We start from the raw sequence: 72,089 nt of genomic DNA on the forward strand, positions 1-72,089 counted from the left end.
TGGATAAACAATTTCATCTCCATCACATACCCCATTCATCTAACTCAATTGAGAGTCCATTAACAATCACACAACTTCAATCAACACCAACCTGTAGTTTCTAAAACTCCACCAGCCACTGCATTACAGCATTCAACCTACCTCCCTGCAATTCAATACAATTCACAGTTCCAATCCATACCCTTCTCAACACCAAGTTTCTCAAACAATACCAATTTCATTGCATCTTTAATAACAACTCATAACTCAAAACAATACCATTTACAACACATTAATTCAATAATCTAAGCAATTTAAACTAAAATTCCAATCTTAAATGAAATTAGAATCTTACCCAAGAACCAGCATCCACCTAAATGCTTTCCCCCCAATTCAGTTCTACTGAAACCCTATTTCCACTTTGGGGAAGAACACATGAACCCTAACTGTCTTCAATCTCTAATTCAAACTCAAAACATCCATCAACTCTTCAATTAAGCAAACCCACCTTGTAATTCCGTCTATATCTTCTTAATTCTTACTCAAATCGAATTCCAACACCACATGCAGAAACCCTAACCCCTCGATTCTTCACTGAATCAACTTCATAAATCAATTATACTTAAACCCATCTCAATTCCTTCTCCTAGAACACTAATTCCATCTCCTAATTCTTCTCTGATCTTTTCGTAGAAACCCTAGCTTCTAAATCTCTTCCTCATTCGAGTCTGGATCCACCACAGGCACCATCACCATCACCGACGACCACTGCACGATCTTCTCCATCTTCTGCTGATCACAGAACTTCCATTCGAATCTCTAAAACTCGCAGAAGAAGAAGAACACGAAGAGAATGAAAGAGAAGAAGAAAGAAGAAACAGAGAGAAAGATAAGAAATAAGAAGAATGTAGAAGAAAAAGAAAGGAGAAAGAAAGAAGACACAAGTTTATCTTCTCGGTTCGTGTAGATAAGGCTGGCCAAAAATTATTAAGGCACCCAGAAAATTAATACGGGTAGTCACTCGGTCTTCACACAAATCTAAAGATATCTGTTTTGTCTGGTATCCGAGTGTCACGCTAGAGTAGTCCCTCTCGCATAACTTTTCGAGATCTATCTGACGATACTAATTTCATATCTAAATCGTTGTTAGATTAATTCCTAGTAATCAACGTTCGTGTTAAACTAATCGAATTATTATCGGCTAAATCGACACTTGACCGGTCTAATAGTGTTGACGAGTTTGAGGGTCTTTACAAATTCTAAGCACCTTCAGTTTTCACAAGGCCTAAACCTTGCTTATCACCTGACATACGAAAATTCTTCAAAGAAGAATTAGAGGAGTTACTCAAATCCATTGAATATGTCTTTACAGATTTCAAATCCTTAAGTTTTGTAATTTCTGCAACAAGATCAGAGTTGATCCAGATTTGTTCATTCAACTTCTTTTGGAGATCACCAACCTCTTCAGAACGTTATCGAAGCTCAGATTTTTTTATATAAATCTCGCAATGAAGTCCATCAATTTTCCTTATCAATCGATGTTTTTCTAGAAAAAGATTATTGATGAATTTTTTTAAATTAGGATTCTCAACCATATCAATGGTTTCTAGAACACGCTCGAACTTGATTTTATCCATTTCTGGTGAAGCGTTTTTAGAGACAAAATCGTCCATACTCAGATCGCTACAAACACAAACTTATTAGGTCTTTAAACATGTTTGCCTGCTCTGATACCAATTGAAAAACGGGGGTCTAACAACCACACCTATTATTTCGTTCGGCAATCTGAATAGACAAACTCCAATATACTTTCAAGAAAATCAACTAGACAGTCAGACTCAATCTAGAGAAAATTATACCAAAGAGTTTATATCTCAATTTCTCAATTCAATCTGCAATCATCATATAGGAATTTGCGAGCCCGATTGAATAAGAGAAATAACTTGAACGGTACCAAAGACCAATGTTTAAGTGTCAATAAATTTATATCAACAGCCAAAGGTTGAATTATCTAATTGATTGATCTTAACGGACAACCTGTGATATTTCTATTATATAAAAAAATATAACGCGGAAAAGAAATAACACAGACACCAGAATTTTGTTAACGTGGAAAACCGCAGATGCAGAAAAACCCAAGGACCTAGTCCATCTTTGAAAACCACACTGTATTAAGCCGCTACCGATACTAGCCTACTACAAATGAACTTCGAACTAGAATGTAGTTGAGCCCTAATCAATCTCACACTGATCAAGGTACAATTGCGCTCCTTACGTCTATGAACCCCAGCAGGATTCTACGCACTTGATTCCCTTAGCTGATCTCACCCACAACCAAGAGTTGCTACGACTCAAAGTCGAAGACTTGATATACAAATCTATCTCACACAGAAAAGTCTATTGGAATAGATAAATCTATCTCTCACAGAAATACCTATGAGTTTTGTTCATTCTTTTGATAAATCAAGGTGCACAGGAACCAATTGATAAACTGAACTTATATTCCCGAAGAACAACCCAGTATTATCAATCACCTCACAATAATCTTAATTGTATGGTAGCGAAACAAGATATTGTGGAATCACAAACGATGAGACGAAGATGTTTGTGACTAATTTTTATCTTGCCTATCGGAGAATCAATCTCGAGCAAATCTTAGAGAAGACAGTACTCAATGCGATAAAATAGGACAAGATTAGAACACGCAACTACAGAGAAAATAGTTGAGTCTGGCTTCACAATCCCAATGAAGTCGTTAGCCTACAGGGTTTCGTGAAAAACCTAAGATTAAAGGAGAATCGACTCTAATCACAACTAGTATCACACAGGAGGTGTGCGGATTAGTTTCCCACTTGCTAGAGTTCTCCCTTATATAGTTTTGAAATCAGGGTTTGCAATCTTACCTTGGTAACAAAGCATTTAATATTCACCGTTAGATGAAAACCTGATTAGACTCAAGCTAATATCTTTATACCGTTCGATCGAACTTAGCTTGTTATACACAAATGAAATGTACCCTCATTTAGGTTTGTGTAACCGTACCTAAACGTGTAGACTATGTTGGTTCAACAGTAGTTAACCGAAGTTAGCTATATGAGCACTCTCACATCAACCTTATTCATCTTAACCACAACTAGTTCAAATGACTCAAATGAAACTAGTTATAGAGTTTTTCAATTGTTATATTCTCATAGAAGTATACAAGAACACAATTGAAGAAAAATAGGTTTGATTCACTCGAATCAATTCATGAACATTACAGCCACGATTTGCAAAGAATGCATTCCTTAATATATAAATGTATTAGTCCATGAACAAACCGATTTTAGAATTTTAACCACTCAAGTATGCAAACAGGTACGCATACTTAAGTACCCGATCTGAGTTTGGTTTTCGCCAGTACGCGTATGGGTATTGTTAGAGCACTACTCGGTCGAACTCGCATGCGTTACTATCTCAAGCATGTTTGTCAATGTTAGTGATCAAAACTGAAAAAGCGAGGGTCTAACAACACCACCCAATATTTCGTTTGGCAATCTGAATAGACAAACTCCAATATACTTTAAAGAGAATCAACAAGACAGTTAGACTCAATCTATCAAAAGTATATCAAAGAGTTTTATATCTCTATCTCTTGATTCAATCCGCAATCAGCAAATAGGGATTTGCGAGCCCGATTGAATATAAGAGGTTTAACTTGAACGGTACCAAAGACCAATGTTCAAGTGTCAATCAATTCACTCAACAACCCTAAGGCCAGATACAAGAACTGATTGATCTTAACGTACAACCTGTGATATTTCTATTATATAAATAAAATATAATGCGGAAAAGAAATAACACAGACACCAGAATTTTGTTAACGAGGAAACCGCAAATGCAGAAAAACCCCGGGACCTAATCCAGAATAAACACACACTAACAATAAGTTGTTACACCAAATTCATACTACCTATTCGGACTAGATGTAATAACTTCTTCAGCACTTGTAGAACTCCTAGAAGAATACCGATTCTCTTTAGGAACTCTTCACACAAATCTTCTAGCAGAACCCAAAGTTCTCTTTAGAAGATACACCACAACGATCGATACGATTTGATATTTTGTTTGCACAAAACACCAGTTTGATTTCCCTTTAGATGTGAATCAAGGTTTTGGAAATCTTGTGTTTATTTTGATAAAAACAATTACTAGGTAAAAGTAATATCAAAACAAACTTGTAGATTAGGGTTTTAACTTACAATCAGTATGCGTACACACAAGGAGTCTGTGAACCTGATTTCCGTAAGTAAACTTGGGTGATTCCAAAGATCATTTTCCAAGTTAAGAAAACCCTAATAAATCTACCACAAGAACAACTAGAATAAATCTAGAGATATCTTGTTTAAAACTTCTCAAGGATTTTTACGAGATGCCTCAAAAGAATTTTTTATTTCCAGTCTCCGATTTCGACTAACAAGTGTTGGTATACGGTCGGAAACTGAAAATCTATCAAAACCTAGGGTTTATGATCAACAACTCTTGAATGGTTTTATATCAGAAGAGAAAACCTTAGAATAGACAAGAGGTGAAAAACCTAGATTACAAGTTGTATGATCAATCATGAAGATTAAATCCAACTTGGCTTTGTGATCCCTAATACAAAAACTTTTATCTCACTCTCGTTCATGAAGAACGGAAGACGTGGAAAACAACCTGCAGAGCTTACGCCAATTTTCCAAAGGGATGAAAAACGTGTAAACTCGCGAACTCTTATTTATAATGAACAATAGCTTGGAAGCTAAGCAAAGCTATTTTCCTTTTACAAGACTCTCCTAAATATGGGAGTCTTTCCTAAGTTAAAACTCTTGCCAAAATAATTAAATAAATAACTTATTTAGCAAAAATTATATTTATGTGAATAAATCACATTTTAACTTAGGCAGGAATCACAAACACTTTAATATGGTAATCAAAAGTGTTTGGACCAATAGCTAACTTGCCTAGATAAGGAAACATCACCAACTTGACCAAAAATCCCTTTTAGTCACGTATTGGGCCCAAGTTCGCGGACCACTCCAAAGCCCATGGAATGTTTCCTACTAATGAACTTAAATCACTCATAACTTTGTCGTTATAACTCGGAATTGAGTGATTCTTGGCTCATTGGATTCGCAAGCTCATTCACTATAACATGAGATCCTTTATAGGGATAAAGGTTATTATCACCAAAGTCATGAATCAAATAACCTCAAGTATATATACATAAATGTACATTTACCGTCATAGGAATTGTTCCATAGAGTGAGCATTTATCTCGATAGATTAGAAAGGTAGAATTGAACAAGAATCCAAATGAAATCAATCACATACCTTTGTTGATGAAGTACTTGTTGATGTCTTCTTGTAGCCTTCAATCTTCAATCTTCATCCTTTAAGGATAGCTTCGATTCAACTTCTTAGACCTAAACTAGTCCGAAACTATCTTTAGTATGCTAAATCAAGAATGCATTTTGGAAACTAAAATTGACAACTAACTTGACATACCAACGCTAGTGGGTTCAACCGAGCAGTGCTCTAACAATCTCCCCCTTTGTCAATTTTAGTGACAAAACCATTTTACATATGGCTTGTACTTGTTAAAAGTAAAAACGACAATCTTGATTTCCTTGGTTCTTCAACTCTTCATGTGTTCATCTGTACTTGTTGAAGATCCATCATAGTATATTACAACATCAAAGTTTCATTGTATCACAACTTTGACAATAATACTACGGTGATATGTATCACTCCCCCTTAGTCAATACTCCATCTCGACATGGAAACCACTCCCCCTTACACAATGATCCGAAAACCATATGTTGTAGTGTGAACTACATTATTTCTCCCCCTTTTTGTCAATAAAATTGGCAAAGGTACAAGAACGGGATAATGAAATTTCCACAAGAGACATTTCATAGACTAAAAGAAAATACATACCAACTTAATTTAGATGCAATCATAAAGCCGAAGCTAAATGCATTCATCAAGGAGTTTTAAGATACAAGATAACCCCTATAAAATTCCACAGCCGCACACCCCGCAAGATATTACCATTAAGCACAAGTTCAAAAGAACTCTCCCCATTTGATGTCATTCCCGAAAGAACAACAAGAGCGACCTTACTCCAGAGATAAGGATTTATAAATTGGATTTTAGAAAACCCACAAGGAGATATGATTTAAGAACCAATCATTGAAAGTCTCTCATGAGATCATGTTACTAAAAAAGTTTAGAACTATCTCATGGTAACAATACACAATATGTGATCATGAAGATCAAGTATTGTGATCATCTTTTCTAAGATACAAACTTGTAAACAAGACTTGATATGCTTAGAAGGAAGAATAAACTTTTCCACAAGGATTTACACAAGAATGGTTACCATAAGAGTATGAAAAAATTTCTTTGACAATAAAAACCAACATCCATGGCTTTGATAATTGCTTCTAACCTGTTAAATTTAGAATTTCAATCACAAATCAAGTTAGGTAATTAAGACTCATACATGTGGTATCTAGCCATATGATCACTTCCATATAAACCATATTCTTCTTCACCATAACTAGTTCAATTGACTCAAATGAACTAGTTAAGAGTTGTTCAATTGCTATGAGATCTTATGTAACTACACAAGACACAATTGAAACAAAGATGATTCGATTCGATGAATCGGCTCATGAACTTTATAGCCACGGTTTGCATAAAGCATTCCTTAGTAATTTAAGTTTCATGTTCAGAGCACATCTTTAGATCATAACCACTTAAGCTCACAAACAAGTTCGCGGACTTAAGACAACCGTGGAGTTTTCCAAACTCAGCAGAAAATCTCGGCAAAGAGACTTCGCCAGTTCGCGGACTTACACGCAAACGAGTTTTTGGAAAATCCCACAAAATTCTCGGTAAGAGAACTTCGTCAGTTCCGACTGGGTTGCGGACTTGGCAAAGCCAATTCCTCCGGTTTCTCTTGATCAACAAAGTTCGAAAACTTCGGTTCAAGGAATACATGGTTATGTAATCTAAACTTCATTCCAATCATTGAGACATTCTCAGAGGACGTTATATAGCCGTTATTCACAGACCGTTTCACGTCAGAGCAATTCTCAAAGTAATTGAAACTTTTCATGACTTTCGTCACTAGGTGAAGATAAACTTGATTGAAGCGAAAGCTTACCAACACATGTTTCGAGGAATATATAAGCGATTAAACTCAGCTCGAAACAATAAATTGTTCCACATATTCAAAATTTCCCAACTTAATATGTGCGCCCCAATTCTTTTGCAATCCTCACCGCATTTATTAGGGCTTCTTGGCGAGGATGCACTTTCAACACAATCAGGTTGTGCTGAGGTGAGCAAAATCTTGCTCACTACAGGTATTCGAAACAAAATCATGCATGGACTCTAGGAATTTAAAAACTTCCTTGAAACTTTCAATAAATGTTCCATACCTTTTTAAGATGTTATCCCTTGTCAAACTCTTGTCTGGGAGATCCTTCTTATATAGAACTCGTTGCTTTATTGGTCTTCTTTGGTACCCATTTCTGAGTAGCTTTTGGAGCAACGTATTTCTTTTTTCCCCAATATAATTGTGAAACTTCTTTGGGGGAATACTGAAAGAATGATATTATGAGACTCAGTTTTTCTCCAGTTTGGAACATCAGATCTTGTCATCCTAACAGAATCATATCTGGTTTTATCTCGTTTAAGAAATCTGCAATTCCTTTGCAAGTGACCTGGTTTTCCACAATAAAAACAATGTTTAGTATAATGGAAAAAGTTATGTTTAGTATTACCTGAATGTGTATGTGCTTGCTTTGGAGCTTGGCAGGATTTCTTCTTTTCGCCATCCGTAGTTGGTAGAGATACTTTACTTTTGTCAACCGTGGAAGGTTTTGGTTGAGAAGAATATTTAGCTTTGACAAATTTTACCTCTTTGCAAATACTAGGAGCGTCTATTCCTTCATAGCCCAATCCTCGTGTATCACGATGAATTCTACATGCTCCCAATATCGAGGTTAATTTATCTGAGCTGCTATTTCTAGACAAACTCTCTTTTAAGCTCAAGTTTTCTTCTTCCAAACTTTTGACCTTCTCAAGTGCAATAACTAGATCATTCTTGGATGATTCACATTGAACTTTGAGATTCTCGTTCCGAATCAAATAACAAGTTCATCTCAATATTCTCCAAGTTATCTAGCTTTGCTTGAAGAGTAACTTCCCGATCTCGACCTTCGCAATTTCTTCTTTAAGCTTTCGTATTTCGTTGAGATAATCTCTTGCACCAATAGAATCAAGTTGGTCTTGCAAGTTTATTCCGACTACGAAGTCTGTCATATTTAACTTTCTCACTGAAAATGGTGTTTCAGCCTCCGAGAGTTTCCGATGACTTTCTTTAAGAAGATTATTAGCTACTGGATCATCATGGAACACTTCTTCGTCAGAATCATTATCAGAAAGAATTTTTCCAGAAGCTAATGCAACCTCTCCTATGAGCTCTTGAGGATTATAATATTCAGGTCCATTATCAAGAGTAGGCAACTCTGCTGCATATGCCGATTGTCTACGAATCCATCTAGGACATACTGCAGACAAGTGCCCGAAACCACGACAGTTATAACATTGTGCGTCATCCTTAGGAGATGTTACACTTTTAGAAAAACTCTTTTTCCTGTCCCTCAAGAATTTTATAAATTGTCGTGGAGTAACATCCTTAGTATCTGGCGAACCAGATTTATCCTTAGAGGATTCAAAATTGTTTGCAGCTTTAAAAGAAATCACCTCTTTTCTTGCGTGTTCATTATCAAATATCTTTAACTTTCCAGCAAGAGTACTTCTGGAGAGTGTAGAAAGATCGTTTCCTTCTTCAATGGCATGTTTCTTAGACTCGTATCTTGATGGTAGAGACCTGAGAATTTTACACACAATATCTTTCTCCGGAATAGTTTTTCCTAATGAAAAAGAGGAGTTAACTATTTGAGAAAGTCTTTGGTTAAACTCATCAAAGGTTTCATCATCAGACATGCGAAGGTTTTCCCAGTCAGAAGCTAGATTTTGAATCCTTGCTTCTTTATCTGCGGCATTCCCTTCGAATACAGTTTCTAAGATATCCCAAGCATCTTTAGACTTATTGCATGTAGTCACGTGGTGCTGAAGATCTGGGGTAATGGCATGGATGATAGCATTCAAACCTTCTGAGTTTTTCTTTGCAGCAAGTATCTCGGCAGGACTGTATTCACCAATGTTCTTGGGAACGATTACATCTCCAACTGCCACAACGGGAGCATCATAGCCATTAACTATATATACCCATGATTGAAAATCACGTGCTTGAAGAAAAGATCGCATAACAATTTTCCACCATAAGTAATTAGTGCCATCGAAGGCTGGTGGTACGTTTATAGAGATATCACCGCTGTCCATAGAATCAGATTGCTACAAATACAGACTTATGAGGTCTTAGCGTGTTTGCCTGCTCTGATACCAATTGAAAAAACGTGGGTCTAACAACACCACCCAATATTTCGTTTCGCAATCTGAATAGAGTTATCAAAGAGTTTTATATCTCTATCTCTTGATTCAATCCGCAATCAGAAAATAGGGATTTGCGAGCCCGATTGAATATAAGAGGTTTAACTTGAACGGTACCAAAGACCAATGTTCAAGTGTCAATCAATTCACTCAACAACCCTAAGGCCAGATACAAGAACTGATTGATCTTAACCAGGGACGGACCCAAGAAGTTCTAATTTTTTTCCCAGCCTGGGCTAATAGCCTTGGCCCAATATAGCATTTCAATTTTTAGGTAGTTGGGCTGTGACGACTACCTGAGCTAAAGCCCGGGTTAGCCCAGCTGTGGGTCCGTCAGTGATCTCAACGTACAACCTGTGATATTTCTATTATATAAATAAAATATAATGCGGAAAAGAAATAACACAGACACCAGAATTTTGTTAACGAGGAAACCGCAAATGCAGAAAAACCCCGGGACCTAATCCAGAATAAACACACACTGATAATAAGTTGTTACACCAAATTCCTACTACCTATTCGGACTAGATGTAATACCTTCTTCAGCACTTGTATAACTCCTAGCAGAATACCGATTCTCTTTAGGAACTCTTCACACAAATCTTCTAGTAGAACCCAAAGTTCTATATAGAAGATACACCACAACGATCGATACGATTTGATATTTTGTTTGCACAAAACACCAGTTTGATTTCCCTTTCGATGTGAATCAAGGTTTTAGAAATCTTGTGTTTATTTTGATAAAAATAATTACTAGATAAAAGTAATATCAAAACAAACTTGTAGATTAGGGTTTTAACTTACAATCAGTATGTGTACACACAAGGAGTCCATGAACCTGATTTCCGTAAGTAAACTTGGGTGATTCCAAATATCAATTTCCAAGTTCAGAAACCCCTAATAAATCTACCACAAGAACAACTAGAATAAATCTAGAGATATCTTGTTTAAAACTTCTTAAGGATTTTTACGAGATGCCTCAAAAGAAGTTTTTCTTTCTAGTCTCCGATTTCGACTAACAAGTGTTGGTATACGATCAAAAACTGAAATCTATCAAAACCTAGGGTTTATGATCAACAACTCTTGAATGGTTTTATATCAGAGAGAAAACCTTAGAATAGACAAGAGGTGAAAAACCTAGATTACAAGTTGTATGATCAATCACGAAGATTAAATCCAACGTGGCTTTGTGATCCCTAATACAAAGACTTTTATCTCACTCTCGTTCACGAAGAACGGAAGACGTGGAAAACAACCTGCAGAGCTTACGCCAATTTTCCAAAGGGATGAAAACGTGTAAACTCGCGAACTCATTATTTATAATGAACAATAGCTTGGAAGCTGAGCAAAGCTATTTTCCTTTTACAAGACTCTCCTAAATATGAGAGTCTTTCCTAAGTTAAAACTCTTGTCAAAATAATTAAATAAATAACTTATTTAGCAAAAATTATATTTATGTGAATAAATCACATTTTAACTTAGGCAAGAATCACAAACACTTTAATATGGTAATCAAAAGTGTTTGGACCAATAGCTAACTTGCCTAGATAAGGAAACATCACCAACTTGACCAAAAATCCGTTTTAGTCACGTATTGGGCCCAAGTTCGCGGACCACTCCAAAGCCCATGGAATGTTTCCTACTAATGAACTTAAATCACTCATAACTTTGTCGTTATAACTCGGAAATGAGTGATTCTTTGCTCATTGGATTCACAAGATCATTCACTATAACATGATATCCTTTATAGGGATAAAGGTTATTATCACCAAGGTCATGAATCAAATAACCTCAAGTATATATACATAAATGTACATTTACCGTCATAGGAATTGTTCCATAGAGTGAGCATTTATCTCGATAGATTAGAAAGGTAGAATTGAACAAGAATCCAATTGAAATCAATCACATACCTTTGTTGATGAAGTACTTGTTGATGTCTTCTTGTAGCCTTCAATCTTCAATCTTCATCCTTTAAGGATAGCTTCGATTCAACTTCTTAGACCTAAACTAGTCCGAAACTATCTATAGTACGCTAAATCAAGAATGCATTTTGGCAACTAAAATTGACAACTAACTTGACATACCAACGCTAGTGGGTTCAACCGAGCAGTGCTCTAACAAAAACTATAAGTTTTGATTTCTAGTCTACTATAGCTAAGTCTCGGACTAGGATAGAAAGTGTAGTTGAGCTCAAGAACTCCATGGCGAGCATCATACAAGACAAAGAGATACTCAAGGAACTGGTGGAACTTCATCGATTAAAAGGTATGTGGAGACTTGAACTTATCTACCACTCAAAAGTCTATCTACTCTATCTCCTATCTTGAGACAAAAGTCGTTTTGCTATATAGACTTTGATTATACGCATTTGCTATTTCAAGTCGAGCTTATCTCGCTTATCTATTTCTCGAAATATGCGTTGGTAAGCTTTCGCTTTGGCCAAGTTCATCTTTACTTAGTGACGAAAGTCATGTTATGTTTCAATTACTTGAAAATGGCGTTGACGAAAAATGGTTTGTGAATAACAACTATACTAAGAATGCTTCAATGATTGAAATGAGAGTTTAGATTATATAATCATTGTGGGATATAAGCATTGTGTGGAAACACATACATGTAAAGTCCTTATTCCTTGAACCAAAGTATGCTTACTTTGCTGCTCAGGAAAACTGGAACAAGAGTCCGCGAACCCAGTCTGCGTACTGACGGAGGTTATCTTCCCGAGAAAATATGTCGGAGTTTGTAAACTTGTTACAAGATTATTCTGGGTATTTAAGTCCGCGTACCAAGTCCGCGTACCTAGGTTGGTTATATCTAAAAATTATTATTCGTGAACTTATACTTATATTAACTAAGGAATGCAAGTTTGCAAACCGTGGCTATAAAGTTCATGAATCTATTCAAGTGACTCAAATCGTTTTTGCTTCGAGTTTGTCTTGTATACTTCTATAAGATCTAAACAATTGAACAACTCTCTAACTAGTTCATTTGAGTCATTTGAACTAGTTATGGTGAAGAAGAATATGGTCAATATGAAAGTGCTCATATGGCTAACCATTTGGTTAACTTGTTGAACCAACAAACGTACATGTTTGGGTACGGTTACACAAACCTAAAAACGTGCATTTAATTTGTGTGTAACAAGCTAAGTTTTCGATCCAACGGTTGAAAGATATTAGCTTGAATCTAATCAGGTTTTCATCTAACGACAAATATTGAATGCTTTGTTACTAAGATAACATTGATTGCAAACCCTGATTTGAAAGACTATGTAAGGGAGAACTCTAGCAACTGGGAAACCTAATCCCACACCTCCTGTGTGATACTAGTTGTATAAGCCAGAGTCGATTCTCCTTTAACCTTAGGTTTCTACCGAGACCCTGTAGGTTAACGACTTGAAGACTTCATTGGGATTGTGAAGCCAGACCGATACTACTTTCTTGTAGTTGTGTGATCTGATCTTGTTGTTTCTATCGTATTGAGTACAGTCGTAACGATTGGCTTGAGATTGATATCTCCGATAGGCAAGATATAAAAGTAGTCACAAACATCTTCGTCTCATCGTTTGTGATTCCACAATATCTTCTTTCGCCGCGTCGATTAATATTATTGTAAGGTGATTGATAAAACTAGGCTGTTCTTCGGGAATATAAGTCCGGTTATCAATTGGTTCATTTTCACCTTGATTTATCAAAATACGGAACAAAACTCGTAGGTATTTCTATGGGAGATAGATTTATCTATTACCGTAGACTTTTCTGTATGATACAAATTTGTTTATTAAAGTCTTCGACTTCGGGTCGTAGCAACTCTTAGTTGTGGGTGAGATCAGCTAAGGGAATCAAGTGCGTAGTATCCTGCTGGGATCAGAGACGTAAGGATCGCAACTGTACCTTGGATCAGTGTGAGATTGATTTGGGTTCAACTACAGTCCAGACCGAAGTTAGTTTGCAGTAGGCTAGTGTCTGTAGCAGCTTAATACAGTGTGGTGTTCAATCTGGACTAGGTCCCGGGGTTTTTCTGCATTTGCGGTTTCCTCGTTAACAAAACTTCTGGTGTCTGTGTTATTTCTTTTCCGCATTATATTTTGTTATATAATTGAAATATCACAGGTTGTGTGTTGTTCAATCAATTAGAATATCTGACCTTTTGGTTGTCGATTTAAATTGATTGACACTTGGATATTGGTCTTTGGTACCATCCAAGTTATCTGTCTATTATTTGATAAAGACTCGCATATTTCTATTTGTTTGAGTATATATCAAATCGAGAGATTGAGATATACACTCTTTGATATACTTTTTATCTATATTGAGTCTGACTGTCTAGTTGATTCTCTAGAAAGTATATTGGAGTTTGTCCATACAGATTGCTAAGCGAAATATTGGGTGTGGTTGTTGTACCCCCACTTTTTTAATTACCTTTCTTGATTCTATGAAATTGACTTCGGAGAAGATATTTCCTAGCAGAGAACTTTTCTAGAAACTCCTTCTCCAAATATACCCAAATTTTCCTTGCCGTAGTAAAACCAATAACACCTCTAGAGATTGATTCATCAAATTTTGCATTCATACTTGACATAACAAATCGATTCATTTTGCGCTAATGAAGAAAATAAATGATTTGGTACCATCTCACCTTTAACATCTATCAACACAGGTGGAATTCGACCAGATCCATCAACAAGATCGTCAAGATCTGTAGTCATGATAAGAATCAACTCGAATTGATTCTTCCATATCAAGTAATTTGAACCATCCTCTTTTAGCTTGACTGCAACAAAATTTGTGATATTTTGAAAAGGTAAAGATGTAGCCATTATTGGAATCTAGAAATGATGAAAAATTGATAATATTGATCGAGATCAAGAAAGGTTTAGAAATTTGAGATCAATAAGATGAAGAGATGTGCAATTGTTGATCAATTTATATCAAGATTCGTAGTTGTTTTGAATATTTTAGGTATTGAATAGAAATTTTGAGATATCAAATATCAGAGATAGTAGAGATTTTGAGAGTTTTAGTTGCAGCGGAAAGGATCAAAAAATGAAAGAATCAAGATCTTCCTTAAAAGTCTGATACCATGATAGATTTCTTAGAAATATAATAAGAGTTTTTATTAATATTTTGATAAAGCTATAAGAAAACAGAAGACAAGCCTTATAAAGGCTGATACAGAATGTGACTACTATTTTTCCCATAGTCTACGTAATGTATACAACTCAGAGAATCTAATACTAAGTAGTAGTGGTATCTCAGTTGAGCTGATATGGTTAAGTAATAAAAGGTGATCAAGATAAAGACAATAATAACGAACAATATTGAGGTAATGTAAATGCTACTAAGTTATCATGAGACACAAGAGATTACGTGGTTCGACTTTCGTCTACGTCCACGGGGTAATGGGAGATTCTTTGTATTAAGGGGTGGTTGTTACAAAGATCTTAAATATTTCCCAAAGTAATAGAGAGAACTCAAGTTGTAGTAAATACTTAAATTCTAAACATTAACGAGGTATAAGCTTAAGACTAGATCTTCCTCCGGGTATTGAATGCCCTTCTTTGTTGGTGAAGCTTGGTATTTATAGCTCCTTCTGCTCCAGAAACATCTTCGCTGTCTTTGGGTCCATCATATCCTAATGTATCTTTCGTACAAATGGTACCTTCATTGGCAGCATGCTTTCTCCAGTCGAGCTCTGCCACCTCAGTTTGTCCACATTCCCTTGAGAACTACCCAACCTTAGTATGGGTTGTACCTTCGTTCACCTCAAGCCTTCGCCAGTTAGACAATGACATCTCACTTTCCTCCATGTGCTTTGACCAAGCGTTTAGATAAGGGCTCGCTGCATTAAATACTGATTAGATATGTCATCTGTCTTTGTCCCTTCGACATCTGCCATCTCCCTATGTTAGGGTCTACTTTACCATCTAAGCCGTCGAGATATGCTTCCTCGAGATGAAATAAAGTAGATCAGGAAGGGATCTGATGCTTCTCTGATACCCGTGTATCGCCGGGGCTACTTTGTTAACTTGCACGCGACCGCCAGAACCGTGACACGTGCTCAAGAAAATATTGGTATTCACACAGAATATAGAAGGAAAAGATAAAGTTGTTATCAGATACTCATATTCTCACATATATGCATCATACATAAAAGTAATATATGAAAAAACCTATCATGTTGTTTGAGCTTGGCCTATCTAACTAGATTACAAAAATTCAAAACTCCGTCTTTATATATAACAGGGGGAGTATTAAGAACCAAACCGAAAACCATTTAGCAGAAGAAAAAAAAAAGTAGAAAAAAGGAAAGGAGGAAATCAAACTTTGTTGGTTGCCGTTATCTAAGGAACATGACTGAGATATGAAAATCACCCAACAAATCCTGATCCTCAATATCATAGACAGAAAATTAAGGAAAACTTAATATATGTTTATGGAAAGAAATAGAACTATAGAAGGCAGTAAGGCATTTGATTTCATTGTTGTTTCTGTATTTCTTTCTTCCTTGTGCATCTGCTACTTTATCACCATTTCTATGATAAAACTTGAACCCAAAAAGTTGCTTCCACTGTTCAACAATCATAAAAACTCTGGATCATTTGCTATCCTATCAAGAATTTCTTCAACACTTACCTCTCTAGTTATTTTTCAAGAAGAAGTAGCCTTTTCCTTTCTCTTCATATTCTGTTGAAGCCTAAATAAAAATGTGAAACATGATATACAAAGAAACCTTCGGTTAGGAGAACAAAGTTTGTAGTTAGCTGAACCACAAATATTTTTTACAACTTATAGTTCCGTCAGGAGAATAAAATTCATAGGTCACTGAACCATGAAATAGAAGACACAATTGGGGGATACTAAAAACAAAAAGAAAAAAAAAACTATGAAGTAATTGAAGTACCCCTTATCCAAGTGCGTTTGGGGATACTTCAAATAATATATTTTGATTAGATGAAAAAAAAGGACTTTGGAAGATTTGTGTGATATGAGAAGGTGTTTAAATTGATTTTAATGACTCCTAATTGCAACTTTTTGTAGACAATCAAACTTTCATCTATGAGAAAACCCTAAACCAAATCTCAATTCAAACACTAAGTCAATTAAATTTTGCATTTACAAATCCACTATCGGTATTTTATTCATCCGAAAAAACAATACCGAAAGTACTGTCGGTATTGTATTCATCAAAAAACAATACCGAAAGTACTGTCAGTATTGTATTCATCCAACAAAACAATATCGTATGTTAACCTGCTACCGAAATTCAAATTCGACTTTTTTTATTTAAATACAATTTCGACTTTTTTTTGATAACCTAGATGGTTTTGATTCAAATCATTTTGATTATCATAATTTGCGTCGCTAATCAAAATGATTTTTTTGATAACCTAAATAAAAAATTATTCATCATGATTTATGTGATTTTTTGGATGTAGAAGAAAAGTGAAAAGGACCCCTTAACCAAAATACAACTCCATTTAACTTTGAGTATCCCCAATTTGTGGAGGTATCCCCAATTGCGCCTTCATGAAATATCACTTACAACTTAGAGTTTGGTAAGGAGGTATGATCAATCGACTTAACCGTATAATGCTTAACATATACAAGGTTCGGTTGCGAGAAAAAAAAAACTTTCTAACCAAACTGTTCTTCGTGTGTTCTTCAAAATGTGATGTTTGGTTACTTAGGGCAATTCCTATGGAAATCAACAAACTTATTATTTTGTTGAACCACGTGGATGAACAAACTGCATTTTCCATTATGAGAAACAAGAAAAAATGAACAAATATGATATTTTAGGAACCCACCAGTGATTTTATTAATATAAACTAATAAGAGTTGGATCCCACTAATGATTTTATTTATATAAACTAATAAGAATTTGGTCTCACATATTATTAACCTTGGTACACGACCCGCTAGGTAACAAGTATTTGACAACTGATGTTACGTGGCACGTACAGTTGTGAGATGACATGTTTGTTTTCTAGTTGCATCATCATCAAAAAAAAAAAAAAAAACTTGCTGGACAAATTCTTACTGCTCCGTGAAACCATCGCTTCTTTACCTTCTTACTGGTTTTTCTTCTCTCTCACAATAACTAAAATGAAATCTATTCTTGAGTTATAATCTAGAACTAGAAAAAAACAGAACTCACATTGGATTCGGGTTTCCATGTGAAGGAGATTAACAATTGAAAATAGGGTTTTAGGTGATGGTTTCAGCTGCGATTAGGATTAGATACATAATTAGGTTTAAAGAATGATCTATCTTTCTCCGCTTACGATTTATTTCAAAGCGATGATCGTTGATGGTGATGGAAGAGAATTCGAATAGAAAGAATCATCAAAGATACTGATCATAGAATAGAAAAAAAAAATATTAAGGGTTGTATTGACTGATAACTTTTCATTGACAGGAGACATTGAATATATCCTGGTGGTAGTTTTTCCATGTAATTTACATTTTTCTAAATTTTGAACTTTTATTTTCATTGTTTCGCGGATCAACCAAAATAGTAATGTAACTGTGTCGCTTTTTCTCTATCCAATATTGATAATTCCAGAAATTCGACGAATGTACAGAGGTAGAGGTAGTAAACGCCCTCCAGTTAATAATAAAGCTAAAGACACGTGTCATTTCCTAAGACGTTAGGACAGAGAGTTTTTGGTTACAGAGGATCTGCGCCCATCAAGCGGATCACATGGCAAAATCGACAGATTATTTAACTAATAAAACAAATAATAAAAAAATATAATAATCGGGTTTGGGATAGAGAAAAGCAGGGGGCGTTTTTGCTTCAAACGCTGAAGTTTTTCCTTCCAACTCCAGCATTTTTCTTCCAACGCCAACAATTATGGCAAGATCACCCGGCCTTCTATCACGCGCGCTACATGTTCCATCTCACTCAACAAAATTTGTTGGTTTATACGTTCATTTTTCATGTTTGTTGAGTCCATAGTGGGATCAAAATCAACAGTTTGTTGAGTCCATAAAAACTGCTCTTAGATTAGGGTTTTCACAAAAATGGAGATGTGTCCAAACAAAAAAAAATGTTCTTCAAAATGTGATGTTTGGTTATTTAGATTAGGGTTTTTCACGCAAAATGGAGATGTGCCAGAAGAAAAAGAAAAAAAAAAAAGAAAAATTCGCTCATGGAATCATAGGTAAATTAAGACAGGAGACAAGCCCACGTCATCGAAAATTAGTCCAAGATTTTTTTCTCTTTTATTTTATTTTTGAAGCAGACTGAAGTATGTTTTCATCTCTCTTCCGAAAACCCCAAGGAATTTTGTTCAAGAGAGGCAAAGTTGAATCATCAAAAGCTTCTTCTTCTTCAAAAGCAATAGTTTGCATCAACTAGAAAACTACACAAGGTAAGAACTTAAATTTTTCAGAACTCCTGCTTATCCCATCCTGTGTGCTCAAGCTTTAATAAGAATGCTTAATTAAACTTCGAAATTTCTCAAAGTTTTAAGTGGAGTTCAACAATCCTTCAACCTAGATGATCAATTAATCCCTTAAATTTTGATTCCTCTTCTCAACTTTCTTGAATTTAGCAACTTACTTTTGTGACTTATAGAATATATTAGTATATATTTTTTTTAAGGGTTTTGATTTGTGGAGTGTGATTACAGGGTTGAATCATTGCTATTTGATCTTAACCTGTTCTGCTGAACCATGTATTTTTGCTTATAATGGGTAGTGCATTAAGTTTTTTTTAACTAAATAAATAACTATTACATATGAAATTCTTAGAAATGCATTTCTGTGGTTTGTGACTCGCGTTTCAATCAAATCATTACCTTTGTTCTCTTTGGGCTGGTGGATGGGATGCGATTGAACATGAGGGACCATTGTCCTCACAACCTCGAGCATTGAAGAAATTATCTCTTAGTTCGGCTTGCTATTGTATAAAACATGATTCAAACTTCAGACTAATGTACACAAAGTATTTGCGCCAGTCTAAAATTTATTCAACCTTTTGTGAGAATTGGTGCCCTTCAATGGATTTTTTTCTTCCAGTTTTTCTTCGCAATATTTGTTAATTGTATAATTCTACTGTGTCGTATAGCTCTATAAAGATTGTTTAGTTCATGTTGACGTTAAATCTCTAGTTCTGTATGGCTGTTTTTGATTCCTATACCTGCGGCCACTTCTGCAGAACTGCAAGCGTAACACAGCTTACATTGGGCAGCAACACAAAGGCTCTCAACTGAACAAGTAAGAACAAATGTTTTTTTCTTGTTAATTATCTTTGATATCAAGTTCATTTTTAGTAATGGAAGAGTCTTGGATGTTAGAGGATAGAATATCTGACGCTTATAAGAATAAGATACTGGTAAACTTCTACTAGCCAAGAGCTGGCATGATAAACTGTAGAGTAGAAGAAATAATGGTAAGCTGTCATTTGATGCAATTTCGTATCTCTGAGGAGTAAAATCTGACAAATGAATCTCCATACTCAAAGAAATAATGTTGCACCAGTAGTCTAAAAAGAAAAAATTAGTTTAAATTTGTACCATTTACACATCTTTTGTGTAACACAATCCATAGAGTGATACATCTCCTTTGTTGAGATGTAAATCAATAAATGTAAGAGATCGCATGATTGCAATTGTATTAGCCTGTCCATTTAAACATGCTTAAACCTAAGTTAGGGAAATTAATGGACAGCTGGATTCTCACAGAGGTTCTCACACCCTTCCCAACTTCGGTTTCAGATGAATGTTCCTGCCAAAATTGCTGAAAAAGTACCCATTTTGGGTGCTCGATTAACACACCCTTCTATTAACAGAGGTGCTCTGTAGAACTCCTTAGTCTCCCTCTCCCTCTCTCTCTCTCTCAGTCTCTCTCCAAATATTCAAAGTTTACTTTTTTCTATTAATTATGTTGTTTTTAGCCGTTATTTGTTTGTTCTAGTTTCTAAGCATTATAACCTACTTTATTCAGGACTACCCAAGTTGAGATTTCTCAGTTCTCAGCATCAAATTAGGGGTTCTGTGTTGGGTCTTTCAACAACAATGGAGGCTCCGGATTTGAAAGGGCGTGGTTTAGGTTTAGAGAATAGAATAACAAGGGCAGCTCTTCTTGCAACAGAAGTCTATGTTAATGAAGCTATTCAAGCTATCAAACAAGGAAAAGTTATTGCTGTGCCTACTGATACTCTTTATGGATTCGCTTGTGATGCCTGGTATGGTTAGAAACCTAATTCCTCTTGCTTTACTTACGATTTTAATACGCTTTCATGAAATTTGTTAGTTTAATTTGCTTTACCTATGCGATTAACTCAAAAACCTAGGGCAGCACTGAACCCTAATAAGCTTAAACCTCAGAGCTTTATGTAAAAAGAAAATCCTTAGAAGTTCGACGTTTGGTATGAGTCTCACACGGGACGATGCACACCTACACACATGTTATCGTATCTGCACATGTAGCTCGACCACTCTATTTTGTATCTGCATTGTGCTGTTGAGGATACTTAGTTACTCCTGTGAAATTTTTATTTTGCTTTAGTTGGAGTTACTAATTCATGGGATAGATTCTACTATGTTGCAGTTCAGCAGAAGCAGTTCATAGGATTTATGAGATTAAAGGGCGTAAACAAACAAGTCCTTTAGCTATTTCTGTTGGGGATGTTAAAGACATCGAGAGGTTTGCTTGTACAGATCATTTGCCTAAGGATTTGCTTGATAGTCTTCTCCCTGGACCTGTCACTGTTGTGCTAATGCGAGGTTTGGTCCACAAACATATTTATTTCTGTTGTACACTTATAATAAAAATGTGACAAACATAGTAATTCTCGAGGTGCACATAGAAAATTACGTCTTGTATTTCCGTGATCTGGGCTACAAAGACGAAAAAGATTTATAACATTTTGGTCTTACATACATATTTCTTTTCGTTGGTCATTTTCAGGTGAGTCTAGTATACTTGAGAAATCTTTGAATCCAGGATTAGACAGCATAGGAATTCGTGTACCAGATTCAGAATTTATTCGGATGATTGCACGTGGTTCTGGAAGTGCACTTGCCCTTACCAGCGCAAACTTAAGTGGGCAACCAAGCAGTGTATGCATCAAAGACTTTGAGAACCTGTGGGAGCACTGCAAGTATGTGATTGATGGTGGTTTGCTTCCTTCAGGACGTGCCGGATCAACCGTGGTTGACCTCACAAGGCAAGGAAATTACAAAATCCTAAGACCTGGAAGGTAAAGAAAAACCGAAATGGTTTTATTTACAAATCTACTTCTTTTGAATATTTTACTAATAATTTGCATCCCATATCGATATGACACTGCTCAAGGGAGTTTTCAGAACATAAAGTAAGGAGCCTAAGTGGGAGGTGGCTAAGCCCTAAATCTCACCCGAATTGAATAGACTTGATTTAAACACAGAATTCAGATTTCTAGTCTTTGGTTTTGATTTTCCATATTTCTGCTTTACGTTGTATTCATTGAATGACCACTGAAAAATATACGTTAACCGACTAAGGCCTCTGATCATAGCTACTCTTCAGAAACTAGACATTGGTAGAATAAGCCAGAGTCATAACTAGTATGCCCAATCATGTCAGTCATATCAGAGATGTTAAGCTTTAATTTGATTTAGTTCCATGTGACAATGTTTTCTATGGTCTGGTTAATCAATACTAATATGGTTATCTCCTGTTTGACCACATTGGGACACAGACAAGCATAATATAAGTAAATAGCTTCCTAACCCTATGCTCGTCGAATTTCATTTCCATGGTGAGAACTAGACACAATATCTGTTGTTTGAGTATTAGTTACTAATGTTGGTGTCTTTGTAATTGCAGTGCCATGGAAGAGACAGTAGCAATCCTTCAGAGACACTCCCTACGAGAGGACGAACGATGATGCAAAAACTCTACAATGAGGGTGATTGTCACATTGTAAAGTAATTTCTTCTTTTTAGACAAGTGGTGTAACATCGTATCGTCTGAGTAGGGGAAATCCATTTGTCAGATTTCACTCCTCAAAGAAACGAAATTGTATCAAATGATAGCTACTGTTACTTTGTCTATTGAGTTGGATAAATTTTATATGGTGATAAAAACTGTTAGCATGGATTCAACATATGGTAAGGTAAAGAAAGCTGTTCTTTGCATTATTTTCCCGCTTGTTTTCAGAGCAGTTTCCAGAAACATCGTTCAGTTGTTGGAGTCTTATGTAAAACTTCTTTCCATTTTAATCTTCTTTGTTTTTAAGATACCAACAAGCGCCTGTAGCTCAGTGGATAGAGCGTCTGTTTCCTAAGCAGAAAGTCGTAGGTTCGACCCCTACCTGGCGCGGAAACACTTTGGTAGAGTGTTATGCTTTAGTTTTTACTTATTTATGAATGTATGTTTTTGTGTGTCTGCAGCTCCAGATACCTTCACAGGTTCTCATGTGAGGCCACCTGCAGCTACAAAGCCGCCACCACCACCTGCAAGTGCAACAAGAACCAGTGCATATAAGAGGAAGTAAAATTGTTGGTATTGGTATCATGCATCCTGAGGAGCCATGGATGACTAGTTCAAGTGCACAATCTCAGGTAAGCAGAATACCCTTGTGCTTCTTTAACTTGTTGGATGACCAACTGCAAACACACATACTTAACTTGTTATTTCATACTTTTTACTTGGTGGAGAATTAAGGTAAGAAAATTATATCGTTTGAGTAGGGTAAATCTATTTGTCAGATTTCACTCAAAGAAGCAAAATTTTATCAATACTTATACTTCGTCGATTGAAGGTGGGTAAATTTTATATGGTGATACAGACTGTAAGCAGGGTTCAACATATGGTAAGTAAAAGAAAGCTGTTCTTTACATTATTTTCACGCTTGTTTCCAGAAACAATTAAAATTTTCACAATTATCTGTAAAGTGAATAAATGTAGGGCTCTAGGCAACCGCTCGGACTGCCTACATCATAAGACGACCCTGGCTGCACTGTCAACCGAAGTTCTTTTTCTGTGTCGATTTTATATTGTCTATTTTTTCTTTACTTTCGGTGGGATTTATTTTAAGAACTTCATCTAGATCAGGTTTAGTTGATTGTTATGTTAGGAATGAGAAATTGGGTTCCCTATGCAAAACATGTCTGTTTTCTTTCTCTTAGTTCGGGTGCTTCAAGGATGTTACTAGTCTGAGAATTTTATGATGCGAGTCAACTTGGTAAGTGGTTAGCATCAAGCGTTTGTAGTCCAACGGTTAGGATAATTGCCTACCAATCAATAGACCCGGGTTCGACTCCCGGCAGATGCAACAGCGCACTAGAAACTGTTCCAACTTTTTTGACAAGGGGGTTGTCATATCAGCTTGATGTGCCATTGTAGTTTCTTTCAACTTTCAAATGCGCCCTGATGTCAGAAATTATCATCTTTATCAAAAGCACAATAAATTAGTACATCCTAATCACACTAATCTTTCCTCATTAGCACAATAAATTTAATAGATTCCTCTATACTGGGGGGATATTGTTTGTCATAAATTTTTTCATTATGTCTGTCTGTCTGTCTATATAACGAAATCTCCACTCTCATCCATGCATCAGTTCATCACCTTCTAAACAATCACTTTTTGTCTCTCAAGTTTTCTTTGCAACAATGGGTATGAAGATATATGGAATTCCCAAGTCTTGCGCAACCGCCTGCGTGATGACATGCCTAGGCGAGAAAGTAATCGAGGAGTATGAGCTTGTCCATGTCGATCTCTCCAAAGGAGAACACAAATCTTCCTCTCACCTCGCTAAAAATGTACGTTTAACCATTCTAGTTACTTTCGATTTTGATCATTTTGTTATATTCAAGTACTTATCAGGTTACTCTAAATTTTCTTGTCATGACTTGATCTGTTTCTTCCCTTTGTAAAACAGCCTTTTGGGAAGGTTCCCGTCTTGGAAGATGGCTCCCTCACACTTTTTGGTAAGTTATTCACCCGCCCGTTTAGCTTGCTTCTTTCCTATTGGATATCATGATTTTGTTAATTATTTGGAGATATGAGTTCCCCAAAATTGTGAAAAAAATAAAATCATTGTTAAAATTGTGTTTTGAGTAGAATCTCGAGCAATCACCGGGTATTTGTGCCGCAAGTACAAGTCCGGTACGGACCTTCTTAGGTGTGACAGTGTCGAAGAAGGAGCAATGGTTGGGGTGTGGTTAGAAGTAGAGTCACAACAATTCAGCGCGGCTATTTATCCGATAATGTTTGAGAAGCTAATGAAGCCTTTCCTTGGCCTAACTCCTGATCAATCAGTCGTCGATGAATACCTCTTGAAACTGGGTTCGGTACTTGATATATATGAAGAGAGGTTGAGCAATTCAAAATACTTGGCATGTGATTCTTTCACCCTTGCTGATCTGCACCACCTTCCTTACATTCACTACTTCATAAAGAGGACTCCATATGGTGATTTGATCACTTCCAGGGCTCATGTTAAGGCGTGGTGGGAAGATATTTCAGCTAGACCATCTTTTGTCAAAGTTGCTCAACAAATGGATGCTAGACCAATCCTTAATTGAGTGACCGTGTTGTACTTGTGTTACAGTAATAAGTAATGTTGTTTTGGTGTGTGATGATTACATACTATGCGATTATATTATGAGAAATGAATTCAAATTTTGGGTATTTTCTATCAAAATTGCCCTTCAAAACCGTGATATATTTCATGTCATAAATGAATTTTGAGACTAACATATATCTTTATTTAAACTCTACTCTACTTCAACAGTCAGGACTGTGTTGTTTTATATGAATTGGTACCAACCCTAACAAAACTAGTACAATCATGTATATTTTTCATTACCTAACTCTTTGCTTTTGGAAATTTTTTCCGACGAGTGATGTTCCAATAGGTAGACAATACCGACAATAAACTCAAAAGGGAGATAATTAATTAAGATTTCTGGAGATATCCAGAGAGATGAAAGTCATAAGAAGTAAGATGTTTTCGGAATTATCCATAGTAATTCGTGGTCATTGCAATGAAATGAACCAAGAGCAACTTGGGAGAGAATCAAAGCGAGGCAAGATTACTTCAAGTATACAATTACTAAAGCAGAGAAATGGAGAAGTAGATAAAGGGTGACATATATCAAATATTTTAGAATAACACCAAGTGTTTTCATATAATTGCTATTGATAGAAGAAGATAAAGAAGTTATATATTGGTTCAATTAAGGTAAATGGTGTTTTTACTTCAAATGATAATGAAATAAAAAAGGGTATTGTAAATCTCGTCTCATTTTTCAAGAATATATTTCAATCTCAGCATCATATAATTATTTCCTAGGATGGTATGAATTTTTCTAAAATTTCGCAGGGTTTGTACAAGTTGCTTGAAAGAGACTATATGAAGAAGAATGTGTTGCTGCTATGAAGATGCTTGGTCAAAACAAAGCATCGGCGCTAGACGGTTTTCCCATAAGTTTCTACTATCTCTATTGTGATGTTCTCAAAGTGGATTTTATGAATGTTCTTAAAGAATTACAACATAACAATTTTCAAGATTGTAGATAGAAGAACACCTTCGTAGTTTTAATTCATAAGAAAGATATTCTAGAAGAAATTAAAGACACCATGCCTATAAGTTTAATTCATAGATCTTATAAGATTGTCTCCAAAATCCTAACTAAAAGATTCAAGCAAAGCCTTCCTTCGATCATTTCTCAAAATCAATCAGCTTTCACAAAGAGAAAAAATATTTTAGAGAGTGTGATTATAGCAAACTAACTAATTGACTCAAGAATTAGAAGTGGTAAACTTGGGATCTCTGCAAGATAGACGTTTAGAAAGCATTTGATCATGTTAATTGGGATTTCCTAAGTGATAAATGAAGGGTTTGGATCAGAAGATGTGTGAAATTTGTTAGATTCATGTTTTTGTTAATGAAAATGATGCAAGTTACTTCAAGAGTAACAAAGGCATATGGAAGGTGATCCCATTTTACCGTTCTTATTTCTATTAGTTGGTGAAGCCTTGAATTTCATGATCAAGCAAGCTCAAGAGCAAGGTATTCTCTCTGGTTTTCAAGTCAAATCATGACATACATAGTGGTTGTTATTCACTTGCAGTTTGCTGATGACACTTTCATTTTTCTGGATGCTGGTGTGGAGTAGGTCATAAATCTCATATGGACTCATCTTTCCTTTGAACTTATTACTAGATTAAAGATAAACTTTTCAAAGAGCCAAATTTATGGTGTTGGATATGATGAAGATGTTTAACTTCTTTTTCGATTTTAGGTTTCTATCATGGTTCTCTTCGTACTACTTAGCTGGGATTACCTTTGGGGGTCAAGTGTGTGGAATTTATAAATAGTACAAATTCATTAACAAATTTATTGCCAAATTGGTTGGTTAGAAAAAGTCATTGCTCTCTAGAGCTGGCAAAATCACTCTCGTCAACAATGTGCATTATAGTCTCCTTGTGTATTACACGTCGCTCTTTGAAATACTCATTTATGTGATAAAGAAACTTGAAATAATCATGAGAGACTTTCTCTGACATGACAATAACAGCGTGTTCGTTTCAAGGAATTGGAGGCAAGGTAATCCAATTCCTTGAACCAAACGGGAAAAATGAACTCTATGTAATTAAGAATTTTAAATCCTAGAAATCAAATTCCCTAATATATAATAGATTTCTATTGCATCGGTCCAATAGCGCAATGGAATTGGATTCCGCGACAAAAACAAAGATAATTGAATTACCTCAACCGAACATGAATTTTTAGGATTAGAATCAAATTTCTTGACTTTCTAATTCTCCCAAACGTGGTGTAAGAGTAAAAGAAAAATCCATCTAGTTAAATGGAATGTTTGTTGTTGGAGGAAGAAATATGGTGGCTTGGGGATAAAATTTTTTACAGAAATTCAATCAAGCTCTTCTTTCTAAATGGTCATGGAGGTATGCTGTTGAGGACATTCCCCTTTCGAAATCTATTGTTGTGGAAAAGTATGGTGCTGGTGAAGTTGATTGGGTGTAAAAAATCCAAAATGCACTTATAACTATTATATATATGGAAAGAAATTATGAAATTCAATCCAAATTTCTTTAAGGTATTTGAATTCAAGGTCAATAATGCATCAAGGTTAGATTTTGGGATGACAACTGGCTCTATGATTTTCCTATAAAAATTTGCTTTCTAAATCTTTATGCTCTGCCTAGAGCTAAGTTTTCTTCTGTTCCTGAGTTGGTTGTTGTAGTTGGTAATTCTGTCAGCTGGAATCTATAGCTTCCCTCTAGAATGAATGTTGCTGCTAAAATTGAACTTACTCTTCTTAATTTCAACCTTATCACTTTCAAATTCAATATGATGAATTACAGTAGTATTTATCAGAGGGTGATAATTTTCCATTAATTCTTATATATGAAAAGATTTCTCCGGATAATAACTTATTTGCAGTTGATCATATTTTTGCTCACATTTGGAGATTGAAGTGCCCCTAAAAATTGACTTTTTTCTATGGCTAATTGATCACAACAGACTACCCACTAGAGACTCTAATTAAAGATACATTGATGGTTAGGAGTTTGTTTATTTTGTAGTGAAGATGATTCTTGTTCGCATTTACTTCTTCATTGTAAGTTTGCAAGATAGGTGTGGGAAGAGTTGTTTAGTAAGCTACAGTGGTTTTTCTCTATTCCTATAAGTGATTTTGTTATTTTATATGCTTGGAAATTTCTGCAACATAATAAAACTAGTATTGCACTTTATGATCCTTGCAGATGTATTCTGGTTGGAAGAAGACGGATGACCAGAGTCGGGCCTGAGGGCGTGCAGGCCGTGCAACCGCGCAGGGTCCAGCTCTGTCGAGGGCCCTTTTCTCCTACGATGTACTCTTTACTTTCCCCTCCAAGCCCAGGCCAGTCCAACATTTCAAAAAAATAACAAAAAAATAAAATAAAATTTATTTCTATATGAACTCGAGCGCGTGACCTTGGTGAGCAAGTTAAGTATAACGATCCACTAGGACATCAAAAAATAACCGTAACAAAAGAGAAAAAGCTTCCATATTCTTCTTAGTTTTCACCCTGATCTGTCCGGATTTGATCTAATTTTCCGGATTTTTTGGGAAGATTAAGGTTTGTATTTCTAGTTTGTATAGTTCTCAATAAAAAAATCGTTGTTCCAGCAAATTTTAGGGTTCTTTTTATATTTCTGATCAATTAGATGGTTTATGTATGCCATCTTGATTTCCCATTATATATTTTTATAACAATTTCATATAGCCTTCAAGGCAGTTCTATCGATTATGTCAATAATTTCAAAGACATCTGCGAGGACGAATTACATTGGTTTGACGTAGATCTACATTACTATGAAGATCCATGGCTTCCGGATGTGATCGTGTTTTCGATAAACATCGCATATTACTCCTATGTTATGGGAGCATCAAATCTTAAAGAAAGAGATAAACTTGTTTACAATGAAGAAGAACAATTCAAATGGTGGAATCAGAAGCTTCACACCATCCCTCAAATAACATCGATTTCCTCGACGAACTACATGAATTTAGTACTTTGGTTATATTCCAGGATACATATATTTTGTATTGTTCATGTATTTCAATTAAGATGTATTTATTTCTTGTAAGAAATCTTATCGATATATGAAATTGGGAGCTCCTGTTCCTTCAAAAAAAAAAAACTAGCCTATCAAATTGCTTTTGTTATTTATCATCCCCTGGAATATAGTTAGACCTGTATCTTTATCATATTATTACCACCTCCATACATAAAAACATTGGTATAACCATGGGAATACCCGGAGCCAGAGTTTCAAAATGGGGAGGGCTAGATTTTTCTTTTATATAAATGTAAGGATTGGGATGTACTAAATATAAATTATCAGGGGGATAACTATAAAATATAAGACAAGTATAAAAGCTTTTAGATGATTTTAGTGATTTTGGGGGCTAGAGCCATGATTAGTCAACCCTCGGCTCCGCCCCTGGCCACATGTTTTGAGTTTTCTTCGGGTATTCTTGTTCTTGAAGGTGGACTTTAACAAAAAGAGTTACGACTTCGTTTAACTCAACAATTTATCTAGTGCACCATTGCCTGTAATTTCAAATTATTGACATTTTTTACTTTTTGTAGTTATAAAATTATCAAAAAAATATATTTGACCTTATAAAAAGTCCTATAAAAAGTTTCGCACAGGGCCCTTCTCGACACAGGAACGGCTCTGCGGATGACAGAGTCTTTTCACTTTTTTAGACAAAAGAAGGAAAGCTACCTGGCTAAGGGAGTGATCAGCGGGGTCTTTTCTCTTGGGCTTTAGTCATTAGTCCATTTGATGTTTTTGAAAAAGAACGATTTTTTGGGCACTACCCAAAAATAGAGGGGGACTACTAAGAGATAAGAATGTCTACTCTATACTTATAAGGGGTGTCCTAAAATGGGGAAATGATTAACCTATCCTTAACCTAATTAAAATTAAAACTAATCTAATAAATATACATATACCTAATCTAAATCATTAACAAAACAAAATCAAAATCAAAACTATAACAAATCCATTAATTTTAATTTTTTACAAATTCGTTACTATTAGAGGGTTCATTTAATTCTCTTCTTTCTGTTTCATCGTCTCGATTCAAAGAAATTTCCACAAACTCATTACTTGTGATTCGTTTTTTGTTGAAAAAAATGAGTAGTAATCATCAAAATGAGTTGAAAATTGATGTTGCAGAGAGAAGTTCGGCTAGGAATCATGTGAAACAGTTTTTCGAACTAGCCGAACTCAGCTTTAATGAAGTTTTTTCTTTCAGAAAAAAGTTCGGTTACCTCGTAAATTTTTTTCCCAGCCGAACTTTTAATTCGGTAACATTAGCCGAACTACACTTGCGGATGAGTTCGGCTACTTGTTCTTCAGATGTCGTAACCGAACTTAATTTCCATAGTCGACATCAGTTTATAAAATTTTCATTTTTCGAAAGTTTTGGCCAATTCAAACAACATTAACTAAATTTGAAGTGTACCAAAGTATCCGAAACCCCCATTTCGAAATCAACCATCTTAAAAAAAAAAGAAAAAAAAATCAAACCCTCTTCTTCTCAAAAATTATTCTTCTAAAAACACCGTACTAATTAATCTAACCTTACTAATCATTAATTAATTTAACTTAATTATTTAACTAATCCTTACACTAACTAATCATCACCCTAACTAATTTTTGTAGCTTTCAGACTCGTTACTCTTGTCTTCCTTTTACTCGATTCTTTATGTCTTGGGTGAATACTAAATCTAGAAACTTATTTTCTTTGATCATTGCTGCCTCATTTTTGCAATTTCATAGTAACAGCATTATTTGTCTATCTTTTGCTTGAACCAATTTCGGTGTACCCTTTAGATTTTACATATGTATGTCACTTGCGTTCGTGCCGACTGAACTAGAACATACCATAATATTGTCCAGTGCTTGCAATGCTTGTAATAGCAGTAATGCATATTAGACCTTATTTGTAAAAGACAAGTATTAGGATATGTACTCATAGTCAGTCTGTTGACTATGGTCCTTGTTATGCACATGTTTGCAGGTCATAAACTTGGTCTGTGTGGTTTTGACATCTAATTAATAAACAGCAAACATTCTTGCTTGATCTAGCTCAATGGGTGAATGCGCATGAACTCAACCCACTCGGATGGTGCATATTTGTAAATTAAATGAAGGTTTGCATGTTCTCTTGTTCTTATGACAAGTACGGAAGTACCAGGCAAGTCCTTGGCAATCTGTATGCGTCCATGAGCTCTCAAGTCTTAGGCAGAACAGCGCAGTGTAGGGGCGCCGGCCAAGATTCCTGCTGAAGACCTAAAGCCGAACTGGACCTTGTAGCTAGCTAGTCTGCCAACATTAAATTGGAGATGGTGTAACAAGTTTAGAGAAAAACTATTTGAAGAAACCCAAACTGGCCAACTCTTGCGATAACCTTTCAAGAAAGTAGCTTGTGAAGAACAAGGATCAGCTGCGATGGCGAGCTTACAAGAAGAGTACCAGTTAAGCCTATCTTAAGATTCAGGTTTGTATGCAAGTCTCCAGTTATTCCCACTTCTCATGCTGACAAGATGATTCACATTATGACCACCAGGAGCAAAACTAGAACTTTTATGCCTTACGCTCAATTCTCTAACAAATATGATATCGTTGCATTGCATCTTATGTATCCGCTTTGATTGATTCTCACATTCCGACGTGATTCACACAAGCAAACAAAAACGAAATCAGAGACTTGCTATGCAAAAGTAAGGCAACTTGCCTCTCTTCAAGGGAATTAAATGGAAGATGTTTACATGGTTCAACCATCTGGTACTGTTCTTATCCAGTTTTCGTGTGTAAAAGTATTAAACAACTCTTAAACAAGTCCACTTTTACGGGTTCAAGCAGGCACCCGGAGCTTAGAAATCAGGTGAAGTTTGTCATTATTTTTATTTACTGTGTTTTCGAAGATACCAACAAGCGCCTGTAGCTCAGTGGATAGAGCGTCTGTTTCCTAAGCAGAAAGTCGTAGGTTCGACCCCTACCTGGCGCGAATAACACTATAATTTTTGTGTGTAAAATTTTCTTTTTTTTTTTCTTCTCCTCTGAATTCTTTTTACCTTGTTTAGTATTCTCTGGCATGAGTTTTCTTTATCTTCACCAGGAATGGTTTTATATGCTTTAAATGCAAATCCAGAGTCCACAACTTGAAGAGCAGTAAAATTTGCTGAAACCTGGTAAGCTACATTTGGGTTGACAAGATCCCACTATACGCAGCTGTCTAAGTTCTCACACCAGTCACATGACGGGGGAAAATGGGTTCAAAAAAATTAGTTCAAGCTGTTAGCATGCCTTGCACCAAACAGTAGAGTCCAAAGGCTCTCAGATGAATTTAAAGTGCTAGGCGAGCAGCAAACCAGCAAGGCTGTTCGACAGTTCCCAACCGAGTCCATAACTAACAAGGAATATATCTCATTATAATATAAGTGGCACGAAATAATGTTAGCCAAATAAGGTTACAAAAAAATAGTTTCCCTGGCATGGCATTTCCATGTACATTACACTGGAGGATCAAACATCAATAACTGGCCTATCTATGACACTTTGCATGACGAAACATTCATTCACTGTGTGGTTATCCAATTACGGAATCACCACACTTTTCTGTTGCAGGGAAGCTTGAAATTCCCACCAAGTGCTTGTGTAAAGACTGAGGCTTCGAAAAGAAAGGCGAGTGATCGGAGCCTTTTATCCTAAAAACCCTTTCCGGAGGGTTTGAAGTTATCATGTTTTGTTGTACAGATAAAGGTATTGCATCATCTTCTGTCGTTTCTATATAAAACCTACGCACAGCGCCGTAATTTTTCTCAGAAAGAGAGAGCTTCTCAAGAACTGGTGCAAAGGGGATTGGCCTCATCGACACTGAAGCCAATGCAACATCCTGGTGATAAAGAATCAAATAAAATTTATTAAATGAAGTAACTAAAAATGCTACTCTGGCATCAAAGCGAGATCTAGCAAAAAACAAGTACAATCCGGAGTTTGACCAGTGAAGTATGCTATAATAAGGTGAAGCATTTGCAAGGATGGTCTATGTTGCAAAGCAAAATCCACTTAGTACTCAGATACCTCAGCATCTCTGATCCTTTCTTTCATATGAGAAAGAAAGAGCGCATATCTTATGTGAGGAAAGCATCCTTAAATGAGAAAGGTGTGCAAAGCGTACCTTAGCAGGACTTTGGTTAAATAACAAGTCTTTCAATAACGATTTGTCAAGATCAATAGCAGTTGGAGGGTGATCATTTCCATTTGCATATAAAAACACCTGTGCTTGCCGCATCAAATCGTTCGAACCTGACTGAAAAATACACCTAGGTATTAGATAAACCGCTATCCTAACCATAAGGCCAATATGAAACACATGTCAGTATGCTTGCAGCATCTATGACCATTGTAAGCCACATTATTCCAAAACAAATCTGGTTCATGTATACAGCGATACCAAACAAAAGATGTGTAACCGAACAGAAAGTGAATGCCAGGGACGAATCCTGCCAAATGCTACTGACAGCATAAGGCTGGTGGTGTACACACAAGGGTTACATGGTCAAGCAGGAGCAAAAATCTGACAGTTTGCACACAAACTGCAAGTATCAAGATAAAACTAAATTCTTTTTGAACCAAAGCATAAGCTCTTTTACTTTAGACAAGGATAAAAGCTACTTTCAGAACAAACTAACTATATATTTGTTTTCACACTCTGCGGGTCATGTCATGGAGGCAAACCTGTTGATTGAACATGTCGAGAGTGCTTTGCCCATCAGTCAACATTGAGGCAGCAATAAAAATAGCTTTTGCAATTTTGTGTGGAAATAACTCCATGGCGTACGATATACATGCACCCCCAAAGTCGTGACCCACCAAAATAACCTGCACAAACAAAAATCCACCACCGCCGTTTATAACACAGCCAGAAAACTAAAAGCACGACCTGACTCAAACTGAAGAGAAATAGTCTACCAACTTCAAATCATCTGGAAGATCTACAGACAGCTGTTAATCAGTTATATAGAGGATCTAGAACGAAATTGTCTGCTTCTATTGCCATGGAGGTATATAGAATCACCTGATAAGCTCAAAACTCCAATGCGAGGCTACTAGAAATTCGAAAGAAATTACATGAAGGCAATGTGGGAACACCTAAAGAAAATGCCATATTCTTGCAGGTAGAACATCTAAATCAAAATTTTATCATCCCAATTGCAACAATGAAAAGAAAGGCGGAAGGGGACCGTACCTTGTGACCATCTTGGACCACCGATAATAAGACAGCTAGAAAACTAACGGCGTGACTCAAACCGAGGAGAAATAGTCTACCAACTTTAAATGATTTTCTAAATATAACTAAGTCCCTGAAAACATGAACTCTGGAAGATCTACAGTAATCAGTTTTACAGGTTCTAGAACGAAACTGTCTACTTCTATTGCCATGGAGGTATACAAAATCTCCTGATAAGCTCAAAATTCAAATGCGAACCTACTAAAAATTACATGAAGGCAATATGGGAACACCTAAAGACAATGCCATATTCTCACAGGTAGAACGCCTAAACCAAAATTTTATTTCCCAATTGCAACAATGACAAAGAAAAGAAAAAGGCGAAAGGGTAGTGTACCTTGTGACCATCTTGGAGGTTTTGAAGAAGAAGTACTAATGGGCTAACATACTGAGCAAGAGATTTAATAGTGTTTGTGTCACATGAATGAATCCCAGAACCAGTTAAGTCAATTGCATCAACTTTGAATCCAGCTTCTTCCAATAATGACATGGTTTTATACCAACACCAAGCACCATAACCACCTCCATGAACAAGTACAAAATGTGATGTCTCCAATTCATCAATTTTCAGTTCCTGTGTGTGAGAGTCCCAATCAAATTACTCATTCAAAAACTAAAAACAAACAAAAGGGGGCAAAAATGACTGTGAAAATAGACAACAGAATACCTGATTAAGAAGCTGATGGGGTTGAAGAATAGTATCAGAAACTGATCTAGCCCTAGAACTTGAACTCCTTGGTAAAGCCTGTTGTTTCTTTGAATTATTGCCACTGGTGTATCTTAACGAAGTAGACCGATCAAATGCACCCCCATTCTGTAATTGTTGTTGTTGGAATAAAATAGCAGCAGCAATTGCATCTTCTTGATTAAGTAGAGAATCATCTTTTTTAGAAAATCGATTTCTACTCCATCTAGAAGATTGATTATTATTATTATTATCTTTACAAGAAGAAGAACGTTTTGGAAACAGCTTCTTTTTTACTTGTTTCGATTGAGAAGAAGAAGATGAACAAGACATGAAATTCCCCATTGTCGATTCCACATGAACCACCACCACCACCAATTTTCCTAGTTCTTCTGTTGCAGCAAAATGGAGTTATAAAAAAGTAGAGTGGCTTCAAATGGACTTGTTTGAAGATATACGCTGACGGTGGGGCGGACTAAATTATGTATGATTGCAGTCACGGAGTAGTAATTTTTTAATTTCAAGAGTGGAGGTGGAGTGGTGGTGGAGGAATAGGAGTAGTGGTGGTTGCGGCGTAAGTGGGATGTGGGGGCGAAAAGTGTGCATGAATTTCGGCTGTGGATGAGGATGGGGATGATATAAATAGCATTTGACAATAAATGAGACTGAATGTTTTTCTCTTGAAGTCAAACCTAGACAGCGCCGCTTCCCAGGTAGATACCTACAGTAAAACTTCGATAAATTAATTCGCGATAAATTAATAATTTCGTTAAAATAATATTTTTTGTCTGTCTTGACTTGGCCAATGTATTAAATTTAAGGTAGAACATGGCTTCGGCCGGAACCGAACCGAACCAAACCGATTAGGAAGAAACCGAACCAAACCATTTACTAATGGATTGGTTATGGTTAAACAAAATAAAAAACCGACATTACTGGTTCGGTTTTGGTTTGACCTGAAAACCGAACCAAAAACCAATGAAAAACCGATAAGTATAGGTCGTTGATTAAAATCATATAGATTTAATCAACCCCGTCCATCTCACTCTTTGTAAACCTACCCTTACTCCATACGAGTTCATTTTTCTCTTCATCTTTTCTTCGTCTCCAGTCGCCATTCGCCAGAATCTTCAGCTGAGTTATGAATTTGGAGCATGTAGGACTTGGAGTTTATGTATTTTGAATCTTTAATGTTTATTTTTTGAACTATGCTTATAAACTTGAGTTATGAACTACGCTTGTGTGTTAATTACATTCTGTAGGTAGGTTAAAAAAATTCAACTGTTATTTTTTAAAAAGATTTGAACTATCAATTTCTGAAAACTGACACACAGTGGGTTTTCCATTAATCCAATGGAACAAACCGAAACCGGCTAAAACCATTTAGAAACCGAAGCAATGGTTAATGGATTGGTTTGGTTTAGATTTTTAGAAACCAATAGTACTGGTTTCGGTTTTGGCTTGGCTGGAAACCGAACCAAAACCAACCATGAACAACCCTAATTAAATTAATTACCTCTCTAAATTTATAAGATAATGAAAATTTTAAGTATCCAATAGGGCCCAACTAAAATATAAATTAATAATCATTATAATAACATTACATTACCGGTGAGTTAATAAAATAAGATTCCAAAGCTGTTTGTTTCTTGTTCACATTTATGCAACACTGGACTTCATCTCTGATTTTTTTATAGTCCCTTGAGGAGTTTAGGAGTGCCTTTTTCAAATTGTAGGGAGAAATCTTTTAGCTTTACTATTGATAAGATTGATTCTCTACGAGAAACTGGATTCACTTGAGATGTATTCCGATGCACGCTTAATTGTATTTGATATCGTTCCTTGACACACTTGTATGTTTTTTCAAGAAGCCATTTTTGTGTTTCTTTTTGAGTCACATTTGGATTGGAATGACTATACTCACACAATGCTTTTCGAATCTCGTTTGTCATCGTGGATATTTTTTGACACCTTTGAGATGAGAAGTATGAGCTATTGTTACATTCTTCTTTTGTGTTGTTGTTTTTTGTTTCTTTTAACATCAAAGGATATATAAATTTATGTACATAATATGCAATATACTATACTATATTATATTATATTATGCCAAAAATTTATTACTTCATCAATTTGAATTGAAAATACTATCTCCAGATATTTGTTATTATGGGAAACCATTAAGTTTAACTTAAATATTTTGAGCTTTTCACAAAAATAGGCCCGTTTTTTTTGGTGCTTTTCATTTCTAGGCCACTTTTTTTATTTATTGCTAGACTAGGCAAGTTTTGACCAAAAATGATGGATGGAAAGTTAGCACCGTTAGGTGCACTTAAAAAGACCTAAAAGTCCTTTGAATCGGTTATTTCGACCCAACCAGCTAGTATGACTCTTTATACGTCATCACCCAGTGCGTACGTGGCACTGCTTACGTGGCAAGGCCCACGTGACACTGCTTACGTGGCACTCTTATCTTCTTCTCCATAAATCATAAATGAACGTCTCCACAACCACATACTTCTGCTTCTCTTCATTTTCAGATCTGAAAAATGGGTGGTGGTATGAATGATAAAGCAAGTTCTTCAACTAGTATGCTAGTGTGTTTAATGTGTGAAATGGAAGAAGATCATGAAACAAAAGCATGTCCATGGGTTTATTCAAGGTGCAAACATGTACCTTGTAATGGAGTAAGAGCTTTGTTGAGGTCTAAAACAGATGTAAGTAATGGAAAGTTGTTCTTGAAATGCTTGAATCCTACCTGCAACTACTTTGAGTGGTTTTCTCAAGCTTCTACCCATTCTTCAGCACTTCCAATCAAGCTTCCATCAGGTCATGGTTGTATTGCCTGTGGAGAAGACAACCACAATGTTACAAGTTGTCCACTGAAGGTTCAAAAATGCTTTAAAGAGAACTGCAACTCTCAATTAGAACTGGAGATATGCAAAAATCAACATAATTTCAACATAGCTTACCTTGTGTGCAAGAAGAAATCCTGTGATGCATTCAGATGGGCTTCAGATGCTCTTGTCATTGAAATCAAAGACACAATGAAGGGTAAAGTGTATGAAATATGCAAGGAATTTAAGAAAAATCTGAAAATGTAGCCTGCAACAATTTTATAATAAAATTTATCCCATTTCAAAACTTGCATTGTCTTACAAAAGCATCCATTCATCCATTCACAAAAGATAACAAAATTGAAACATAAATAGTATCAACCATATTGTTCAGATCCAGTCACAGAACAAAAACAAAAGAGACAACCAACCCATCAGACTTTCATGTACTTCTTTGGTTTCTTCTTTCCCTTTGGATCTGCAACTGTGAAGGTGACTTTGTTGTTGACATATCCAACATATTGATTAGTCTGATTGAAAGCAGGTTGAGAAGAATCCTTTCTCTTTCTCCCTTTTGCAGCACCTTGTTTAGAAGATTCTGAATTGTTTTGGTTCTTCATTCCATCCTTAGCAGTAGTAGATGCACCTGCAGAAGCACTAACAACCGGTTTCTTTCTATTGTAATTCCTTTTTGGTGGTTCAGGGACATGAGTAGATGATGTTGAGCCATCAACACAGGTTCTAGGTTTTTCTCCCTTTGGATTCTTTCCAACCTCTCCACCAGCACAAGTTATTGCATAGTGACCATAAACTCCACACTTCTTACACTTTCTCATTTTCTTCACACTTCCAGCTTCATCATAAGAAGGAATCCTCTTCTTTCTTGGCCTTCCAGTTTTTCTTATGATAACAGGAGGATTAATGAACTCATGATGAATGCACTTCACCCTAATCTTGTAGTTGTTTGAATCTTTAAACTTGAACTGATGTCTATGCTTCACACAGTAGGCCCTCAAATGCTTCTTGAAAGCATTCTTGCTGACAAACTTGCTTCCCTTCACTAGGATGTAAGGATCCACTTGTTCAAAAGTAATTCCCTCAGGGAACATCTCCTCATCTTTCTCATCCTTGCTGATACAAATTCAAGCCCATCATTCTTGTTGCTTTCTGATACTATAAGTTCAAGCCCATCATTCTTGTTGGTTTCTGATACAAATTCCCAAAAACAAATGACTCAGTTAGAGCCCTTCAAACAAGGGGAAAATGTGCATAACAAGTTATGCAGATGCATAACAAGTTATGCAGTACAAAAAAAAGTGCATAATTAGTTATGCAGATGCATCAAAGGTTATGCTTATCATAAATCACTGCAGATGCAAAAAAAATATGCATAACTAGTTATGCAGTACAAAAAAATGTGCATAACAAGTTATGCAATACAAAAAAAATGTAGTTTTCACTTCAAACAAACATAACAAACAAACAAACAAAAATGTAGTTTACCTTCTTCTTCTCTGTCAGAGACCAAGTCCCCATAATTGTCCTCTACAAAACCACAGAGATAAGGGCATTAGTACTAAATAAATTAAAGGATTATACAATCAAACACATCAAAGTTTAAAAAGAGACAGAAGCAATCACATACCTTCCTTGTCATTCTCAACCTCCACCTCCCCAAAGTTTGGATCACCAGCATCACTATCAATATTATCATCATCACTTGCAGCATCATTATCAACATTATCACCATCACTTCTCTCACTTGCAGTACCATCTGAAAGCTACCCATTCTCAACTTTTTGTAGAAACTTATTGTAACTCTTGATATCTTTCTCTTCACTGTCATTGTCATTCATCTTCAGGACATCCTCATCATCAGGGTTACATTCATCTTCTTCTACATTTTTCAAGTGCATGACATACTCATCACTTTTCTTGTACTCTTGGGAAACTGCAAACAAATATTCCACCACTTCTGCCTATGTTGTAGCTTCAACCCAAAAGTCATGATTGAAATAATCATCTAATCTAGGTATCTCATTACCTTGTTCAGCTCCACTAGCCTCCAAAACAGGATTACTCTCAGCTACACTTGCTTGTGTTTGTTGAGTAAACTGTGGAATATAAACATCTCCATCATCATTCTCAGCTACAGTTGCTTGTGTTTGTTGAGCGAACTGTGGAACTGATGCACCTCCATCATCAACATATTCATCAGAAAAATCTTCTTCACTACCAGCTAAATCAACAAACACTTTAGTAGGATTCTTCTTCTTCATCCTTGGTATTCTTTGACTTCTTCTAACTGATTTGCCATGCCATCTCTTAGGTGATGAACCACTAGTAAAAACTGGTTTAGGTGGAGTCTTAGAGTCTGGCTTCTTTGGAGTCACATTCTTTTTGGGTGTCATTTGTGGTGGAGGAGGCTGTGAATCTGCAGTAACCTGAGATACATCTATCTCACCATTCTCATCTAGTGGCATCACTTGCAAATACAATGTAATCCAACCATGTTCATCTTCAATTTCATTTTCCCAGAAAAACCAAAATTCTACATCATTAATGATGTTTGATGGTAGGCATGGATCAACAAACCATAGAAGGTCCAATGTCTCCCTACTGGTTAATCTCAACATAGGACTAATCCTAGACTTTAACTGATTTATACCCATATCTTCTCTGGACAAACCCTTAAACTCAAAACACATAGCAGTGTTGATTAGATCCTTCACCTTAATATTTCTGGTTGGAAATATGTCCTGTTGAACCTCTTTAACCACTTTAACCACTTGCTTTCTACAATTAAGAACAACAAAATATATATCAGACAAATTTATGGAAAACCCATCTCAGACAAATTCTAGAACCAGAAAAACCCTAGAAATCAATTATCACACAAACCATAAAAAACCCTAGAAATCAATTTCAGTTAATCATTATCAGCAGAACCCAATTTTGAAATTAAGAAACCCTAGAAATTTATCAGTAGAACTTCATTATCAGCAGAACAAATTCGAACTTCATAAAAATTCTATAAACATAGAAAACCCTAGAAATTCGACAAACCCAAATAAATCAACCTTACAAACAAAACCCATAATAAGTTCATCACTGAAACGTTAAAATCAACCGAGAAACCTCAAAAAACATATTAGTGTTTATGTTACCTCTCTGTAGAACGCTTCTTCCTTCTCGTCATCTTCACCAGCAGGAAATCTTCAATTTGTTCTTCGAATCTCAACTAACAAAACACTGTTTCACTGATTTATCTAAAAACCCTCTCTGAAGAACCCTCTCTGAAGAACAAAAGAGAAGAAGAAACTAAATGAATCGATTTCTCAATCCAAGAATCTTTTGTTATTCCTTACACCTTCCCGCGCTGTCGATAATAACAATGAAGAACTATCTTGGCCGTTCAATTCATCCTCGATATTTCGTGTTACTTAGATTTGGCTCTCAGATAGCAACACGTGGAGATCTTATCGAGACAGGTGGACATCTAAACGTGTGTGACTGACACACACGTGTGAAGGACATTTCAGTAATCTCACCACATGTATGAGATCTCCCTATATGATATTTTGGCAAGATATTGATAAGTCAACGCGATAAATTGACCGAGATGGTTAAAGTGGATGGAATCCGTTTAACTTGCCTAGTTTTGCAAGAAATAAAAAAAGTGGCCTAGAAATGAAAGTGAGGGTCCAGATGAGGCCTACTTCAGCATATAATACAAATATTTTCTTTTGTTTTATTTTTGAAACTTAAATTTAGAGTGTTTCGATAATTTAATAACTTATTAATTTATCGATAAATTAATACTTCGTTAAATTGATAGAATTTGTAAGTCCCAATATTATTAATTTATTGAAGTTTTACTGTACCTACGTACACCTGGTGGTTCGGTCGGTGGTCTAACATTTTTTTTCCTTTCTCTTTTTAGTCCTTCTCTACACACCGAGAAAACAAAACCGGGTAAAAACCGCCTTTCACAATATTTTTCTTTTTTTTTATTTGTTGGTCCCAGTAGGTCCCGTTCCTCGGGAGACGTGCATGGGTGGGTTTATGTGTGGCGGTTTTCACCTGTTTTTTTTTAACTCGGTCTGTAAAGACTTTTTGTTCTTTTTTTTCTTTGAAGCATAGCGATCTAACATTGTGGTGGGGAAATGGTGGACAACAATTTTAATAGGGAGGGGAAAGTGGCTGAGGCAATTAAAAGCAAAGGTTCCTTTTAAACCAGATCTCAAGCCTAAATTTGCTTAAATTTTCTGAGAATTTGGAATCCTAAGTTTATTTTTGTTATTCTGCACCCCTGAAAATATTTTGCTTCTCTTTAGTAGAGTTTCTGGCTCCGCCCCTGGGAACACATTCCACCTGGTTCAACTTCAAGGTTGTTCAAGGGTTCTCAAATTTCACGACATTGTTAATACGAGTAAAGCCAATGGGTTTTTTAATGAACGAGCGGTTAGGGGATACCAGTATCAATTGAAAAACATTTTATGGAAACTGTCAGCATAGTTTTTCAATGCCGACAATTGTCATGGTTTATGGTTTTTTAGTGCTCGAAAGAATAATAAAACATTTTTCAATTAACGATGGCATCCCTAATTGCTCGTTCTTATAAATTCAGTGGATTTCAAAAACCATTGGATTCCTCCGACTGGGAAACAATTAAAATTAAACATGTATGCTTATTACGATGAATAGACTATTGACATTGGTATAGGACTAATCATAAGCGATTTTACAGGGTCATGTAAAGGAGTCCGATGAAAATACTTTAGTGAAGGTCTAGGTGTCGAGCAGGGGGAGTGTTTGGCCAACAAAGAAATTGTTCTATGGGATAAAGATCTGAAGATCAATGATGTGGTTCTGGAATCAGATAGTATGTTAGCAGCTAAAGCTGTAACTGATGCTACCACTGTCGTAAATTGGGAAAACCAGGGGACTATTATAGAAATAAAGCACATTATATCTTGGACATATCTCTTTGGGTGTGTAGTTATGCTAACTGAACTTCTAATGGTGTGGCTGATTATATCGCCAAAAAAGATAGAAAGGAAACTTTGTTTTTTTTTTGATAATTTTCCTACTGCTATCTTAAATCTTGTTAAGGAATATTACAATGCTATAAGTTGATTAAGTTAGAGCATTGCTCAGTTAAACCCACCATGTGTTGGTATGTCAAGCTTGATTGTCATATTTTAGTATCAAAACTCGATTAGAGTCGCTTGATGAAAACTAATAGAATCAATTTCGTTTTGGTTAGACTATAAATTCTAGGAATGTTGAGACATACAAGTATTACTCTGAAGACCTGAAGAACACAAAGACGTAACGACTACATGAAGACATCGTCCTTCCACTTGTGGTTAGTAATATATTAACTTGACCTGTTTCCATTCATATCGTTTCTTTCGAGTCGTTTAAGATTGAAAACATAACATGCGAGGTTATATATATGATACTCTAGCTAGTATTAGACTTGGTCATATTAGTATTGTCAAAATTTCAAGGAAGTATATTAAATTACGAAGTATAACGTTTATCTTTGAACTTCGTAAATGCAATATCGACATAATCTATGTAACTTGTTACTTAATTATATATTGGATATAGGTGTTGTTTCATCATAGGAAACTATGTTTTATTACATTGGTTCAGGGAAGTAGATATACGAACTAGTTGCATAATCATAAAGAAATCAATAGGTGTTTTGGCCAGGTTTTTATGAAGATCTAATGATGACCAATTCAAACCTAAGGAGGGAATTCAGGTAGAACCGATCTTAACTTATGTTGAGAGTCAGCGTAGAACCGATCCCTACCTATCTTGGGATACTTGGTAGAACCGATCCTAGCTTTTGTTGGGAATCATGGTGAACCGATCCCTACATATATTGGGATACTTGGTAGAACCGATCCTAAATTTTGTAGGGAGTCAAGGTAGAACCGATCCCTACCTATATTAAGAGACTTGGTAAAATCGATCTTAGCTTATATTAGGAGGCATGGTAGAACCGGTCCCAAGAGCAAAACCGATTTCCCATATTCACATATTACTTTAGGGTTTGTGTGAGTTTGGAATTAAGGTTTGCTAGATAGGAAAATTTTAGATGTCGACATAATTTGAACATGTGCATAATTATTATCATTGATTGTTCAAATATATTCCTTGATACTCAAGGTGATCCCAAACCGAAATATTGGAGATTCAACGTCACCTTATAGTTTTTCTTTGAGATCCATATTGATTGATCAGAAATCTAGAGTTTGATTATTTAGGTAATCAAAGTTTATATTGATCTAACCAGACAAAGGAGTTTATTAGTTTAAACGTAAGAGACTTTGTCAGCGACTCATAATATCTTATAGCAAAGATTGATTAGAGTGGTTACCAAACAGATTCTTCCTTTGTTTTTTGGAATAAGATCCGAAGGACTTGCTATTCGCATGCGTGATTCTAGAAGTCGAAGGCGCGGGGGTAGTGTACTTGGTCTCAACTATACGAAGTTGGTATTAGATTTTGTATATCGGCTCAATTCTAAGAGTATTTAAAACTGGACTAGGTTCCGGGGTTTTTCTGCATTTGAGGTTTCCTCGTTAACAAAATCTTGTTGTGTCATTTACTTTGTTTTCCACATTATAATTGATATTATAATTAAGTAAATTACACATGTACGTTAATTCTAGTCACTTGATATTGATCTGATAGAGTTTCAGTTTAATAACTTACTTATTATCAAGTGATTACTTTGTTGTCGTATTGTCTCGATTTCATATCCATAGACGATCACACAAAGTGAATAACATAGTTATCGTATTGTATCGACTTTGTACATAGACGATCACACTTGGTATCAGATTTATATGTTGATATTTAAAATATTATGGTGTATTTGGGTACCCTCGTCTGTTCAATTGGTATCAGAGCAGGCAAACACGAAAAGATCTAATAATCTGTGTTGGTGCAATCCAACCTATAAGATACGACTACAAAGAGGTAAAGTAAAACCAAAAATTGACTCAGTTAGCGTATCACAAGATCTGAGCAAGTCACTCTATGGATTTAATTTTAGCAAATGTTTAAAAAGGGCTCCTTCCACAAGTTCTACTTACTCTTCTAAAAATATGTCTGAAAATTCTAAAGAAGAGGTTAAGTTAAGCCATATATTCAAAATCAATGATTTAGACTCTAAAAACTCTCTTTATGATGAAGGAGAAGACATTGATTACATGAATATAGAAACATCACAACTAAAAGAACTGAGTGAACATTTCTCTTATGTGAAATTTAACTTACTCTTACACTAGGAATAGAAGGGAAGCTTCTAGAAGACATGTGTTATATAAAATCCGAAAAATGATCAACTTGTTATTTATCTTACCACCTTGAAAGCAGAAGTAGACTCTCTCAAGATCACATCTTCCTTGAAGATTCAATCCTTAGAAGAGAAGCTCAGCAAAATCATTGATCAAGAAAAGAAGACTGAGGTCCTAAGGTTATCATCTTTAGACGAATACAATTCCTTAAAAATCTCATATAATTCTGAGATTAAGACAGCTTCCGGACTTGTCATAAGGCTAAAAGATGAAAATCATTCCTTTATATCAAAAAATCAACCGATAATATCCTATCCAGATAAATCTATAAATTATGATTTGACTTATTCCTCAAAAAGGAAAAAGACTTACACTAAAGGCTCCCGAAAGAAACTTTCATATTCTAAAGAAGAATTTGTACTCTCTGGTGATTCTAAGATGAACTACTCACATCAGAGTATTCCACGACATCACAAACATCACTACAAACAATGTTTCTATTGTGGAATTAAAGGTCATGTCTTAATAGATTGTCAACAATCATTTTGTTCAAGCTCTAAAAGAACAACTTTTAGTCCAAGGTTGTAACAAGAGACCTTTTTCGAAAGAACTCATACAAAATCTGTTTTTCTCATATCAAAGAGTTCACAGAAAAATCTCAAAAGGGATTTCAAATAGTAGTATATCACAAAAGGAAAGAGAGCCACAAAACTATCAACTCATTGAGATGGGTATCGAAGAAGACTGTGGAACCAAATATAAAGGAATATGGCAAATTTTCCAGTGTATCACTATATAAGGTAATACCTACATATCTTGATGATAATCTTTTTTATGATAAGTTTGGTTTATCTTACAAAAGAAGTAACATCCATGAGAGAATAGATAAATGAAGATTCTCTACAACTATTGAAGAGAATAATTTGTCTCAACTAGATACTTAGTATCTTGAGTATATACACTAACTCATGAAGTGCTCAAACTTTTGTTTGATGAGTTTAGTGTATATAACACATTAGTCAAAAGCTTGCGAGATATATGGAAAAATATTCAAGAAGGCACTGTCTTTAAAACTCTTATTAAATATGTAAAAAAATCGGTTTATTTATGTTAAAAGATAAAATTGCTGACTTCCATAATCTATACGAAGTTGGTATTAGATTTTGTATAGCGAATTAATTTTGAGAGTATTCAAAACTGGAAAAGGTTCTGGGGTTTCTCTGCATTTGTCGTTTCCTCGTTAACAAAATCTTGTTGTGTCATTTACTTTGTTTTCCTTATTATAATTGTTGTTATACACATACGTAAATCCTAGTCACTTGATATTGATCCTATAGAGTTTCGGTTTATTACCGTACCTGTTAGAGCACTGCTCGGTCGAACTCACAAGATTGGTTGTCAACTTTAGGTGATCAAAACTATAAGTTTTGATTTCTAGTCTACTTATATCTATGTTTGGGATTAAGATAGAATGTGTAGTTGATCTTTAGACTTCACGACGTTCATCGATTGAAGACGAAGATCTACTGAGGGGAGCTTGGAGGAACTTCATCAGCAAAAGGTATGTGGAGACTAAAACTTATCTATCACTAAGAAGTCTATTCTATTCTATATGCTATTGAGACCAAGTCTTATAGCTATACAGACTTTAATATTATACACATTTGATATTTCGAGTTGAGTATAGCTCGCTTATATATTTCTAGAATATGTGTTGGAAGATTTTTTATTTAGCTAACATTCATCATTATACTTGACGAGTTTAGTTGGAAACAATTTATATGTTGGAAACTAAAAAATAAGTCAAAAGATGATCATGTGTAAATTGCCTTGAAACATATTACATGATTTGTGTGAGACAATCATTTGATGTGTCGGCTCGGAAAGTTTCATATTGATGATTCGATCACTTGAAAATTACTTTGAAGCTAATAGTTTGTGTGAGACAACTATTGTCGTCTTCTAAGAATGTTTCAATGATTGTAATGAGAGTTTAAGAACAAACACCATTGTCTGGATACATTAAAATATGCGTAGCAGTATACGAACTGTGTTGGTATGGTTTAGGTCCGGAAACCTTGTCCGCATACCAGTATGCGAACAGTTCTACCTGAGTTAGGTCCGTCACTTTAGTTTGTGTACGCGTTTGCAAACTGTTGGTCAAGACCGAAATCCAGATGCTATAATTTGCGTACCCGTTTGAAAACTTAGTTGGTGAAGTTCTAAAGTCGGTTAAGTGTGATTCTTATATTCATGAACAAATACATTTATAAATTTGAGGAATGCAATCTTTGCAAACCGTGGCTAAAGTGTTTATGATTTGAATCAAATCGATTTTGTTTCAATTGGTTCATATACATTTATATTTAATGATGAACAATTGAACAACTCTATTGGAATCACAATTAGATTCATTTGAAAATCATTCATGTTTGATTGATCATCATATTTTATGTAGAAGTCTTAGATAAATGTGGTTAAGATGAAAGTGTTCATATGGCTAACTTCGATTTAATATTGTTGAGCCAACTCAATATATACGTTTAGGTACGGTTACCCGTATCTAAATATAAGTATATTTCATATGTGTGTAACAAGCTAAGACCATCTAACGATGGAGAGATATTTCTTTGGTTTTAGGCAAAATTAGCTTGAATCTTAAATCAGGTTTTCATCTGACGGTGATATTGATTGCTTTGTTTCTAAGCTATCAAACCCTGATTTGAAGACTATATAAGGGAGAACTCTAGCAACTGGAAAACTTAATCCCCCCACGTCTGTGTGATACTAGTTGCATACTATAGTCGATTCTCCTTTAGCCCAGGTTTTTCTAAAACCATTATAGGGTAACGACTTAAAGACTTCATTGGGATTCTGAAGCCAGATCCAACTATTTTCTTTGTAGTTGCGTATTCTAATCTTACTTGTTCTATCGTATTGAGTATTATCTTCTCTAAGATTTTCTCGAGATTTATCTCCAGTTGGTAAGATATAAAAAAGTAATCACAAAGCTCTTTGTTTCATTTTTTGTGATTCCGTAATAACTTCTTCTACTACCATATAGTTAAGTTATTGTGAGGTGATGTATAATACTTGTCTGTTCTTCGGGAATATAAGTACGGTTTATCAATTGGTTCCTGTGCATCTTGATTTATCATAAGACGAAACAAAACTTCATAGGTACTTCTGTGGGAGACAAATTTATCTATCAGAATAGGCTTTTCTGTATGAGAAAGATTTTCTTATAAGTCTTCGACTTTGGGTCTTAGCAACTCTTCGTTGTGGGTGAGATCATCTAAGGTAATCAAGTGCACATAATCTGGTATGGTTCTAGAGGCATAAGGAACGTGATTGTACCTTAATCGGTGTGAGACTTGTTAGGGATCAACTACATTCCAGTCTGAAGTTAACTTGTAGTAGGCTAGTGTCTGTAGCGGCTTAATACATTGTGGTATTCAAAACTGGACAAGGTCCCGGGGTTTTTCTGCATTTGCGGTTTCCTCGTTAACAAAATCTCTGGTGTCTGTGTTATTTCTTTTCAACATTATATTTATTTATGTAATTGAAATATCACAGATTGTGCGTAAGTTCAATCAATTGGTAAATCCAACCTTTGGTTGTTGATTGAAATTAATTGACACTTGAACATTGGTCTTTGGTACCATTCAAGTTATTCTCTTACCAATCAGATCACAGATTCATTCATGTTGATTTGTTGATTGATTTGAGAAAGAGATATAACTCTTGGATATCTTTCCTTGATTGAGTTTGACTGTCTATTTGATTATCTTGGAATTATATTGGAGTTAGTCCATACATATTGTCGAACGAAATATTGGGTGTGTTTGTTGTACCCCAGCTTTATCAGTACCTATTATCAAGTTATCACTTTGTTGTCGTATCGTCTTGATTTCATATCCATAGACCATCACACAAAGTGAATACCATAGTTGTCAAATTCTATCGACTTTTTTCCGTAGATGATTACACTTGGCATAGATTCATATTTAAAAGATTGTGGTGCATTTGGGTACCCTCTTCTTTTTAGTGGAAAAATAGATAATTGCATTTTTATTTTAGTTTTAGACTATTGATTTGGTTGACTAATGGTTGTTGAAACTTTGATTGCACCTAATTGATTGTTCTTGAGGGTCTTCTCTTCTGACATAAGGTCACTCAATCTAGATCAAAGTATCGACGAGATCATCAGAACTGTTTTTAGATTTGAAGACAACTTGTGAGCATCCATTTTTAACAGACTCTGTACTTTGCATGATCGAATCTGCGTTATTCATAGTGAGGATTCAGCTATTTGTATGGCTTAAGTTTTTCAATCAAGAGAAGTTATCCATAGTGAGGAAGCCATGTCGAATATGCGTTTTTGGCATAAGATATTTGCAACGTTCGCTGAGGAAATAAGGAACCCGAGAATGCGTGATGCTCAAGGATTTTCAAATTGTTTTCACACAATTAATAATTCATGCAATTGTATATCCACTAATGCAGTTCGTTCACTTAACGAGCCCTCTCCAATGTTTTACACTTAGGACATTTCTAGAAATGACTTATGTATGTACTTTCTATGTAGATGTAGAAGTGTGGATGTGTATATAAGCATTGCAATCAGGGTTTGAGTGTTCAAAAATACTCAGGGGACACAAAAAATTTTGTGATCTTCTTCTCCGCAGTGGTCGTACTGTAACTTCTTCAAGTTTTTATAGAATGCTACTATCTTTGCATCTTCTTTAGATTTTAAAACATCATTGAGCAAGCAACCGTGCTTCTTCAAGACAGTTAGAATACTGGCATTGCAAAAATCAAACTTTTTTCGGCTGTGATTTAATGACTATTCTGATGCCAGAACAACCTACCTATGGACACTTAGAATACATCAAAGGAAATTGCATCAAATCCTGATTATCTATATAACATAATGGACAAACCTCTTATGCTTGTATAGACAATACTTTTTCCTTTTACTTTTAGAATACATATTGAAGTTATGGGTTTACAATGCTTCCGTTGGTTATATTCTTGCAATTGTTGAGTTTCTATAATACAATATAGCTAACGGTAATTTTCAAGAAAATGTATTTGTTGATGGCTGCCCTTGGATGATCACGGTTATTTGATAGACGAAATAAATAGCTAATTAAGGTAGGGCTAAAAAAAACGATAAATTAAAATTGAAAGTCTAAAATTCAGCTTTACGTCTTGATTTAAGGAACATAGAATATTATGGTATCGTAAGGATTGAGCTAGTCCTATCATATGATGATGACTTGTTAACGTATCGAAAAGAAATATGATGTTGAATTTGTGAAGAGAAACTAAACCTCGTAGGTGTTGTATAGTTACTGGTTGGTTTATTCCTTGACAATTCCAAGCTAAGGTAGTCATTATCAAGGTAGATGAAAAGCTTAGTTAAATAAGCTTGGATCGCAGAGGTTCAGGGAAAGAGAAAATTTCGGAACATGAGAGTATGATAGAGGTTCAGGGAAACAGAAAATTTCTGAACATGAGAGTTGATAAAAGTGTTCCGCACATGAGAGTTGATAATCTTGATTTACGTCTTAACTTTTGAATTCGCTCGGATAACCATTGGATGATAACGACTATTTGATGGATGAAAGAAATAATTATCAATAAATTAAAAATGAAAGTGTAAATCTTAACTTTATTTCTAAATTTAAGTTTTAACTTTTGGATTAATTTATACCATTGCGACTTTTTTTTACTAGATATAAATTTAGACAATTAAAAATTCAATATTTTAATACAAGTTACAATAAAAATTTCGGACAATCTTTGATGTCATGTTTATCTTCATTTGACATAACTTCCGTTCGATGCGTTTTTGCGAAAATTTTCCTTCTTTTTTTTGTAATGTTAGTTGTTAACTTTCAAAACTTGATATTTTTTTATTTTTGGAAACGAGAGGGGGTTATTGTAACAACACGACGTGGAGTACCAAGTTTTTCACGAATATAATACCAAACCATGCTCCTTCTTCACATAATGACCTGTCGATGATAACTGTCACCTTCCTTGGCTCTGGTTTTTGCCAACTAACATGATTTTGAATAGGCGATAGTATTCCAAATTGCATCTCATATTCACAGCAAGAGCACGAGACTCATTGCATTCAAGCATATAGGAGGCCATATACATCTTCAATAATTTTATAGATAATAAGACTGGCAGGCATACTGTTTTGAGTGAAGATCCTCCTGTTTCTTTCACCCCAGACGTGATATATTTAAGCATTGAAAGTGAGCTTCTTTATAGTACAAGCTTAGTTCACACCCTTAATATTTTCCACGAACCAACGAATCTGAGCATCCCAGTCAGGAGATTTTTTTTTCTCAGAGTTCCTTGAGTCATAAAAGATGTTTCCATATGAAAGTTGAGTACTTGCATCCAAAGAAAATGCGGAAATCATATTCAAGCATAGTGTTGCAGAGGATGCAAACTGGATCGACATTCATTCCCCAAGAGAGAAGCTTGAACCTGGTTTTCAACTCACTCTGAAGACACATCCATACAATGAATTACTTCCAAGGTATATAGAGGGAACCACACCAGTTTCTGTCATTTCATTTTGGCATCTTTATGCCATAGAGCATTATAGGTATCTGAAAGCACAAAGTCACGGGATTTACCTGCACTCCACACCACCTTGTCGTCAATAGGATGGTCAGTTTTAACACTTATAACATCTTCCACTATACTGTCGAGTGCATTCTTGAGGTAACGAGTCAAGGTCCAAGCACCATCAACCAGGCCCGTACCTAATGCTTAGGCAGAGTAGGCAGCCGCCTAGGGCCCCCGAATTTAAGAGGCCCAAAAAAAAATATCCTGGTATATGCTACTGCATTGTGTATGGCCGGTCAGAGTACAAAGGAAAAAAAAAATAAAAAAAATTACCGACAGACTAGATGTTTGTATAGAAGCCCAACAAACAAAAGTCCCTATCTTGCCTAGGGGTGTGCAACGGACGGACGGTTGCGGATTAGGGGTCACCCGCAACCAAACCGTCAAAACTGCGGATTTGAAAAATCAAACCGTGACCGGCCCAATCACCCGCGGATTTTACATCCGCGGATCCGCGGATTGTGCGGTCCGGTTGCGGATTAACCGCGGATTAGGGATAAAAAAAAAAAAAAATTTGTGCATGTCTTTGGCATGAGGCCCAACTCTCTCTGACTCGCAAGTAAGTTGTTGGAAAGGTCCTGAATAAGCAAACAATTAGTTGGGCTTACTTGACATCAAAAATAGGTCCTGAATAAGCTATTGCAATTAGCTGGGCTTAGTGACCATCACATTCAATTAGCTGGGCTTAGTGGCTTATATCTAATGGAGAAGAGTCAGATGCGGTGCGGTTGAATCCGCGGTTTTCAATATTCAACCGCACCCAAACCGCTAAAACGTGCGGATTTGAGAATCCCATCCGTGTCCGGCCCATACGTCTTGCGGTTTGGGTGAAATCCGCAATTTTGCGGACGGATACGGGTCAAATCCGCGGTTCCGGTTTTTATGCTCACCCCTAATCTTGCCCACGTTTAGTATCCACATTTCAATAATAAAAACTTCTAATCGTCTAGACCCCATTTAGACCAAGAAACTGTTCCGTCTCTGCCTCTCTCAACTCTCAATCTCATATTCTCTCTGGCAGTGGTAAGTTCATCATCAATTAGTAGCTCAGTACTTCATTTTTTTTTTTCTAACTTATGTTTGAAATCTGCATGATGTCGTTTTTTTTTTAGCTTTCCGCGGTGATAACGAAAAGATTGGCCAATCAAATAACGGCATTTTTTTGAGCTTTATTGAAATGATTGCGGAGTTTTACGTAGATTACCTACTTTTATATAGTGGTTTTCATTTGCAAATTTTATAGTATTATAATTGAAAAAGCGGGGGTCTAACAACACCACCCAATATTTCGCTTAGCAATCTGTATGGACTAACTCCGAAATACTTTGCTAGAGAATCAACTAGACAGTCAGACTCAATCTAGATAAAAAGTATCTCAAGGAGTTATTATCTCAATCTCTCGATTTGATTTCTACTCAAGATAAAATCAATAGCGAGTCTGTATCAAAGAGAGATAACTTGGACGGTACCAAAAACCAATGTCCAAGGATCAGTCAACTACAATCAACAACCAGAAGTTGGATTAGAGAAGTTGATGATCACGAACGCACAACCTATATTATTTCTATTATATAAAATATAATGCGGAAAAGAAATAACACAGACACCAGAAGTTTTGTTAACGAGGAAACCGCAAATGCAGAAAAACCCCGGGACCTAGTCCAGATTGAATACACACTGTATTAAGCCGCTACATACACTAGCCTACTCCAAGCTAACTTCGGACTGATCTATAGTTGAACCCCTACCAATCTCCCACTGATACAAGGTACAGTTGTACTCCTACGCCTCTGATCCCAGCAGGACACTGAGTACTTGACTCCCTTTGCTGATCTCACCCACAACAAAGAGTTGCTGCAACCCAAAATCACAGACTCGATAATAAACAAATCTGTCTCACACAGAAAAGTCTATCAAAAGGATAAATCAGTCTCCCACAGATAAACCCTAGGTTTTGTTCCGTCTTTAAATATAAGATCAAGGTAACAGGAACCAATTGATAATCCAGACTTATATTCCTGAAGAACAACCTAGATTAATCAATCACCTCTCTACAATCTTTCCTGACTACACAAGCGGATTGTCGAGGAATCACAGACAGTGAGACGAAGATGTTTGTGACTTCTTTATCTTGCCTATCGAAGAACTCTCACGATCTCAAGCCAATCAATCGATTGTACTCGTACGATAGAAGATGCAAGATCAGATCGCACAACTACGATAAAAGAAGTATCGGTCTGGCTTCATAATCCCAATGAAGTCTTTAAGTCGTTAACTCGAGTTTAGAGAAGAAACTCCAGAGTTAATGGAGATCGACTCTAGAGAGAGCAGTAGTAGCACACAGACGTGTGGGGATTAGGTTTGCTCAATGCTAGAAGTCTCCTTTATATAGCCTTCAAATCAGGGTTTTGCCTTAGGTACAAAGCAAACTCTATTCACCGTTAGATGAAAACCTGATTTAGATTCAAGCCAAAATCTCTCAACCGTTAGATCGAAAGACATAGCTTGTCACACACACTTGGGTACACGTTTACTGGGTTTGAGAAAAACCATGCCCAAACGAGTACATTTGGTTCAACATGATAACCCAAAAGGTCAACCATATGAGCATCTCATATAATCATGTTCTTCTTCACCATAACCAGTTCAATAGACTCAAATGAACTAGTTAAGAGTTGTTCAATTGCTATGAGATCTTATGTAACTACACAAGACACAATTGAAACAAAGATGATTCAATTCGATTAGAATCGGCTCATGAACATTATAGCCATGGTTTGCATAAAACATTCCTTAATAATTAATGTTTCATGTTCAGAGCACATCTTTAGATCATAACCTCTTAAGCTCCCAAACAAGTTCGCGGACTTAAGCTAATCGGTTGAGTTTTCCAAAGTCAGCAGAAATTCTCGCGTCGAGAACTTCCGCCAGTTCGCGGACTTAGCACACAAACGAGTTTTGGAAATCCCAGCAGAAATTCTCGGTCGAGAACTTCCGCCAGTTCGTGGACTGAGTCTGCGGACTGGGTTCGCGGGCTTGGCATGCCAATTCCACAATCCTATCGATTTCTCTTGATCAGTAAAGTTCGGAAACTTCGGTTCAAGGAATACATGGTTATGTAATCTAAACTCTCATTTCAATCATTGAAATATTCTCAGAGGGCGATATTCAGTCGTGAAGAACAACAGACCTTTCTCGTCAGAGCAATTTCCAAAGTGATTGAAACTTTCATGACTTTCGTCACTAGGTGAAGATAAACCTGATCAAAGCGAAACGCTTTACGAACACATGATTTCGAGTAAAAGATAAGCAATGAATACTCAGCTCGAAATATCAAGTGTATATGATTTAGTCTATATATCATACGACTTTTGTCTCATAAGAAGTAGGAGAAGAATAGATAGACTTTCGAGTGATAGATAAGTTCAAGTCTTCATATACCTTTTTGTTGATGAAGTTCCATGGTTCCTTGGTTTAGATCTTCGTCGTTTTCGTTGAATCACCATAAGTCCTTGAGCTCAACTACACTTTTCCTATCCTAGTCCGAGACTTAGCTAATAGGCTAGAAATCAAGACTTTATAGTTTTGATCACTAACATTGACAAACATGCTTGATATAGCAACGCATGCGAGGTTGACCGAGCTATGCTCTAACAATAATTTTATTTTAAACGATCGGCGAAAAAAAAATTAGGCCCCCATTTTTGGTTTTGCCTAAGGCCCCTAAATAGTTTGGTACGGCCCTGCCATCAACAAGACAAATACTCTCGTTAGCCTCGTTGTGCTATATCGAATCATATTGCATGCATAACTTTTTACCATTTCTCTCTCCTCTCTCTCACTCCTTCTTCTTCTCCAACAAAACCATCAAAAATAACCCATTTCTGCTCAAATCTAGTCCATTTTTGGACTAGATCTGAGCAAATTTCTTCATTTTCCCTTGCTTTCTATGTTAGTTAGTAGATTAGTTTGGTTCTTATTATGTTTTCTACTTATCTACACCATTTTGGTGGTTTTATCTACTTTTTTGAGGTTTATCTTCGCTTTAATGGCGATTCTTGGTTGTTGGGTTGGGTTTTAAGATCAATAGTGATGCTCTCCATGCTCTCCAACGATGAAATCTTCATCTTGGTTGTCTCCGGCGTCGGAATCTTAATCATCAACTTATCCGGCGACGGAGTCTCCGTAGGTGAGCTTTTTGACGACGGAAGCTTCATCACAAGTTATCAGAGATTTGAGCAAATCACTCCTACTTTGGGAGCATTTCTTTCTAAAGAAGAAAAACGAACTAAATGGTTGTAATTTAATTTCGAGAAAAACCATCCTTCTTCCGATTTAATCGGATCTTATTCATACTTGTATTGTCTTACTCCGGTAATCCTTCTCTTTCTCTTGTCGGATTTCTCGGTATTGTATTCTTACGGTATGTTCTTGTTACTTTGTATTCTCTTATTTTCGATCTTAAACTCAATGTAACCTTGAAATCCCATTAACGAAAAGGTTCCTCGTTTATCAAAAAAAAAAGGAAAAAAAAAGAATCATATTGCATGAGGGAGGAAAGACACTCCAAACATTTCCCTGACCCATCCAATTATCCTTCTAAAGCATTGTGCTATCCCCATTTATCAATAAAGAACAAAATTAATGGCGGTGCTTCTGTGATCCAAAATACGCCTCCGGCCCCATAATGAGTCCACCAGAGTTTTCATGTGCCGGAAATCTTGATTCTTCATTAATTTTTCCAGCACTCATTTGGAGTTTTCATGTGCCGGAAATCTTGAATCTTGATTAATTTTTCCAGCACTCATTTTGCCCAAGTGATATCTTTATTGTTGACTATGTTCCATATATATTTGAGATTTGCAGCAACATAGGCGGTAACATAATGCTCAACCCTCCCCCTTGGTTGGATGGCAGATCTTAGACCATTTTATTGTTGACTATGTTCCATATATATTTGAAGCAGCTTTTCAGGGGTTAATTTTTAATTTATCATCATCTTTCGATTGACAATAATAGTATTTCCTCCGTTACTTTTTAATAGATCTTAGACCATTTTATTGTTGACTATGGTCCTCTAGACACTTGTCAATAAAAGAAGTGAAGTGAAATGGTCCCCATGACACTTATCAGCCAAAGAAATAAGTGAAATGGTCCATATAACACTTGTCATCAAAAGAAGTTAAAAGAAAAGTGGTCCCGGCCTATTTTTTTGAACTATTTATTTATATAAACTGGCCTATTAAAAAGTAACGGAGGGAGTAATATTAATTTATCTTCGTATTAAAAACTTTCAATTGATAAAAATAGGGAATTAAATAATACTCCATTTGATTAAGGGATAGCATTTTTTCTTCAAATACGGAAGTAGGAGATGTAAACTTATCATTTTTTTGATGGGCTGGATCCAGTGATATGGTTATATTGACATAATCATAATATGGTTTAGCCATTTGTTCTACAGAATCCAGACGATAATGAGTTTAAAGCTAATTTTTTGGTGACATGTTCTATTTGTATAACTTTATATTCCAGCCAAAAAAAAGAGTATTTCGATACGCAAAACTTCACCATCCACCAATTTTAATTCCAACCGTTAATCCAGAACGGTTGATATTGAAAATAGTAGATGGTAGTCTTATACGTCTCGGAATGCTCTCATTTTTTATAGGAATGTAGAATTATATAAAAGGTACATGTCATGAAAAAATTAGCTTTAAATATATTGTCCTTTGAATTTTATAGAAAAAATGGTCAAAGCATGATAATTATGTCAATATAAATATTTCACTAAATCCTACACTCTTTTAATGTGGGTGTAACTGTAAACTAGGTTGGGAGGAATATGTTTCAACAGTGGTTCTAAACGAACCCTTTGGTATGACTTTTAAAACCGCACAAACTCATCAGGGTGAGCCCAACCCTATGGGGATTTGCCGTTTTGATGTAATCTTTCTTGCTTGTGGAGTGTGGTTACTCAGACAAACATACAGATTACCTCAGACAAGAGGCAATAGAAATACTAAATTTCCTAAATTGTTTGGACCTAAATTTTACACAAAATTGGTTAAAAAGATCAAAATCAATAATTTATGGATGAAAAGGACATTTAGATTTTGATACTATTTAAATTGACAAAAATTTAAAAATAAACAGGATGTAAACAGTTTCATCCTACCCATTTTCAAATATTTTTTTCTTATTTTTAATTTACATCAGGATGCATCAAGTTTCATCATTGCTATCTTTAAGTTTAAGAAAGGATGAATCCAGTTTCATCCTTGCTATTTTTTTGGTGTCCATTTCACCCATACAAATTTTTACTCGTCCATTTGAACTATGTTTTAAAAATATTTGGACAAATGATCTATTTTCCGTAAATTTTAGCGTTGAAGTAGCTGAATTTGACTTCTCAAAAAAGTGCAGTCTAAGCTGAACCAAGAAGGATATTAAGTTACCACTGGACGAACAATTATCGAAGATAATGACATGAAAAAACAGATTCTTGTGGAAAATCATTACAAAATCTTTAAACAGCAGTTCACACCTTTACACTGACGTGATCAACCTAAAATGTACTTTGTAATCATGGAATTCAAGTTTAGGTGAGTGTTATGCCAATCATCCCCGTATAAGGAATATCACAAAGGTTGTTAAACTCAACTAAAATAATGTTGTTCATAAGGGCAGATGAATTATTTCAGTGCCTTTTCAGCTAATTCAATCGATATATTTCAAATTAAGGTCTTTGAAATTATACTGGTGTCTATAGAAATAGTGCTCAAATCTTACCAAATATTGTAGCTGCAACTTTAGTTTGTGGCATCCTTGAAAGATGGCAAGCCCCAATCACTTGGGTTGAAGTCTAACAAGGAACTTAGAACTTGATCTGCAGCAGCTTGATAAGAACCATCCAATCTCGGATCTGGAACCATTACTACATACCTGCACAGGACAGTTAACATTACAAAGTTGAAAACCCAATGAATCGGATTACTTAGTACTTCATTTTATTTCAAAATGCGATAAGCTGTGAAGTAAGAACATTTCCTTTCCCCAAACTGTACACACCTCAGAAATATCTTTCTTTGCGTTATTGGGTTCCTACAAAGGACTGGTTCATTTAGGGAGGAATTCCAAGCTTATCTTATATGTCATATGTCTGGCATAAGAATTATAACTTAGTACTACAAGATTAGTGCTGCTACCCGAAACATCAGGCAGTTGGCGAACAGATCATGGTTTTTCTCGAAACGGAAACAGAAATGAAGCAACTTCAACCAAATTTATGGTTATGGGTTTAAACCATGTTTGGAAAGTGTGAAAAGATTCAGACTCCCAAACGACTTCGACTGGTATCCACCTAATTACCAAGGAAAGAAATGTTTTACTAGTAATTAGGAATTAGGTTGGGACTCGGGAGTTTGTGCTCTCTGGTAGTTTACATCAACTGTTGAAGAATCTCTTGAATACGCTCAATTCTTCGTACTTGATCATTAGTCTGACTCATACTTAATTTACATGTTTACTGCTTCATAGATTATGACCTCAAAGTGCTTCCATCAACATAATTTCAGCACAAGCCAATAATATGTTTTCTAAATTTATTGTAAACACGCAAATTCAATATCTGTTTAGGTAATTGAGCAAATCACACAATTTCGAAGAACTTCGTAAAGCCTTTCCAGCTATTATATACAGTACTAAGCAATCTCATTAGTAACATTAGATATTCTACAAGTTATGAGTTTCGCAGCTTTTAATTGTCCATATTTGCATCAGGCTCCCAACAAAATCAAATTTGGAACACGTTCAATAAGAACGGAATAATAAAGCTTGTAGCTACTTACATTCCAGCATTTTTTGCTGCAGCGACTCCTGAAGGCGCATCTTCAAAGACTAGGATCTGTGTCAGATCTACTGGGCTCTCCTGGATCATGGAAAAAGTTGTTACGAACAATTTACAGAATCGACAATTAACAAATTAAAAAAAAATGCCATCAGAAAATATTCAGCAGAATATCAGTTGCTAATTTACGTAACCTAAGAGAGAATTATAATCTAGTTTTTTAATATTTCAGATCAGGAGTACCCCAAATCTTCTGGCAGCTGCTAAAAATACATCTGGGGCTGGCTTGCCTTGTTTAACTTCTGGATCATCCCCCATAACTATATGATGCATCTTTGAAAATATTTCACCATGTTTTTGTGTTTTCAGTTCGAAATGTCTTTTATGAGAACTGCCAAAAGAAGACAGGAAAATTGGGTCACTAATACTCCTGACTTCTGAAACATTCTTTCTATCATATGTCTAGTTGATAAACTAGTTCTGGAAAAAATAAAAGTTTCATTTACTGAAGTATCATGCGACTCGTTTCAAATAAGGCATGAGTTCAGTTTTCGTACAAAGGCCGCAGGGCATCAAACTGTGTAAGCAAATAAAGGAGAAAATAATGAAAACAAGGGCAAACAAATGTTACCCTGTAGCAACAGCAATTGGCACCCCATGTTCTTTAAGATGGTTAATTAGACGACTAACTCCTGTAAAAATGAAAGAGAAATTGGTTAGTAAGAGCATATATGAGATTTAAGTCGACTGTATAGCTATTCTGTTGTCAACATCTAATTTGTGTGGTGCTTATAGAGTAGGTTTCAATTCCAACACCTAGTTGAAGGTCACTTGACAAAACTCGATCTAAGGATTCACTCATGCTACCATAAGTATATCGATTTTATCTGAAACTCTCGCATAGCTCATGGCTGTTGACGCCTCATTCTTACTCGAACTTCTTCAAATTTTAGCCATAAAAGAAGGTAACCTCCTACCGAAAGTATCATTTAGGATGTTGCATTTGGTTGACTACTCGGGAAGGAGATCCGCCCATAATGTGATCCTAAGAGATGTCATGATGCTCGAAAATCAAATTCCTTTATTCTCACTTAGAAAGATCTTAGAGGTCCAATATTCATCCTTAGAAACAGCAGACAATATTCTGTCTTTGATGATAAGAGGATTATTCAAAGATATCTCTCCATTCAAGATAACATTGGAGGATGACGATCACTTCTCATCAAATGGTCAATCTTCAGTCACAGGGCGTGTTCACTTGCCAGATTGTCTATATTATATGCTCGTGCAAATAAAACCAGAAGAAATGCATTCAGTTACAATAATAAATGAATCTGATAAATGATCAAAGTGACAATGGGGTGGCGACGAGGAATCTTGCTTTGCCAACACATGTCTTTTACAGCATTAATCAAATCACCCAAACTTTTACAGCATTAACATTGTTTGCAATACTTCCAACATCTAATATGCCAGTTCTTATAAGACACTAAATTGCCTGATTACAGAGGTAGTAGTAAAAAAAATCGAAAAACAAACTGCGGCTATGATAATTCTAGACTTTTTCAACTAAATTGGTCTCCCCCACTCTGAATTACACAGTACTTATCAAACATAAGATGACTGAAAAACGATTCTAACCAGCAATTAGACAAGTTGTCTCCTGATAAACATTAAAACTATTGAAACAAGAACAAAGGCACAATATAACACAATTCAATTTAATATAATTCAATTCATAGAAATGTAAAGGAAATAATACCTGGCATTAATTCTGAAGTAGGAAACAGATTCAACAACATACCCTCTCTTTTAACAAGAAATTGTTCAGCAGTTAATGAATCACTAATCCCAGTCTCTTGAACAAACACTTTAGCTGCTTCAATAGCTTTCATACCCATCATTTTAGCTTTCAATGACCAATCAAATGTTTTCCCATAACCAGCTAAGATAACTTCTTGAACTTCCGTATAAAATTTCTCCGTATCAAGTAATAGACCATCCATGTCAAAGATGACGTGAGTAATATTAGGTTTAGTCGAGATCTCATGTGAGAGATTAGCCATTATTTGATTGATGATACCTCACAGAAAAGATCTTGTGGTAGTTGAACTCTGGAGAGAGAAAATGAGGATGTTTATTTAAAGAGAGGAAATGGAGTTGGCTGAAGTTTTGTTATTGGACTAGTTGTTCTTACTCTCGTAGCATCTCCAAGTGCAAAAAATCCTACGTGGATTTTTAATTTAGTCCTTTTATTTACGGGGTCTACGCATGAAGTAAATATAGGACCTCATATCTAAAATACTATCTCGAACAGTGAGAATTTCAATCCTTGGAATTAAAAAAAAAATAGTTAAAAACATGACGTGGAGGTGCAACTGGAGGTGTAAATAACACTTTCTTGAACACTTTCGTATTTAATAACTGGTCCCTCCTAACTTGTAGGACCCTACTGTTGGAGATGAATTTATGTCAAACGAGGGTCTAAAATCCTATGTGTCACTAAAAATAAATAAATCTACCCTCTGTTGGAAATGCTCTTAGTAGTGATTGGTTTGCTTTTCCTCGAAACGTGGTTCAGAATCCGATTCCAAGCATCTTCTTTAAATTTTCGCGGGAAGGACAGCAAAATGTGATTTCGACGCATTAACTAGGCACTCGGTCTAAAATATGTTGAGCAAGTCTTTTGGTGGAAGAGTTCCATCTTCCACACCACCTTTTTTTTTTGATTCAAAAAATTCTTTATTAATGAATTAGGAGATTACATTGTTATCTTGATCTACCCATTCCTGGATATCTAAGTTATGATTAATAAAAGATGCATCAAAATTTATTTTGAAATGCTCAATGTCAGGAGGGAGCCATCTCTGAATCTGCAAAGTTCTGACAACAGTAGTAGGGGAAACAGTGCAAGCTTCTGTTAGCTTATGGATATTATCTAGAGAGAAAGTTCTATTTGGATTGATATTTTGAAATATTTTAGAAAATCTATCCTTCCAAATTGTCCAAGCAGTAACCATAAGTAGATTATTCAAGTCATGTCTATTAATACCTGCACCAAAGACCAAATTTGCACCTGCAGAAAACCAAGAAAAAACCCAGTTTTTGAAGGAACCATGCTGGAGATAATATTACCCATATTAACATTGACAGCCAACCAAACAGATCTAGAATAAGAGCAATTCAACAATAAATGGTCCACATATTCAATAGGATGATTACACAAGCTACAATGCACATCAATATCAGGCTTATATCTTGCAATCTTGTCCCTAGTTGGGACTATATCCTTCAAACATTTCCAGATAAAAAGTTTAACTTTATGAGGCAGATTAACCTTCCAAAGTTTTTTCCAAATCTGATTAACTGGTTGAATACCTGCAACATAATTAGTTGTTCCAGTAATCACATTATAAACACTTTTAACACTAAATTCCCATTTCCTAGGTAACCAGATGAGGGTATCACTACCAGTTACAGGAATTCTCATTGCTAAAATTTTATTAGCAGAACCTGGAGAAAACAAGTAGTGAATCAAGGGTAAATTCCAATTCCTAGTTCTTTCAATAAAAAGGTCAGAGACACAAACATAGGAAATAATATTAACTAAACCATCAGCTGGGATTGGGGGATGATCAAGACCAATGACCCAACAATCTAACCAGATTTTAGCTTTGGAACCACATCTTATAGCCCAACAACTATTATTTCTTATGGTAGTGATACATTTATAGATACCTCTCCATATCCATGAACAGTTCTCCTTAAATTTATCCAGATGCAAGATGCTACAATCTTTAAAATATTTAGCACTTAAAAGTTGAACTCACAGTTCATCTTCCTCAGTAAGAATCTTCCACACTAATTTACAGATTAGAGCAGTATTAAAAGATTCTTAATCTCTGAAGCCTAAACCTCGTAAGTCCTTATGCATATTGATGTTATCCCAAGAAGTGAACTTAATACCTTTTCCTGCCTTATGACCCCACCAGAAGTTTCTCTGCAAAGTATCTAAGTGTTTTAGAGTAGAAGGAATTTTAAAACATCCCATTTGATAAGCAGGTAAAGTATTCAAAACAGATTTGATTAAAGTTGATCTACCTGCTTGGTTAAGAGTAGTACTGACATAGTTGTTCAATCTAGCTTGGAAAGATTGCATTAAGGATCAAAAGATTTGATCTTAGAGTGACCTAATAAAAGATGAGATCCAAGATACTTCTCTGAATCAGTGATGATATTCATATTCAAAGCATTAGCAAGAACATCACAATCATAAGGACTAATATTCTTACTAAAGTACACACAAGATTTATCAAAATTTAGCATCTGACCTGACAACTTACCAAAATCATTCAACATCTGCAAAATACCATTTATGTGTTGCATATTGGCTTGACCAAAAATTAAAATGTCATCTGCAAACAACAGATGAGTAATGGCAGGAGCTTTCCTTGAAGCTTTAATACCCACAATAGATTTGTTAGTTTCAGCAAGCAACAAAGTTCTAGAAAGATACTTCATAGCAAGAATAAAAAGATAAGGGGATAAATGATCCCCTTGTCTAATGCCCCTACTTGGCTCAAATAGATCACATGGAGAACCATTTAGGAGAACACTAATGCTAGTAGTGGTAACACATTGCATCACAAGATTACAAAAATCTTTGTTAAAACCAACTTGTTCAAGAAAACTCCATTCCAATCTGTCAAATGCCTTTGACAGATCAAGTTTAAGAGCCATTGTACCACTGAAACCTTCTTTTTGTTTCATAGAATGAATCATTTCATGAGAAGTGATGATATTGTCATGAATTGCTCTACCTGGTACAAAAGCAGCTTGGTAAGAAGAAATAAGCTTCTTAAGATAAGGTCTAATTCTATTAGCTAGAATTTTGGAAATGATCTTATAAGAAGCATTACAAAGTCCAATGAGTCTAAACTCAGATGGAATTTTGGGACTTTTACACTTAGGAATAAGAGAGATATAAGTCTTATTAAGACATCTTGGCATATGACCACTTTGGAAAAATCTTTTGACAACATCACTAACATCTCTACCAACTAACTGCCATTGTGTTTGATAAAACCCTGCTTGAAATCCATCTGGGCCAGGTGAACTCCAAACAGGCATACTTTTGACAACATTTTCAATTTCTATATCGATAGGAACAGCATGGAGCATAACATTATCAGAATCAGAGATAATACAAAGAATAACATCAAAATCATTATCAGCAATAACAGGTTTAGTAGAAGTAGCAACCTTACTAAAATGACTAGTAAGAAGATTACTAATATCTTTCCTATCTCTAAACCAATTTCCATTAGAATCACAAAGGACACTGATATTGTTAGTATGCTTCCTCTTATTGACTATAGTATGAAAAAATATAGTGTTATTGTCCATATCTAGAACAGTTTTATCCCTAGACTTTTCTTTATAAAAATCAGATTGAATTTTATACCAATTATCCAAATCACTGACAATGGTTTTAAATCTTTCATTTTGATCAACAACATTAGTATCACTATGAGCAATTTTCTAACATAGTTTGCAAATTATTTAAATTTACCTGAATGTCACCAAACTCCATTTTGTTCCACTGAGATAAAGAAATTCTAGCACTATGTTGCTTTTGCTTCAATTTATAAGCAGGAATCCCAGAGAATTCTAGATTCCAAGATTGCTCAAGTTTCTCCTTAAAATTGTTATGTCCTATCCAAGTTCTGAAAAACTTGAATAGTCTCCATAAAAACTTAGGAATAGGGTCAGTTATAAGAAGAATATGAGAATGATCAGAAGCAATGAAATTCAGATGCAAAAGTTTAGCAGTAGAGAAATTTAAAGACCAATCAGAATTACTCAAAGCCATATCTAACCTAGCTTTCCTAGTACCAGTTCCAAAAGAATTGCTAGTCCAAGTGTAATCCTTACCTTCATAGCCAATATCCATTAAACCCGCATCATTAACTTTAGTTTGCACCCACCTATCAGATGTGTTATTATTACTATCTAGATGAAAGTTTAAGTCCCCCATTACAATCCAAGTCTGTTGAACATCCTTACTAAATTCAGCTAAAAAATTCCACTGAACTTTTTTAGGATCAGAGTATGTAGAACCATACATAAAAGAGAATAAAACTTTAGGCTTACTAGGGTCTAGCTGTATAACTACATGAATAATGTTATTTTCACAGCCTATGATTTCCACATCAATACCATCCTTCCACATTAATATAAGACCTCTTGCATAACCAACTCTATCAATGCAAGTATAATTCAGATAATGAACAGATTGAGCAGCCTGTATCATTCTATTTTCTTCAATTTTAGTTTCACACAGAAAAATAAAATCAGGATTTTGAGTTTTGACTAGATTTTGAAACTGATTTTTTGTGAAATTTTTAGCAATACCCTGCACATTCCAGGAAAGAATCTTCATTTTTAAAATTGAAAAAACGAAATTTAAACAGGAATGTAGAAAAAAAGTATTTTACCTTAACTCCCTAAATGCTTCCAGTCTGGCTATCTCCTGCTGTGATTATGCTAGTTGTCTGTGAGTTTACAGGTGCATCATTTTCATGTTCAAAAACATGAGCATCTGGACACTCTTTTCTCTGCCTTTTTCCAAGCCTTTCCTTATCAGCAATGTCATCTTTTCCTTCTCCTTGAGTTGAGTTAGAACCAAATATCTAACCATCCTTAGGTGGTACAAATACATTAACTTTAGTATTAGTCTTTTGACTAAACTTAGGAACTTGATCTCCCACTTTTGTAATCACCAACTGCTTCCTCACACCTTTCTTAGCATCTCCAAAGTAATGCTGTTTAGTATGAACCTTTTCCAAATATTCAATAGCATCCTTACATGCTTCCTTAGTGTGATTAATAATATAGCAATTAGGACAGATCTTGTGAGGTTGCTTCTCATATAAGAACTTAATCCATCTAGTTGAACCATCATTGGTGATTGCCATCACTCCTCTCATCAGAGGGTAGTTAATATTAACCCGAACACAGACTTTGACTGGATCTCCTCCTACTGGAACTCCATCAGCTGTCTCAATTGCCAATACTTCTCCAATAAGCCTTCCAATCTTAGTTATAGCAGAGGTATTCATATGATCTGGTAGTATCTTCTTCACCTGAATCCAAAAACATTGGGTACCCCAATACAATTCTTGATAAACCATTCCTGAATTATAGAGTCTCAGGTTAATAAGGTAACCATTGATACTCCGGGGTCTAGAATCAAACACTTTTTTTTTCTGAATTTCCCTATCCTTGAATCGAAATTCAATGATATTATCCTCCAATTCAAAAATTTTGAGACCTCCTGTAGGAATGAAGTCCCAGGTAAATCCAATATTCTTCTCCACAGTCTTTAATCCAATTTTTCCTTCAACAAAAATTTTCCCAATAAGACTAATTTCATCTTCTTCAGCTTCATTCGCTTCAGCATCATCCGAATGATGATAAACAACTTCTTCAATGTCTCACAATTCCAGAGCATCTTGCATAAATTTCGTAGCCAAATCAGAGGTTGATTTCTCACTTGTTTTTGTCGTTGATATGAATAGAATAAATTCACAATAAAATTGAGTGATACTCTTGTTATGAGGAACTTTATCCATAACTAAACTTTTATATCGGGTAAACCCTAGTGAATCAAGGATTTGAAATGTTTATTGAGATAATATATTCCGAAAATCCTGTGATTGAGAGAGAATAATGAACTGAATATCGCCATGATAAAAGAGATCTGGTTTTGAAATGGTAACTTCTGAAGCCTGACTGGTACCGATAATTACGAGAATAATTAACATAATTGATTTGTAACAGAATTTTTGAAATTTGAATTTCCTGTGAGCCCGCCGATCTTCAAACCACTGAATCGTTCCAAAAACTCGGCAGAGAAAAAAATCCAGATAATTCAATTTCCCATACTGTAAACTCACGATAGCTTCAAAAAGCATTGGAACAACTTCTGCAAACGCCTCAATCACAACTACAAACATGGTAAACACCATTTGAGATAACACAAGTTGCAAACGCATTAGGGAGAAAACAAGATTAGCAAAACATATTTTTGAAAATTATGAGATTTCTTCAAAATAAAAATAAAATCAAATAAGACACCCCTGAAAAATACTAAAGATCATTAGCAATCATATAACGACATCAAACTAGTATAGATTAGAACTTTGAATCAAAGAAGTAATTAAATTTTGGAAACAAAATGATACTGAGTTGACTCAGTTTTCGCCCGATCCTCAGAGCCCCTAGTGTACCCCTTGTCTTCAAAAGGCAATCAACACGAGGACTTCCCAAGAGGTCACCCATCTTAGTACTACTCTCTCCCAAGCACGCTTAACTGCAGAGTTCTGATGGGTTCTGGTGCATTAGTGATGGTATGATCGATTGCTAAAAAAAAACACAGCGGGTTAGCTCCAGTTTTGTTGCAGGCGCAGGCTAACGTCTCGAACCCACAACCACAGATCTTGTATGCTTGGTACGACAAAAGTTAATGGATTTGAACCCGGGTCGCCTGGGTGAAAGCCAGGTATCCTGACCGGGCTGGACTACAATGGAGGCAAAGAATTATTAAAAACAAAAGAGAAAGCATTCCTCAATGACGCTCATTCGAGAGAAATTTATTTATTTTACACGTGACTTGCTCACGTAAAAAAAATTTAACAATTTACGTGGGTTGCTAAGTCACATTAAAATATTTTTTAGCATACGTGAATTGTTCATGAATTTTGTTTTTTATACGTAGGTTGTTAACTCACATCAAAATATTTTTTAGCATAAGTGAATTATTCACGAAATTTAAAAAAAAAAATGTGTAAAATCAAATTTTGATTTTCAGTAATTGCTGGGAGCAAACAATTTTTGGTAAAATATTGTTTGTGAGGATTTCATGATTTAATAGTGTATGCACGAAAAATAATGAGTGCTCACTCGGTGAGAGTTGTTCACACGGTGAAAATTATGTGAATTGCTCAGAAATTTCGTAAATTGTTCACAGTTTAATGAAAATCAAGTTATGATTTCGAATAATGAGGTTTTTTCTTCGTCTTTGCAGGTTAAAAGAAGCGAACAGACTCTCGAAATTTTCGTGTTGTAATCCACTACAGCTAGTGAAATCGTAAAAGGTACGAGTTGGAATGTTACCATTTTTCTTGTTTGGTATTGGCATATCCATGGATCTATGTTTCTGGCTCCAGATAATGGTGATTTCCAGTAGTGACCATTCTTCTAGCTCTTCTGAGGAAGATTCCAAGACTCCCATGCCAGAGATGAAGATTTCTGCAGCGGAGGCGCGTGCCAAAATGGATCGGTCACTGAAGGATGCTAAGAAGATAATAAATGGTATGCCTCTCGATCGTCTGAAGGTTGTTCGTGATGGATTTTTGAAGAGAGAGGCCGAGGATGAGAATCTGGAAACTTATCAGCAAAAATGGCGTCGACTTCAGCTGAACTGAGGATGAAATTCGGTCTCTTGTTGATGGTGTAGCCTCATATTCAGATGCAAAAGAAGTTGAATCTTTCTGGGAACCTGTTGAACGCCAGGTTAAGCCATATCCACCTAGTATGAGAGCTGAGCGATTGGATAGAGCATATTTTCGAGACGAAAGTGAAGAAGATGGATATTTAGACGCAACGTATGCTGATCCTAAAGATCAATTGGAAGAAGTCCTCAACGAAGATTCTGATGATGATTCTGAGGAAGAGCTCGAATAACATTCTACGGATTGTGAAAACGATGACGAATCCGATGAATCTGATGACTAATCTTGCCTGCCACCTTCCTGAGTAGTTGATCATTCATTTTTCATTTTAGTAGATATTATTATTATTATTATTATTTTTTTGAGCGACTTGACAGCATAGATATTGCATCAGGAATTATTAGAATGACATCCTTTATTGTACCCTTTGATTGATTTCCTTACGCTCTCAATTGAGTGAGATTGACCAATGTCCATGCGTGCAAGATTGGTTATGGATGCACGATCAATCCAAGAAAGCATATTCACATATGATCGGTTCCGAGTCGAAGTATCGATTGTTGATTGCGTCTGGTCATGGCTCTGAACAATCAGTCCCCAGTATCTTCACTTTTCCTCCGCGTCACCAACACAATCTTATTTAAGATTTAGATCCGCAATAAAAATCGCAACCGATTTGGCCATTTGTATAAGATAAATATCCACCAGGTCTTTCGAACGACCGTCAAGACTTAGGTTTTTCCATTTATACTAGTATATCTTCTGAGTTTAACTACACAGAAGAAATTTAATCATAATTATACCTCATAACAACATGTCTAATAGCAGTTCGTCTTCCCAAAGTTTATCTTCATTGAAACGAGGAAGTGAAACTCCCAATCTGGTATGAAATACTATTTTATTTCTTCTCACTGTGTGTTCAACAACTGATTATGAATATTTGTTGCAGATGGACCATGATGACCGATTTTCATCCACTCCTTATAACTTAAGACCTAGACAGACTGTGAAAGCACTTGCTCGTTTCAAATCCGCTCGTGCGGACACCGAGACAGCGGTAAGTTTATATTCGATCAGAGATTTGAACAATTCTCCAAACTTTTACTGAACCTAGATGTCGTTGCAGGTTGACGTTCACACTGTTGATGTTGAAAAGAGAAGAGACAGAAAGTCTGCGGCTTCAACTGATGATGATGCTCATATGGATAATGATTCGACCCCTGTATATGTTAGCCTTGAAACCCCCGTCTGCGAGTATCCAATGGCTGAACTTCCGTTTGATGTCCTCATGGAAAATACTTGCTCGGATAATCAACTCGTTGGTGGCTTCATCGTGCCCAAGCGGTACGCATCTCTTTATAACAAGATTTGGAAGAAGTACATACATATTGCCACCACTGAAGTATGGAGGAACTTCTTGACAACTCTTACCAGTCCACCAATATGGCAGCAACTCAGATCAACCATGATCAAATCGATGACCGGTCGACCACAGAACTACAAACTATCACCATGCACTCGAGCTCTTCTTCTTTATCATCTCCCATAAATATCTCGATCCTCACCTTTTGTTTCCTATCATCATTTCCAATCTCAACAACAACATTTTAGCTCATATCCTTACCAATTCACTTCTTTTGGACGATTCACCTAGAAAAACATAAATGAGAGAAAACAAGAGTAATATACAATGATTCGCAAGAATATATAGGAATTACTAGCATGGATTCGACACTAAATATATGTAAAATATACACTTAACACTGGAATGAAATCTTATATCAACTCAGATGTCAAATACAAAGGAACCAGCGGTCGAGAATCCTAATTCTAGATCAACTCAGCTGGTAAATACAAGGGTGCCAGCAGTCGATTTATTAATAAAACAATAATAAGAATAACTTTTTTATTCTTCTTTTTTCTCTCTTTTTTCTTTTTGAATCTACAACATGATTAGATCTTCTGGATCCAAGCACATGCTTCTTGTTAGAAAATTACATAGTAATTCTCATGGATCCTGCTTTCCACGATTGTTTAGGCCACGGAGATAGGGAAAACACGCGCATATTGCTATCCAAGTGTCAATCTACTTTTTATTTTATTTTTGTCAAAAAAAGTTGTATTGCATATATACTCTGGTTGGTCTAATTGGGTTGGTCTAGTCTTTTTTTTTTTAGTAACTCAATCTTTTATTTCATCATAACAGTGATCACAATTCGATATTAGTGCCCCGCCAAATCACTTAGAGGGACAAAAAAAATTTAAAAATAAAAACATAAGGTGATATGGTGACGATTTTCTCTACCACCATCTCGATGACATTCTTTTAGTACTACAGAAATATTTTTGAGTCGTCTAGGATAAAAACAGTTTAAGTCAGCATTTTTGTACATTTGCACATGCATATGTGATCTGTAAACTTAGTGGTACATTCTCAACAAATGGATCCATATATGCGCTATAAATATAATGCAATTTAAAAAACACACGGAAGAAACTTGAGAATCAAGCAAGCACTTTTAAGTTTTGAAAATACAATGGAAGAATACAAATAGTGGTTTGGTTCAGGAACCGTGTATAATGACTATTCGGTTTGACAAGAATGTCATTTGAACAATAATCAATTTGATGTTCATTTAAACACCTAAGAATTCAATAATAATGCATATACATAAGTGTTTAACTGATTAATGAAGTCTTAGAAGTATTTAAGAGAATCACAACAATGTTAAACACATTTTTGAAAGATAATTCTTTAAGCATCTGCTAAATTCTACTGGGACTATTGGTAGAACCGTTCGTGAACCGTAAAGCTTGTTCACGATTCAGGGTGCTACGGTTTGTGAACCGGGTTCACCAACCTTATAAGACT

The 72,089-nt window shown here is 35.6% G+C and overlaps 4 protein-coding genes and 4 non-coding genes across 9 annotated transcripts; 5 read left to right on the top strand and 3 right to left on the bottom strand.

Moving 5' to 3' along the window:
* Positions 1-18,546: 18,546 nt before the first annotated feature.
* Positions 18,547-22,666, top strand: LOC113280893 (yrdC domain-containing protein, mitochondrial-like). Of its 2 annotated transcripts, XM_026529490.1 has the most exons (7): positions 18,547-18,910; positions 19,699-19,757; positions 20,258-20,333; positions 20,487-20,727; positions 21,093-21,268; positions 21,453-21,744; positions 22,353-22,666. In XM_026529490.1, exons 3-7 carry the CDS (start codon positions 20,258-20,260, stop codon positions 22,411-22,413), a joined length of 846 nt encoding a protein of 281 aa, XP_026385275.1. In that variant the 5' UTR covers positions 18,547-18,910; positions 19,699-19,757; the 3' UTR covers positions 22,414-22,666. The 2 variants fall into 2 exon arrangements, with proteins under 2 accessions (XP_026385275.1, XP_026385276.1); XM_026529491.1 differs by lacking the exon at positions 20,258-20,333 and having other exon boundaries at positions 18,560-18,910.
* Positions 22,667-22,774: 108 nt separating this feature from the next.
* TRNAR-CCU lies at positions 22,775-22,847 on the top strand. Its single transcript has one exon. It is a non-coding gene; the product is annotated as a tRNA-Arg (tRNA).
* An 883-nt stretch (positions 22,848-23,730) lies between these two features.
* TRNAG-ACC lies at positions 23,731-23,802 on the top strand. Its single transcript has one exon. It is a non-coding gene; the product is annotated as a tRNA-Gly (tRNA).
* A 182-nt stretch (positions 23,803-23,984) lies between these two features.
* On the top strand, positions 23,985-25,176 carry LOC113277221 (glutathione S-transferase F13-like). Its single transcript, XM_026526369.1, has 3 exons — positions 23,985-24,293; positions 24,413-24,461; positions 24,595-25,176. Exons 1-3 carry the CDS (start codon positions 24,144-24,146, stop codon positions 25,056-25,058), a joined length of 663 nt encoding a protein of 220 aa, XP_026382154.1. The 5' UTR covers positions 23,985-24,143; the 3' UTR covers positions 25,059-25,176.
* Positions 25,177-31,999: 6,823 nt separating this feature from the next.
* On the top strand, positions 32,000-32,072 carry TRNAR-CCU. Its single transcript has one exon. It is a non-coding gene; the product is annotated as a tRNA-Arg (tRNA).
* A 393-nt stretch (positions 32,073-32,465) lies between these two features.
* Positions 32,466-35,642, bottom strand: LOC113280894 (putative methylesterase 11, chloroplastic). Its single transcript, XM_026529492.1, has 5 exons — positions 35,026-35,642; positions 34,696-34,932; positions 33,806-33,949; positions 33,246-33,377; positions 32,466-32,960 (listed from the first exon to the last, which is right to left on the bottom strand). Exons 1-5 carry the CDS (start codon positions 35,386-35,388, stop codon positions 32,655-32,657), a joined length of 1,182 nt encoding a protein of 393 aa, XP_026385277.1. The 5' UTR covers positions 35,389-35,642; the 3' UTR covers positions 32,466-32,654.
* A 22,693-nt stretch (positions 35,643-58,335) lies between these two features.
* On the bottom strand, positions 58,336-61,879 carry LOC113280895 ((DL)-glycerol-3-phosphatase 2-like). The gene is made up of 5 exons (XM_026529493.1): positions 61,465-61,879; positions 60,334-60,394; positions 59,946-60,093; positions 59,704-59,783; positions 58,336-58,798 (listed from the first exon to the last, which is right to left on the bottom strand). Exons 1-5 carry the CDS (start codon positions 61,766-61,768, stop codon positions 58,666-58,668), a joined length of 726 nt encoding a protein of 241 aa, XP_026385278.1. The 5' UTR covers positions 61,769-61,879; the 3' UTR covers positions 58,336-58,665.
* Positions 61,880-68,008: 6,129 nt separating this feature from the next.
* On the bottom strand, positions 68,009-68,127 carry LOC113284754. Its single transcript, XR_003328370.1, has one exon. It is a non-coding gene; the product is annotated as a 5S ribosomal RNA (ribosomal RNA).
* Between the last annotated feature and the right edge of the window lie 3,962 nt (positions 68,128-72,089).

The sequence above is a fragment of the Papaver somniferum genome, chromosome 5, assembly GCF_003573695.1.
Source record: "Papaver somniferum cultivar HN1 chromosome 5, ASM357369v1, whole genome shotgun sequence".
Classification (NCBI taxonomy): domain Eukaryota; kingdom Viridiplantae; phylum Streptophyta; class Magnoliopsida; order Ranunculales; family Papaveraceae; genus Papaver; species Papaver somniferum.

What these genes read in the sequence shown, in the direction of transcription:
- LOC113280894 (XM_026529492.1), bottom strand. Translation starts at nt 35,388, where the DNA reads ATGGGGAATTTCATGTCTTGTTCATCTTCTTCTTCTCAATCGAAACAA. An exon ending in TCGACATGTTCAATCAACAG is followed by an intron (nt 33,378 to 33,805) that starts GTTTGCCTCCAT and finishes TGTATTTTTCAG; the next exon opens with TCAGGTTCGAACGATTTGAT. An exon ending in TTAACCAAAGTCCTGCTAAG is followed by an intron (nt 32,961 to 33,245) that starts GTACGCTTTGCA and finishes CTTTATCACCAG; the next exon opens with GATGTTGCATTGGCTTCAGT.
- LOC113280893 (XM_026529490.1), top strand. Translation starts at nt 20,258, where the DNA reads ATGAATGTTCCTGCCAAAATTGCTGAAAAAGTACCCATTTTGGGTGCT. An exon ending in GGATTCGCTTGTGATGCCTG is followed by an intron (nt 20,728 to 21,092) that starts GTATGGTTAGAA and finishes ACTATGTTGCAG; the next exon opens with TTCAGCAGAAGCAGTTCATA. An exon ending in CACTGTTGTGCTAATGCGAG is followed by an intron (nt 21,269 to 21,452) that starts GTTTGGTCCACA and finishes GGTCATTTTCAG; the next exon opens with GTGAGTCTAGTATACTTGAG.
- LOC113280895 (XM_026529493.1), bottom strand. Translation starts at nt 61,768, where the DNA reads ATGGCTAATCTCTCACATGAGATCTCGACTAAACCTAATATTACTCAC. An exon ending in CCAATTGCTGTTGCTACAGG is followed by an intron (nt 60,094 to 60,333) that starts GTAACATTTGTT and finishes TTCTTTTGGCAG; the next exon opens with TTCTCATAAAAGACATTTCG. An exon ending in GCAGCAAAAAATGCTGGAAT is followed by an intron (nt 58,799 to 59,703) that starts GTAAGTAGCTAC and finishes TGTCCTGTGCAG; the next exon opens with GTATGTAGTAATGGTTCCAG.
- LOC113277221 (XM_026526369.1), top strand. Translation starts at nt 24,144, where the DNA reads ATGGGTATGAAGATATATGGAATTCCCAAGTCTTGCGCAACCGCCTGC. An exon ending in CCTCTCACCTCGCTAAAAAT is followed by an intron (nt 24,294 to 24,412) that starts GTACGTTTAACC and finishes TTTGTAAAACAG; the next exon opens with CCTTTTGGGAAGGTTCCCGT. An exon ending in TGGCTCCCTCACACTTTTTG is followed by an intron (nt 24,462 to 24,594) that starts GTAAGTTATTCA and finishes TGTTTTGAGTAG; the next exon opens with AATCTCGAGCAATCACCGGG.